The sequence below is a fragment of the Crocodylus siamensis genome, chromosome 4, assembly GCF_052110815.1.
Source record: "Crocodylus siamensis isolate JL-2025a chromosome 4, ASM5211081v1, whole genome shotgun sequence".
NCBI lineage: Eukaryota > Metazoa > Chordata > Crocodylia > Crocodylidae > Crocodylus > Crocodylus siamensis.
The window spans coordinates 190072868-190144956 of NC_143398.1; the positions used below are offsets into that span (position 1 = coordinate 190072868).

Consider the following 72089-nt stretch of genomic DNA (forward strand, 5'->3'; position numbering starts at 1 on the left):
CAACAGAGAACAGATGGCACCCTGAAAAATGTGTTTTCAACATTTATCTTTACGTAAAAAAAAAAATTTTTTTTTAATCCTCATACTGCTTGGTGACATTCCTACTTGAAATACTTGTACTCCATGTGTAACAGGGAAGCATTAAAATTACTTGAAAATAGTGAATCTAAAAAAAGCTCTTTCAGTGTAGTGTGATAAGATTTCTGTAGGACTATAACTACATATCAATAAATGATAGATTGAATCATGTCTGTAACCACTGCAAATATTCTGCAAATATTCTGTGTATTTCCATGAATATGACCACTACTCCCAAGTGAAAAGTTTTCATTTACAATAGTAAAAAAATTAAATAAATAAAAAAGTTGCTGTTTTTTCTTTATCAAACTCTTTACGAAAGCTAAAATTTAATCTCAGGGCACAGGGTAGTGACAAACTTTCTACAATGACTCGTGAAATTTGGTCATGTAGCAGTGCAGGGTCCTAGGGGTGGCCGTGATCTCCCCTAGAGCCCCCTACCATGCCAAGTCTTTGATGTTAACAGTTTAAGGGAGGCTGCCCTTAGTCCTCTCTAACACAGTGCCCTGATAGAACTAAGACTGGGATACATCTTGGGTGACTCGGTGCACCCCAGCCTTATGGGCTATGCGTGGCTCCAACCACCCCTGTACCACGCCCCAAGCTTCGCAGATGTACCGGACATTGTTTGGTCGATTTCCCTCTCTACGCCCCACGGACGCTCTCTGGCTTGTCCTGCAGCCTGCGCCCTCGCTGGCGCTCTCTGGCTTGTCCCCTTTTTGGGGCTTCTCACAACTGCCTGCTCTGGGGCTGGGGTCAATGCACCCCAAATGCTGTGCCGTCTCCGGCACCAGGGTCCCCACGCTACCATGGAGCCCCTATGAGGCCTCCTCCAACCCCTAATAGCCTCACCTGGTCCTCCGGTGTAACAACAACAACAAACAATAACACAAGCCCCTGGGCTATAACACAAAGTTAAACCTCCTGGCTAAATGTTCTCCAAACCACACTACATCACTCCCCTGTCTAACTAGGGGCTTATACATCCAGGCCTTTTTCTCTTTCCTACATTCTGGGCCAAGCTCTTTCCTCAGTCAAGCAGTACTCCTTCTTTCTGGCTGCTAGTTGAGAGAAAGAGCACTCACAGCCTCCAGTCTGTCTTATAGTAGTCAGCCCTGCCCCTTCTGGTGAGCTGACTCTCCAGGTGTTGGCCCTCAGCTCATCCTGGTTGCCCCTAGCAACCAGCATCTGAGCCACTACTCCAGCTTTCCAAGGTAGCAGGCACCTTAGTGCCCTGCTACAGGTCTCAAGACTGCAAATTCAGTCAATGGGACAGGAGAAGGATCTGCTGTTATACTAATAGAAACCCAATTTTATACTTTTTTTTAAGTGGTTGACATACATAGGCCTGTAAAATTTTAGTACTTGGAGAACTGATTGAGATAAAATGAGCCACGTGGTAAAGACAAAACAACATCCTGTTAAAAAAGTGTTCACAAGAGCGTTAGAAGAGAGTAAACAATAGGATCAAGAAGTTAATATCAGACCTGTTTGAAGCAGCTAGTATTTGTTTCAGATTCAGATTCAGCTGATTTGGGGGACAGTGATTCGATTCAGTGATTCAAATCAGTGTCCCAAATCAATTTGGCCAAATCTGATTCAAAGATTTGGCTTCTGCCTGTCAGGGAAAAATTTTTGTGTGTGCTGACAACACAGAAGTGCCAGAACTGACACGCACATTTGACCCCGTGAATGGAAAGTTCCAAAGCTCACCCAGTGCGTGCCCCCTGGGTGACCCGCTGGCCTGTCAGTCATTACTGACCTACTTTCCCCACAGACGCATGCTCAGACTGTGTCAGCTTCTGACTGAACGCATGCTCGGAAGGAACCTGACATGAGGTAATCGAACTAGAAATTTCTCTGTGGAGAGCATTTTGATTGGCCACTAAATTTGTATAAAAGACTAGTGAGCCCCTCCCTTGGGGGGAGACCAGACGCAGCGTGTTGCAGAGACTGCTCTTAGCGGAGACTGTCTCATGCTGTGGGGGGAAACCCTCTCGAGCTGAAAGCAGAGGCTGTTGCTACAAGGACTGCTCTTCAGCTAGGCCTCCTGGCCTATTGGTCTCCTCCCTCGCTTGGGGTTTCGCACCGTTCTCGTTATTGTTATTACTATACCGATCTTCTGGCTTCTGAACACTGGCACCGACCAGTGACCACCGATCCGGATCCTCCCTATAACTTCGACTTCGGCTTCTTCGTTTATCGACTCACCTGGCTTTCGACCTCGGCTTTCTTCACGACCATTTGATTGTCTTTGGACTGGCGTCATGACTGTTTCGTTCTTCTCAATGAGTTACAGCTCTGTTTCTTGTTTGTTTTATTCGTTCAACCCTATATGAGCTGTTGACCAGCCCTGGGACTATCCAACAGGCAGCCGCACCTATCCCAGTGGGGTAGAAAGCAAGGGCTTGTTGGGGAACCTCGTGGGCCAACAGACCCCTTCTGTTGTTTGTCTTCGTTCCTGTTTAACTGTAACTGAAGAAAGAATCGTGCCTCCGCTTCAAAGCGTGAATAAATAAATCCATTCTTTGTTTGAAACCATACGCATCGGTGCCTCTCAGACTCCATCGCCGCTAATCCCACCTGTTCGTGTTCCAATCCGCCACCACCCGGCTGCCAACCGTGACACTGTGAGCTTGATTTATCAACTCCGGGACACTGCCAAATCTCCAAAACTCTGAATCAGCCAAGCCCATCTCCCCTAGCCTGGCAATAGCTGCCCCACCTGCCCCAGCTCCTGGTACTTGTTTAAAAGAAAAGCCTTGACTCAGCGGGTGCTGCTGGGAGGGGGAGCTTCCCCCCAATGCCCCACTCTGCATACGGGCTCTGTCACTAGCTCCCCCACTCCCCCCATCCTAGCCTCACCCATGGCTGTCCCGCTCACCATGGCTACAGCCCTTTAAGAAAAAAAATCTGAAAAAATTCCAGACTCACTGCTCCTGCCAGCAGGGGGCAATTCCTGCTGTCCCCCACTGCCCTGCACCACATGGGGGGCTCTAGACGAGCCCCTGAAGCCACAAGGCTGCAGGAGTGGTGAGTCCTGGGGCTTTTCTCTTTCTTTTTTTCTTAATGGGCCAGAGCTGGCCCAGTTGGGGCACCTGTTGGGGGGCTGGGCCTTCCATAGAGGGCAAAGATAACATTGCACAATGATTTGTCAATTTTACTCAGAGTAGCTAGGAAACCAGCTACAGAATTGTAAAAGAAAAGCCTGTGCACTTTCTATGATAGCCAATGGATCCCTGACAAGCACATGTTCTCAGAGAAACAGGAATACTGTCCCAGAGTACCTGAAAATATAGTCCAAGAAAATTTCTGTTCATGCAACTACTCAAGCGCAACAGCAAATAATCTTTAATTAAGCTGTTACTTTGGATCATGCATTACACACAGTTGAAAACTCCATATACTGAAAAGGCAGATTATGCTGATGTTTGTTGTTTACTAGCTCAAGAAAGTCAGAGTTTACACTAGTATCTATCTTGCCACATAAAAGTAACACTAAAATGTACCCAGATTAAATCAATGTCAAATCTACTTCTGATTCCTGATTCTTACTATTCATTCAATACATTTGAAAGTATTAATACAAGTTTTCATTGGAAAATGAGTTTAAAAATAGGCTGTATCCTATTTGATCAAGGGAGCACTAGCTTGGCAGTAGAGCTTAGATTTGTAAAAAAAAACAAAAAACAAAAAACAAAAAAACCCAAACATTTATTTTATTGTAACTAGTTTTCTCATAGGACTTTCTGAAGCTGTGGATTATGCCATTGCCCCCATTCCCACAGCTAGGAATGCACACACACAGATCTGTTTTTTTAATGGGCTGTAGAGGAGACCATTAAAGAGCTTGTAATCAAGTAACTCAAAACTCACCTGATTCCATTTAAGTGGAGACTCATTTAGTGGCAAGAACGCCAATATATGCAGAGGTAGCATGGTATCACAGACTAATCAGCCGGGGAAGGTTTAAAAGCTCAGCTTCAGTTTAGATGCTAAAATAAGTGGCCAAATTTTCAAAACAATTCAAAAGAGCTTAGCTTTCGCCTGTGCAAAGCTTCAGTTGATGATTCGATTCACCAGAGATTCAGCCCAATTCGGTGGCCAAATCTCTGAATAGAATCAAGAGACTCTTTAATCTCTCCGAATCGAATTGGAACCCTCTGAATAGATTTGGAGAGATTCGGAGAGATCCAGTGATTTGGACATAGACACAGCTGTAAATGTTTTTTCTACATACCTCAAGGTACCAGGCAGCCCATGGATGCTGAGATTGTGGGGTGGATAGAGCGTCCCACAGGAGCGCTGGGGGGTCCCCAGCACACCTGGCAGCAGACCTGAAAGTGGACCAGAAGTACTTCTCGTCGACCGCCGGGTCCACTTGGGAATGCGCTGGTGGGCCCCACGCACCCGGCAGCTTAGCGACTGGTACCTCCTGGGTCTGGAGGGCACCTGGGGTCCCCCACGGCTGATTGCTGAGCTGGAATGCATGGGGTCCCCCAGCAAGCTCAACAGTGGACCCAGAAGTGGATGGAAAGTACTTCTGATCCACTTCTGGGTTCGTCGCTGAGCATGCAGGGGGCTCCCCTGCACTCCTGTGGGACATTCCATCTGCCCCACCATCGCAGTATTCATGAGCCATGCCTGGTACCTCAAGGTATGTAGAAAAAACATTTAAAGCTGTGTCTATCTCTGAATTGCTGATTCTCTGAATCAGCAGCGAATCTTCAGATTCTGATTTGACCAAATCAAATCAGGGACAGTGATCCAAATCAATTAATTGAATCACTGTCCCCGATTCAAGCTGAATCTGAATCGAATATGGCCTATTCTGCACACCCCTACTTAGCTCATTGGGTATATATTGGTTGTAGACTCCTCTTAAAATTTGGCTTTAAAGTGTCAGAGTGACAAATGCTGGGTTCATAGTTCTTTTAATCTGATCCTTGTATGCTTCGTTCAGGTAATTCAATCTCCAGTTCTGTAAATTACATATTTAATCTGACCCACCAAAGTTAGAATAGAGTCTATTATCAAGGGATGAAACCTTTTTGTCAAGATGGAGATTTTCATTTACCTCTGCATGTAGGACAGGTGTGGGCAAAATGCGGCCCCAGGGGTTGGATGTGGCCCGCCAGGCCATTCTATCCAGCCCGCGGGGTCCCTAAAAAATTTAGAAAATTAATATTTATCTGCCCCTGGCTGCCTATCATGCAGCCCTTGATGGCTTGCCAAAACTCAGTAAGCGGCCCTCCACCCAAAATAACTGCCCATCCCTGATGTAGGAGGTACTTTCATATTGCTGGCTGTTCCTGGAGTCTCACGGAACTTTTTCATTTGTATTTACTAAAGCATTTGAAAACACTATTCTTGAACAAGAACTTCACCAAAGTCATCACCTTTCAGTCCTACAGACTGGGCTGCAGTGAAAATGACACACAAGACAGGATTCGGTAGTCTTCTGCAAATCCATGTTGCCTCAGCAACTTGGGAAGCTTTACTCCAACTTCCCCAGATATAAACTTTCCTAATGGCCATCTGGCTTTGATTTATAAAAGCCTATTTTTTTTAAAACCTGTCTGTCTTAGAAACCACCTTTCTACAAGTACTATGGGGATAATTCACCACTGCAGGAGCACACTTACCCATTGTTCTTAGCTTTCAGTGTTTGAGGCACTTGGTAAATAAGAGTAAAAAAAAAGAGTTAGAGAGAGAAACCAGATTTCAAGTACTCAACAAGGGCACTCAAGAGAGTAACTTCTCCCTGGAAGTCTCTTACTTCATGGATTCCACTGTAAAACATATCCCATGCCACACTGTTAAGTGGAGAAGCAAGTGCCAACCTTAACTTCTTACCACCAGAGAGAATTCTCAGTATGAGACACTTGTGCTTTACAATTAGATTCTGGAGACTTGCACATTATAGGGTATAGTTTAAGGTCCATCTCTTCACTGCAGGCTCTCTGAAGCAGTCTCCTTCAAAATCTGTTTGAGAGGGATATGGGTGTGTATATAGGTAACATCAGTATTACCGGTGATATGTGGGTATATCAGAATCCACAAATAACCACATATTTACACTAAATTTGAAAAAAAATCAACGTTGATTTTTTTTCATACAGCACCTGTTTTAAAAAAAACTTATTTTTCTTCTATTCTTAGCATTTAAAGATTTTTTCATATTTATTGAAAGTCTAACATCAACACACACAATCCTCATTTGCTTTCCTGGCAGTCTGATTGCTGAGTTTCAGGTGAGTCTATAATGCCAATTCAAATAGAGTTTATCATCAGAGTTTGCATTAGATGCTCCTGAAAAAACAGAACTGCCATTCACAGGTTAATACTCAAGTCAGTTTGAGAGAATGGCATCAAAATATTATAAAATTAGTGATAAAAATAGTTTTGCTTTACATGAGAGAGCTAGAATGGATAGATTTTTACTGCATAGGTTGCTACTGCAATCAGCTTCAATCTCTGCTCTCCAAATTGTGCATGCATTGCTCAAGCTGATTAACACTAAATTTAATTTTCTGTAATCAACCTAGGAAAAGAGAATTGCAAAAATTAACCTAATAGGTAAATGCAATGTTTCAGTAAAAAGAGATGGAATGGAGGTGTGACTTTCAAATCCTGCTTCTCCTGAATGACGCATGCCCCTGGCAGCTGGGGTGAAATAGCGGTGGCAGGAGCACAGTGGTGGTGGCAGAAGCATGGTACCAGTAAGTGAAAGGTCCCGCAGATGCTACTGACACGGTCAGTGGCGGGGGGGAGTGGCGGGTGCCAACCAGAGGCCAGTCACCAGCCACAGACATTGCCAGTGCTGGTGCCACATTTTGGTAGGGGGTGCACATGCACCCGCATGTACTCCCTACGTGTCATCCTTGCTGCTTCTTCACAGTGTTCCTGTACCGATACACAGCTCTTTACAAATCAATAGGGCTCAACCTAGATAGAACATAGGCCCAATTCCTATAGAATCCCATGCAAAACCGGGGTCTTCATTTGTATACAGCAAAACTGTGTTCTGAAGATGGACTAAAGAAATCATTATATTGGCCAAGCATCCAATAATCACTACAGGCAGAGATATAAAATTGCATATTCACAGAAGGAAAATCTCCATCCTCCAAAGATCAGTTCAAGTAAAGATCAGTTCTATTATATATGGAGAGGGGTTGGGAATATATGCAAACGGGGCTGTACAGACATTCAGTTTCTCCTGGAAAGGTGCCAGATACTTCTTCCCAGGAGAAGCCACAAGCATATAGACGCTCAGGATTTTTCTTCCAAAATAAAAATGGCTACTCCAGGGAAAAAATAACCTGGGAACAAGCAGAGTTAAATCACTTCTGAGAGATTTTCTCCTGGGAGAGCAAATGTCTGTACATGTTGTGGCTTCTCTTAGAAGAGAATATAGTCCTCCAGCGTCCCATGCTCCCTACCCCCTTCCCAGAGAGACTGTGTCGCTCAATGGACTCTGCTGCTCCACATGCCCTCTTCATAATCCTCACATTGTGCTGAAAAAAAACATAAGCTAACTATGGACAGTCTGGGGCAGCCAATCAGGGCAACTCTAAGAACTGTTGCCATCTGTCACCAGGCAAACTAAGAGACTCTGCAGAGCACATTGAGATGGGAGCATAGCACCTCCTCCCCCACCAGGGTTCACAGCGCCAGCACTGCGAGTCCCCACTCTTCGGGGCCTTAGCATGGGAACGTCTATATATGTGGCTCAGATTTTTTCTACCAGGAGAACAAACATGGGAGAACTCTCCCAAATGATTTGCATGGGTGTACACAGTCACCATAAATATACAAATGCACACAACGAATATTAATTGGAGACATAACTAACTAACTACACCAACTATAGTTTTGGTTTTCTGGCCCTTTTGTTAGCAAGCACTTTTCTCAGTTGCTAAAAGTTTTGATAAACATTAACTATTCAGATTAGTTTTCCATGTTGTATGCCTGCCTCACACTTTGAAAAGAATTAGGCAAAGATGCAAGTATTTCACAGACTATTTATTCCAACTACTTAACAATCCACTTCATTGAGAAGCCTATGCAACCCTAATTCAGACCCTGCATAATATGCCCTGCATAGTTGGAAGTACAAAAATGCCCAGAGAATGCTGCACATTCCAAAGACAACATAGTTTAACTACTTGAAGTGGGTCCCTGCCTGTCTAAACTCAACCCTTAAATCAACCAGTATCATTTTGCAGCACCGATGAATACACTTATAACGAAGGGTATCTGGGGAATAAGTTCTCCCATGTTTTTATCCTGTTATGAATGCATAAAGCAACAGAAGTGCTAGAATGAAATGGAAGTGTCATTCATCTGTACAGACATTTAATAGATTTTTAACAGTTGCACTTTCTGAGGAGAAAGTCTCCCCTTCACTGCACAAAGGGGAAAAAAAAGTTCTCCTTCAACCTGGTATGAATTTCTCCTGTTAAGAACAGGAACAGCAGTGCATTTGGTAAACTGTAGATGGTGCCAGGAGATGGTGCTGCTGTGTCTAAAAGCTTCCTCTTTTCACAAATGGATAAACAGGACATAGACCTGATATCATGCCCAGAGAAGCAACAACGTCGCATTAGTAAGGAGTATTTCTGCCATCAGTACTGCAAAGGCACCTGTAGCCCCTTCCTTAGAAATGGAATCATGACAACAGACATGCCCAAGGACACTATTTACCAGCTGTCTGAGCCCTCACTTCGGATGATAAGGGCCTGTCCCAAGGAAGTTATAACACTCCAAGACTAGCATTTTTCTAACCTCGGTGCCTAAAGCTGGACATTTAAATTCACATTTAGAAAGCTAAGTACGTGTGACCTCAGTTTCAGAGATGCTGAGTGCATGCAACTACAAATGAAGGTGTAACCTCTGTGTCCCTCAGCACTGCTGGAATAAAAAAAAAATGCATCGGGACCTAAAATCATGTTCCTAAATCCATATTTAACTACCTGTGTCAGAGAACTTTGGTTTAAAAGGACAGTTTAGCAACACTTCATCATTACTATTAAGGATACTTTAATGTGTTTGAATTAGTTTATACAGAAGGAAAAGTAATCAATTGCCTGAGATGACATTTATTTTTTAAACCCTCTTCTAGGTAGAGCCCAGGAAGAGAATGTTACTAAAAGCTTATCTAAAATCTCTCACAACCATGTAGCTGGTCCAAATTATCCAATGATTATTCAAAATAATCCTTGACTCTTTCATATTTCCTCAGCCTTCACAGTAGTAACACTACTCCAACACTGCCACCTTTTTCTAATAGTACTTATCACTGCAATACCCAAGTACCTCACAATAAATTTAACTATGTGATGCATCTGGACCAGCACCTGAAATCCCATCCCAGTTTTTATAGCAAGCTGGAGACAAATAAAATAAAAACTTGCTGTCATTTTCCCAGAAATCAATGGAGGCTCTCCCTCCACCTCGTCCTCCCAGCAACACCAGTTTCAATGCGAATTGCATCCAAGAAGACCTGGTCAAGGTCACATAGGTTGGAAACTGGAGCATTCTCAAGGACCATCCCTATGCTTTACTAAAATAATCACAATACTTGCTATTTAGCCACAGGTTTTAATCTTAAAAGCTAACAACAAACCCTGCCAATATTACCTGGCATATGCAAACAACCTCTTGTTTCCAGAAAACTTCACGGTTAACTCAAGAATAGAATCGGCTTTATGTGTCCAGCTCTGATGAACATATAAGCACCACACAAACCCAAAAGTGTTTATGTTCTTCCCTGTTCTCTACTTTAGAGTCAAGATATTACCCTACCTAAAAACCATACAAGACACATTTAGCTCTGAAGTTAAACTTGACTTGCAAAATGCAGATATGGTCTGTCTAAAGATTTTCCTTTCTATGTGCTGACACATCCCACTATGTATACTCCTCTGTAATCTAATCTGCCTCAGTACAAAATGTACAACACGGATACAGTGTTTTTAACCCAGGGATGCTTTTTTTTTCTTTTTTCTTTTAAATGAAGCCTCTCTGAATATACTAGGGAACAGCATCAGCAATTTTTAACATTTTTATTTAAAAAGGTAAATGTTCTTAACCATTTTCAAGTCTAGTTATTAATCCCTTCAAATGAAGTTCTCAATAGTTTGGTAAATAGCTTGTTGGGATTAAAAACTTTATCCCAATTATGAGACGCAGAGTGTGTTTATATATATGTATCAAGTGTCTACCATGCAAAAGATTAAAATGCATAATCCCCACAGAGGACCATAACATTTTAAGTACCCTGGAGTCGAGAGTGAAGGGATTAGTAACAAGCTTAAGGTTCAACTAAAAAAAAAGCATTTCTCAAAGTGAATTTCAAAAGCTGTGGTGAGGAGATATTCAATTCAGTTATCTATGTTTTCAGACAACTGACCCACACTTGTTTTGGTAAAAGGGTACCTCTTCAAATAATGATTCCATACCTGTTAATAGGTCACAAAGTCCCCAGAAAGTTTTTTCATTAAATGACTAGCTTCTCTGCTAGTTATCCAAAAACCTACAGTAAAGAGTAAAAGAAAAAGAAAAAAAAGACTTCTTAGGTCAGCCAGCTCTATTCCTTACAGTCTTTAGCATTTTGCTAATCTAGTTTTAAAGTAAATACAATCAAACATTAGTCATATCCACTGGAAAATGGCCTAAAAAATTGCACTCCAAATGTTTCCTTGATATTCATTTTTAAAATTTCACTACTTTTTTTCATCTGTTTGCTTCCATTCCCAAAGTACCTTAGTCATCTCTACAGTTTCTCAAATTCTGGAAAGCTGAGGCCTTCCTTTCAGAAAATTAAACCAAAGTCCTCCATGTGATGCTAAATGCCTACTCCACTCATACCCCACAACTTTTTTCTCTCATCAGAAAACATGTAAGCTAAACTATATTGACATTTAAAGTATCACTGGCAACCAAGTCAGTAACCATTGAAATGAATGGGGCAGTTTACATCTTAGAACTATTATTTCAGGCTTCTGGCAAACCCAGAGCATGCCTACAAAGTAAATGAAGATATTATGAGCATGAGCAGCACAGCCTAGATTTAAATTTAGTTTGGAAAGGTAAAAATCAATAGCAGCAGCACAGTAGGCACCCAGGGTTCTAAACAGGTGTATAGCGAGCCAAAGTCAATACTGCTATATCGCCCTGTTACTTGTGCAAGCTAGGTCAGAGCTGACAGAAGTATGTATGACTGTGTTACATTCTTCTGCTCCATTGATTTGCTTAGGTAATGTTGTTAAAAGTTCTCTGTAGTCCCAACTACAGGTGTTTTTAAGGAAAGATGGAGAGCAGTTGAGAAGCCTGCCTGCTCACCCCTACTAGGCCTCTGCCCCAGAAGCAGGCCCTACACTTTGGAAATATCATTTTGGCTATATCTATATCCTGTCTCCTTACTCTGTAACAGGACTCTAGCACAGCCGTTGCAGCCCTCCCTGGGGGTGCAGGTGAGTCCCCAATCTGCCTGCCTGCTGCATTTTATGTTGTCCCATAATAACCTATGGGCAAAACATCGAAACAGGGTTGAAACAGCAAAAGAGTTTCAACAAAACAAAATGGAACAGTGCTTTCGAAACTAAATGAAACTCTCAGTGAAACACGGTTCTGTCAAACTGTTGAAACAGAAGTCAAATCAAAACGGTGCTGTTTTGCACAGCCTTACTAGCAAGCATTTAGAAGTCCCATTGATCCCAGGCTTTCCATGAAAGAAGAGCCTCCATAATGTCAAAGCTGAACAAACCCTCTGTTCTTTTCTGCCACCATTTCCCACTTTAAATCTTTACTGTCCCTGCCCCTGATGATATTAGCAATTTAGTATCATCTGCAAATTCTGGTAGCAAATATCAGCAGGCAGCTCTCAGGGATTTGCTCCTATTTGCAAATTTACTCCACTAGGGGGAGTCTGGATTAGGGAAACTCATACAGTTCAATTACCGAGTAATTAACCAGCACAAATAACTAATAGAGGTGTAGTACATGAGGAAGAACTGAATTTGTAGTGATACAATTTAGTCACATCATCTACCACCAGGGTATGTGTGGCATGTAGAACAAAAACAGAATAATCCATAGGAGAAACTTTGTAAGAAGGAAGTCAGTTAACTTATAAAATAGTTATCAGCATAAGGGCTGAAACAGTATCCTCCATTTTAACCCTTTTCCATCCTTCCATGCAGTAGAAGACTTTTTGCATTCAGCACATAAAGCTCTCTTGTTGAGAGCTTACCTGCCTACCATACACAATAGCTTTAGCTTTAGGTACAAGGCTGACAATTCAGTTTAGGAGGTTGTGGGGAGGCACATGTCCCTATTTCAGTTTGGCTAAGGACAAAAATTATACATAAATAGGCATAAGTGATCGGAAACCAATTCAAATCTGTAACACAGCAGAAGTTCAGTACACATAAATCACTTTCAAAATGGCCAAAACCAGCTTAAGATAAACTGGGATCGATATAGCATCAGCCTTAACTGATTTAGGTTAAATCAGTTTATTGAATTTCTGTCCCAGATTCCCCCCAGATTCAAGTTAACTCAGTCCCCCAGCATCCCAGGATGCTTTGCACCTCCCCCACAAGTCTCTTGTCATGGGGTTGGTGAACTAGCCTTGGCTCAACCTGTGTGCTCCAGCCAAACAGGGAGATGTGCTCTAGCACACCCAGCTTTTGGCCTGGGCCATTGCAGGCATGTGGCTGCATTTCTAGTATCAAAAGTGAGTATCTGTTCACTTGCTTATTGGTTTGACCCATGCAGCTTAGACTAACCTGCAAAGATTTAATTGATTCAGCCTCAGGCTTTTTGACTGTCTATGCTTAGCCTTTGTGGCCAGCTGCCACTAAAGGTTTCAGTTTAATACCCACCCAGCACTATCACCAGTTTTAACTTGGGAAAAATTCATTTAGCCTAAGGGTAGATAATACAGAAAAAGGGTCCTCGGGTCCAAGAGATTTGTATTAACTGCACTGATAAAGAGCCTGGGTTTTTAGAGCAAGAAATAGCAAATCTGACTTTGTGAGTGGATGTGGCTTTATTACACCAGGTGGAAACTTAAGTTATACACCATGCCCCAGCATCAGATTGATTCTTTTTTATCTCTATATCCTTTTACCTATATCCTCTTGTATTCCAACAAGTAAAAATGCTCTCTGGTGTTGCCTCTAAGTCTCACTGGGCATGTCTACACAAGACGCTTAATTCTCATTAGACTAATTCTACTGCACTTTAGCATATCACAACAAAAACTGTGCTAATGCACAGTAGAATTAGTCTACTGCACATTAAGCATCACAAAAAGAACATGTGCCATCACTACTGCACATTAACACCACCTACTGCACATTTATGTAGTACCTCATATTAGAGGAACTAAACTTAATATGCAGTAGCAATGGCGCATTAATGTACATGTAGACACACCTACTGTTAGCCAAAAGTTAACTCAGTAAGGAGTTCTTGATTAAGAGACCCGCTTGGCTCAACAGAGATCTTAAAGAATTTTTGAAAAAGAAAAAGGACACATATAGGCAATGGAAAAAAGGATCAGCAACCAGACAAGAGCTCACTTATATAACCAGAGTCTGCAGGTATGAGATATGGAAAGCCAAATCAGGCATGGAGATAAAGCTAGCATCCGAAATTGAGGACAACAAAGAGTCCTTCTAGAGGTACATGGGGAACAAGGAAAAAAAAAAATCGAGCTCCACTGTGGGACCCCTACTGAAGGTGGAGGAGCAGCCCACAGTAAATCCCCACAAAAAGAAGAGCTCCTAAATGGTTACTTCACCTCAGCCTAATAAGAGCTGTGCACCTGTCCAGCGGCCCAGGGAATATGGGGAAGTCAACAGTCAACATGAAATCAGCCTCAACCAAGTGAGGGTCCTCTTAGAATAACTGGAAGTTTTTAAGTCCACTGAGCCAGACGACCTACATCCTAGTGTCCTAAAAGAACTAGCTGAACTCATAGCAGGATCTTTGGTGAAGATAAGTCATGGAATTTGGGAGTGGTCCTGGATGACTGGAAAAGGGCCAACATAGTACCCATCTTTAAGAAAGGGAGGAGGGATGCCCCTGCAAATTATAGACTGGTCAGTCTGACTTTGGTCCTAGGAAAAACTTTTGAAAAAATTGTTAAGGTGGCCATCAATCACAAACTTGTAGCTGACAGGGTATTAAGAAACAACCATCATGGCTTTGTGGAGGATAGATCATGCCTAACAAACCTGGTGTGCCTAACACACCTTTTATGGCCAGGTATGTCAAGGGACATGAGGTAGACATCATTTACCTAGACTTCAGTAAGGCCTTTGACTCTGTCTCCCCTAAAATTCTCTCAGTTAAACTGGAGGGTACTGGCCTGGACCAGCCTATGGTGAGGTAGGTGGATAACCAGCTTAGAGGCCAGTCCCAGAGAGTTTTAAGTTTCATAGTTTCTAGGGTCAGAAGGGACCTAAGCAGATCATCTAGTCCGACCCCCTGCCATGGCAGGAAAGAGTACTAGGGTCAAATGACCCCAGCAAGATGTGCATCTAGCAAGTGATGGGATGACCTCATCCTGGAGGACTATCTCCAGTGGTGTCCCACAGGGATCAGTGCTCAGACCCATGCTTTTTAACATATTTATTAATGACTTGGATGAAGGGGAGGAATACTCGAGGATTAAGTTTGCCAACAATACCAAGCTGTGGGGAAATGCACACCAAAAGATAGGGTAAGGATCCAGGATGACCTAGACAAACTGGTTCTATGGGCTGCTCAGAATCAGATGAGGTTCAACAGGGAAAAGTGCCAGGTCCTTCATCTGGGTAGAAAACCTTCATTATAATCATAGGATAGGTGGTAGCCCACTGGATGACACAACATCTGAAGGGGACCTGGGGGTCACAACCGACCAGAAGATGAATATGAGCCAACAGTGCGATGAAACCACAAGCAGGGTGAATAGAACTCAGGTGTGCATCAGCCGCTGTGCTGCCAGCAGTTCCAAAGAGGCACTTCACCCTCTCTGCTCAGTGTTGGTGAGGCTGTAGCTGGAGTACTGTGCCCAGTTTTGGGCACTGCACTTCAGGAATGCGGATAAGCTCGAGAGGGTGCAGAGAAGGGCCACCCATATGATCAGGGGCCTGGAGGATAGGTCCTATGAGGAGAGACTCCAGGAACTAGGCTTTTTCAGTCTGAGTAAGAGGAGGCTGAAAGGTGACTTGACAGCCACCTACAAGTATGTCAGGGGGTAACACCAAGATCATGCGGGACTAACTCCTCAGGAAGGCACCCCTTGGGAGGACAAGGATCAAGTCACAAACTAACAGGGGTAAGATTTCGACTGGATGCAAGGAAAAGCTTCTTCTCCATAAGGGTAACTAGAACCTGGAACACTCTCGGTAGAGGCGGTGCGGTCATCACCCTTACAGGTGTTCAAGAAGATGCCGGATAAGCACCTCGTTGAACTAGTTAGAGCTCATTAACCTCCTGCCTATGGCAGGGGAGCAGACTTGGCGATCTTCCAGGTCCCTTCTGGTCCATTGATTCTATGATTAAAATACAAATGGTTCCTTCTCTGAAATATTGTCTATGTGACCCTCATGTTACCCTCCAAAATGACAGAGCTGTAAAATGTGCAGTGGAGGTCAGTTTTAACACTGGTTCATGCAGGAGGCAACACTGAAAAGTAAAACCAATATTAAAAAACAAACAAACAAAAAAAAAAAACCTGTCATCACTTGACATTGGACAGTGAAACCACTGGAGGGAAAAAAACCAAAACCAAAAATATGTCTGTCAACCAACTTCCATCCTAATTACTATCCAAAAATTAAAGAAAACTTTGGCTTCCCATAACAATGCCTTATTCTCATGTAGCACTCTAGAATGAAAAGTGTTTTAAAAATATGTTTGTAGCGTCACGTCCATTAGCAAGACAAGGTAAATAAGGCAGAGAGGATAGATGAATTGTTCAAGATCACCCAAAAGGTCAATAGCAGAGCTGAAAATAGTCTCCTGAGATTCAGTTAAGTATTTTAAATACTAGGGAGCATTGTCTTTCATAAGTCATACATGACTCCATGACATGTGCACTCCTCACAAAGTGACCCCTTAAAGCAAGAGAAACAAGTCTGGGAAGCATTTTCTAGTTGGCTAAGAAACAGGGCATAAGTGACTTTGCAAAGATTAAATAGAAATCTATAGATTTTGGAATAGACTGTGTTCTGACTTAACAGATCTCTTCATTATATACCAAGTCAGAGTGCACACAGCAAGCTGTTTCCTATCTCTGTATGCAGTCCAAATGTTGAATCAGGCTAATCAGTCCTGCCCACCTTTGTGACCTGAAAACAGCACGAGACAGCACCCAGAAAAGTGTGGATGTGTGGTATGTGGTGCTGCAGACCCATCAGTGGTGCCACATACCACCTATGCGGGCATTCCCCATGCTGTTACCTTGCAGCACTGGGGGTTATTTCTGACCCCAGGAGATTACAGGGCCAAAAAAAACCCATGCCAAAAAAAAAAAAAGTGGGGGAGCACATGTGTCAACAACTGCCCCAAACTGGAGCCTGGCTGGCTGGAGCCACACTCTGGCTGCCAACTAGGCTCCAAGCTTCAGGAGCACCATGGCTGCAGCTCCCCAAGGCCCAAGGCCCCCAGGTCAGGCTGCTGGGGCCAGCACATTTGCTGGCCCCCACTTCTCCTACCCCACTGTGGCAGTGCACCTTTGGGTGCTTGCCACTTTAGGGGCAGAGTCAGGCAGCTAACAAGGGCCAGATGGCAGCAGCCATTTTGAGAACCAGGTATACAAAGGCTGCAGTTTGCTACTGCCAGCCCAAGCAGAAACATCTAGACGGTAAGAGCAGGAGGCTTTTGGTCCTGGGCATGACCTAAAACTGCATCCTGCCAGACATGGGTGGTCTGGTGGGGCCCTAGTGGTGTGGGATTCCCCAGGAAATCCCAGGCATTACCTCCCCAGTGAAAGATGGGTTGGGGCACCTTAACCCTGGCCCCCACCATCTGGTGGGTAATCATGAGCGGTGGGGGTAGTGGGGCCACATATGCCCATGTGTAGGTGCCTGAGCCCAGCAGGGATACGAGATCCCAGAGACCCCAGAGGGTGTAGCACGAGCGTAACATGCAGCCCCGCACAGTAGGGCTGAATTGGGAGTAGGCCTGAAGAGCTGTGCATATGAGGGGGCTGAGTAGGGCTGCACTGGAGTAAGCCTGAAAGCCATCTCAAGGGCCAGCCCTGTGAGAAGCTAGTTGCAAGTATGAGGAGACCCCATGGTAGGGTATGGTGTACAGTTGCCCAATGAGGGGCTTGGGGCAGAATCAGCCCAGGGTTTGGCATGCACACATAGCAGCACTTACAGGAACCAAAGGACTGCATGGTGAAGCCAGCATGCAAGTAGCAAAGCCTGATGCCCAAGGCAGGCCACTCAAGAGAAGCAAGGGCAGTGGAGTGTGGCCTAGCGATGGGTAGCATACCACAGACCCCTGCGAGAGGGAGTCAGAATGAATGTGATGAATGAAGCCCAGCTTCGGACTGGGTTTGCTCTGGTCTCAAACAGGGGAGTAATCCTAATGTGGATACCATCTGCGAGGCATGGGCTGTGGTGTAGGGAAGGTTTGGAGCACCAGACAGCAGCCCCTGGCATTGGGGGATGGAGGGGTGGAAATGGGCTGCCTCATACATTATACCACAGCTTATGGGAATAGCAAAGTTGTGGCAGAAGAAACTGGGCAGACTGCCCTGAGATCTGACCCCAATTGTGCCCCGTCATACCCACCCAGAGTAACCTGCTGCATGCCAGAATGCACATGGCACAGGTATTCCCTGGGGACAAGTAATAGGGGCACAGGCCTGCCTCCGCTTTGTGTGTCCAGGGAAACAAATGTCTGCACTTGTCTGGACATGGCCACTGAACGCAAAGCAGTCGTATATTTCAGGTTAAGCAACTTGTGTATAGTCACTTCTCATCTGACATGTAGACTTGCTATTGTTTCAAAGTTTTTTTTCCAATTTTATGGTAAAGAAATGCCCTAGTATATGTAAATAACAGTTAATAACATTTTCTATAGTTAAGGAGTCAAGAAATTAACAAGACTCAGTTCTGACAAAGGGCCAGTGAGACCTGGGGCACACTCCCAGCTCAATGGCAAAGTTTGCACCATACCTTCCTACTGAAGACCTACTACTTAATACACAAATAGACTTAAAAATGGATTTATAGGTTTTCATGGCTCTCCATCGTAATTCACCTATTCCACTAAACGATATTTTGAGGTTATTCAGGCATGGGCAATTTTTGTGCAGCTGAACACAAATGTGCACCTTCCAGCATTTTCACCATGATCTAAAACAAGACTACGCTCTCTCACATACAACACAAAGTTTCCCCCAGAAACAGCAGCTGTAAACCGCAGCATGCATTATATGTAAGAAGTATGGGAAGAGTGGCGTCTGCTGGTTACTGGGAAAAAAAGCAAAGTAAAATCCACATGACTGAGTAGAACAACGAGCAGGCTCAGCTCCAACTACTGTTATTCAGTTAGTTACTACAAGGATATCTTTTTATCTTCATTCTGCCTTTCAAAAATGAGCTGCATATTTTATTGCAGGGTATACTATATGTGATAGTGCTCTATACTGAACAGAAGACCATGTTGCACCTTTGTTACAAGTTTCTTTGGGAGCTTTTGGAGAGCTATTTAGGACATTAACTTATGCACAATTATAATCACTAACACAGGTTCTCATTAACTAATTGTAGTAGCCTGTGCTTGTTGCATTACAACTGTTTCATGCCTTAAATGATGAAGATGTCTGTAAGAAGGCCAACTGAAATGGACTGGACTGCACATAAGGCAAACACACAGATCCCTTTAGAGTATCAGAACCCTTATATAGTGTAGTAGACAAATTGTCTGAGAAGATTTTTCTTCCTTTGACTTCAGCAGTGGAATAAATACACTGAGATGCATTTAGAATCCATGTGGCTTCTTCACATAGTGGACTTCCCCTGAATAGAAAAAAAAAATGAATTAATAACACTATACAATTTCAAAAGGCAGGAGGGGAGGGAAGAATAAGACACTTTGAGATATGGATGCTACTAACCTTAGAAAAGTAGAGATCAATCTTCTTGCTTCACTTTTTCCATCTCCAAACCATTTACATGCAAGAACTCTTGAAAGCACATATTTCTGTCCTTTGCTAAATTTACAGGCAACAACTCTCTCACTTAAGTCTAATTGAAATAATTGAGTTTTCTATTTGAAAGCATATTTAATTAACTAGTCTGTGCACCTTACCTTCCACTGAAGCCATCTTAAGTTTTCTGTTCATTAAAGCAATGTATCTAACCAAAGCCAATTCATTATTCACATGTATAGAGTGAATAAAGCAAACATTCGGTAACTGAAACACTCAGAAAAGTAAGGTTTTGCCACTATGTGATCACTCCTTGTCTCATGAGATCAAAACCAAATATTTAGGAATGCCCACAATTTGCTGTGGAAGCTTGATGACTACAAGATATCGTAATTATTTGATAATTTTGATTTATTTGGTACTGAAGATATGGGCTTCCATATACAGTATTTATGGCCTAATGAGCCAAGGAAAACATGTATGCTAACGGGGGACCAAAACAAATTTCTAAGCCTCTTTATGAGATATATTCAGTTACGTATTAAATACGTGCCCACAAAGCTGTACAGTGCATCTGAACATCTACAGATTAGAATTAAAAAAAAAAAAAAGCCACACACCAAAAATAACCAGGGAAATAAGTTGTTCTAGTAACTTAAGCCATCAGGATTCATAGTGCAGATAATCTTTTATTAGACCAACAAGATTTTTGCAGAGATTCTTTAATTGCCAGCTTTCGGGCACAAACACCCTTCATCTGGCATCAGAGAGAGAATTATAAAAGTTTTCCCGGGTAGAAATGAAAGTTCGTATTTCATAGGATTTCACAGAGCAGGCAATAGATGGAAAACTCCTTTGGGTAGTCAGTTCACAGCTAGTATGGAGTCTCTCACTTCTATGTGGGGTTCTGTGATGATGCAAATTAACTCAAAACAAAGGCAGAGGCAGTGTCTCCGATTTTGCAAAAAATCTTGTTGGTCTAACGAAAGGTATCATCGCAATTATGAGTCCTGATTGCTTTTTCCTCTAGACCAATATGGCTACCACCTGGATACCTGACATCTAGTAACTAAAAACATTTCTCTAAAGCTTTATAAAATTTACCAACTATAATTTGGTCACATAGGCATCCGCTGATCTCTGTGTTAAGAGTCACGCAATTAGATTTTATTTAGTGTGTTAGACACTTTTTGTCCATCTCAGCCAGGAAACACAAGGAGCGATGGACTACTTTACCAAAGCAAACATGCCAATGTAATGTTTTGCTGAATCTCAAGTAAATAGTTTTCAGATCTCTGGACACAAAGATCTTTCTAAACTTCCTTCCAGAGTTTTTAAAAGCTCAGTGTTTTTAAGTAAGCAACAAATCTTTACACACAAGGTATATTGACAAAGTAAAAGGCAATTTTCACAAATCAAGCAGATGTGCCGTTTCAGAACACTGACATTCAAGCGTGCCAAAAACCGAGGGTGAATGAGTAAAATAACCTGTAAACATCAATAGATGAAAGGAGACTCAATGAATTGGAATGACCACACAGCAACAACCTGCACTTCAAAAGCAGCCTTCTGTCATGAAATCTCTCAGGCTTGACAAAAAGAAAGTTAAGTCTGTCAACATGGTTAGTGCAACTTTTATTTAAGGGGTCAGCTTCAAGATTAGATCCACAAAGAAGGAATCCAGTAAACGTTACAGGGTCTTCACTATTACCAAAATTTGTTCTGAAGTGTGGTACTGGAATCTGTTCACTCTGCAAATAATTTGTTGCTACATAATATAGTAGTTAGAATCTTTTCTTGGGTACAAAACTGTATCCGTCTTGCCCAAAAAGGCTACTCTCTGGAGGGGATAAGGTAATACATCACTTTAATATAAACAAGAAAATATTTGTTTGGGATTTCTATAAACAGATAGCTACATAGGTGAATTCAATGCGCTTTATTATTATTATTAGAAAACAGAGGGAAATAATGTTGGGTTAAAGAACAGATACCTGTGTTTTCCCTAGTCAAAATGGATTCAGGTTTCCTTGAGGATTATTTGGAATATTATGAAAAAGTTTATTTTTAAGTGGATATTGTAATTTGTGTTGCCAAAAAGTGGAAATTACATCTCAAGTCAAGCTATGTCTTGTTCAGCATTCAACATATCTTTACTGTAGCCACTTGATTTTTTGTTAAAGTTATGCATTCTTTTATTTAGGAGAAACCAGTAGCTGTTGGCACTGACCAGTTTCTGTACTTATTGCTTGGACAGGTCATTTCTATTCTTAAAAGACGACCTGGCTATTTAGGACACCTTCACTTCTCCCCTCCTCCCACCACCCCCCAAGCAGTCACACAACCCCATGTGTCTTACTGGAAGTTAAGTTACATACATACATATGGGACACTCTACACCCCTAAGGCTGCACGGCTGACCAGGAGAAAGAGAGCAACAAAATATCTAACTGACATTTGCTTCCTCTTCTTTCTTAAAAAAGTCATCCAATTTTAATTTAGACCCCAGGACTCTGACTCCCTCCTTTTTAGTTGTGGGATGAAAGCAGCTTCACTGTGCTTTCTTAACATAAATCAAAGTCACTTTACTCCATAGACCAAAAGGTAAAACACAAAAGGACAAACTTTTTCCACAGTTAACCATAAATAAAAGTGCAAAGTGTTCAAGTAGGATGTGTAGTTTAAAGCAAGCTGTACAGCCACATTTGGCATAGTCATCTTTTATAGGCTCTGCGTGGGTCCCTCCCATTACTTATTGTAGGTACAAAAGGCTGAACATTATTAGGCGTTCCTGGTATTGGCTGATTTACAGGTCCTCGTCCACTGCCTCTCCCACTACCTGAATAGGAGTTGGCATGGTTATATGCAAATGGAAATCCACTTGATTCAGGTCCAGTTTGCAAACCATTTCCTAAAAAGACAGTAAAAATGTTATCACAAGTTCTATCATGTGAAATCACTGCTCCACTACAAAGTCTTCACATTCTGATGTTATTACTATGCAACTAGATAATATAGATGATTTAGAATAAGGAGCAAAAGTTTAAAGACCTCTTTGGAGACCTTACAACCTCAACTCGAAGTCTAATTATCCTCTCGCCTGCCAACAGTAGCTTCACCAGGATGACTAAAGCAAGGCCACAGGCATTTAAATGCTGCTATGACTTGGCACTGCATTTTTGGAGAGAGAGGAGAAATTGCAGCCAGATTGTTGCTTTCACCCACATGCACTGGCTTGTAGCTGGCATGCCTAAATATTCCACGGTGACCCAGAGACACAGGAGGACAGAAGAGTCTGAGAGGAACAAGAGATAAAGCAAGACTCTGTATTCCCCTCCCCACCAGACAGACATGTAGAAAGTGGGATTTTTGCAAATTGTGAAGATCAGAGGCAGAGGCACCAGTACTTTAAAAAGAAAGCTTCAAGTAAAAAGTAACGACAGTCAATAGCATGCTGCTTAAAAAACACACATTCAACGCTGAGAAGGCAAAAAAGTAGGCAGGAAGTGTTTGCGGGGGGGAGAGGGGGAGGGGTAGAGGGTGGAAAAGGAAGAGCACAACAATTAGGGACTGCCCATGAAAGCAGAAAGGAAGAAGTGATAAAAACACAAAGAAGCAAGTCTCAAACTGGGCATACGCATATTAGTTCAAGCAGAACAGTTTACCCCCCAAAACAATGAGGTGGTGAGTAACTAGCTACACAGCAATTAGGCTGCAAGAGGACTAGTGCAACCCTGGCATTAAGGGAAAAAAGATTTCAGATAATGACTCTTATTTTGCTCAGAACAAAATAGCAAGAGTTCATAAAGAGAAGTAGAACAGAAGTGAAAATCCAGAGGAGGAAGCCGAGTCTCACCAACAATGTGCTGATTTTTGACTGTATAAGTCTGAGATCAAACAATACTCTGACACCGAATCTTGAATACATAATAGTAGGTTAACATCATGATGCTGTCTCCATTTTTAGTATGGAACACCAGTGCTTAGGTTCTCTCACATAACATGCATTCAGTCCCAAACCTCTGAAGCATCTTTTTTTTTTTTTTTTTAAAGCAACTGTTTAAATGCAAAAAACTGCCCTAGAATTATACTGAAACTGTATTTTCACAATTTCCTTGCCAAGTTATAATTAAAGCTAACCTACCCCTTGTTAAGGGGATGTTAAATGTTACATTTACTACAAGATTGCTTTGGCTTTTGTCCACTGCTTCACCTTCCATTAGCAACATCTTGAGCACGCTGAATGAAAATTTTCAGAAGTGACCTAAGTCTGAGTTATATAAATCAAAGTACCTTGAAAAATTCTGTCCAGTACGATTACTAGCGAACTAGTTCTCAGGACTTTTAACAGAAACAGTCATGCATATGAGCAGAAGGTCTTCCAGAGCTGAGCTAACCCTTATCTTTTAGGGCATAAATCCATATTTTCCCCCAAATATCAAAGCCCTAAGCTTCTTAGTTTCATTTCTGAAGCAGTTCTCTTCCTTTCACTTCCACAAAATAAAATAAAACTTACCCACTGTCCCGAAAGTACAAGTACCCAAATTACTGGCTGAAGAACTATTATTCTGTTCACCCTGTGCCTTAAGAGAAACGTAGAAAAAGTACAGATCAGACAAAGAAATTTCCATTTAACAGGAGGACTGAATTTCTTGCATGTGCTTTTGCACTAGGCTATACATAAGAGATATACACATTACTTGCAAATTATTTCCATTCTTAGGTCCAGATATCACTTTACAAACCATACTAAAAGGCAAAAAAGTCTTACCATAATCTAGTTTAAGGTATTCCAATTAAATAATGTTTTACACATTTTTACCCCCCAAAATATAGCATACCAGTTTGTTCTGCCCAAAGTGGTCTGAGTTGGGTTCACTGAAGTTTGGCACTTCTGAATATACCATACAGAACCTGAAAAGAAAAGAAGATTATGAAAGGCATCCTGTTCCAGCCTCATACCAAAGAACCCTCTCTGTTTCTTACGTCCAAGTAGTATAGATGTTCATATTACCGCAGCACCGTAAGTATACAATCTAGGCACTGGTCCTTCAAAGGCAGCCCCCTCTATAGGCATAAAACAGTGCTGGCTTGTTGAATCCTTCACAGGATCAGGGCCCAAGATGTCAGGCTAATCTTGATCAAGTGCTCTGATGGAGAAATCTGAATGCCAGAGATGCATGCATAGCACCTCATTAACACTGAAGAAGGGCTCAGAACATCTAGAGGATAGTAAAATTCACAGCATTCTTTTCCAGTTAAAGGCACTAGGTAAGGAAATAAGTTCACAGACTATCTACACTAACAGTGAAAGCAATAAAAGAGGGAGGACTGGATTATTAAAGCTTTCAGAAAACAAATCTTGTTCTAAACTCACTTGTGCAATTGTTCAACTTGATTTTGTGAGCAGAATTAAGAAAAACAATGGTTTCCTGTAATCCAACCCTGCTATAGAACCACCCCATTAAGAAGTTATACAGAGAATCAGAATAATTTAGCCTGAAAGGAGACCTCCAATGAGTCCCTCTGCATTATATTCAGATGGGATTTTTTCCACCTCTTGAACAGTCCAATATACAAAGTGTCAAATCTCCAACCCTACCTCCCAAGTGGCAATGCTTCCTCCAGCATATTCTACCTGTTACTTAGCATTTTTCACGGGTAAAGAATACCTTCTTTACATGCCTTCACTGTCTATTTGTAAACTGTATGATCCTATGTGCATTTCACTTAAGTCCTCTTACCCTTCCTTCCCTTCATAATTCTCTCCCCAAGTTCTCTCCAACCTGATACACGTTTTAAGAGCAGAGTCCCAAAATAAAACAGATTATGCAAACTGAGACCTAAACAAGCAGCAAGAAGTAATCACCTTCTCACTTTACACATTATACTCCTATCAATACGACCCACAGGGTCATGCTAAGACGGAGGCTGAATTACCTTTACACCCCTAGAGAGGATGGTCCCTCCAGGACAGGCTGGAGCTCATTACCAGAGTAGTACGTGGAAGCTCGCATTGCGGCTGCCTGTACCGTATCTAGCCTGTGGATAAATAAAGGACTTCAGTGTTCAGTGCTGCAAGTCCTTAAACGTGAGCATGTGTAACCCAATATGAGTTTTTATATTGGAAACTTACTCAGTTTGTAACATGGGAGTACAGTATACCTACTGAGAATGGGATCCACAAACATATCCTTCTTTGAACTGGGACTAATGAAACTAAGACCCATAAAAGCTGACAGAGCCCCCAAATAAGTGTCAATTAAAATTAACATACCCATCTTTGTTAAAAGTTAAGACTACAGTTTAACAACAGTATCCCCTTTCCCCCCACCCATTAAATCTTTCAGGTAAGAGCTCACTTGTTTTATACATACCATGACACTCTGCAAATAGCAATATCTAACTGACCTCAATAGAAATGTACCAAATGTGACACTTACTCCCCAATTTTCTGTAGCTCGCCCCCTCTTCCGGTGTAAAGTGTCAAGCATCCTTTCCACAGAGATGCGTACCTAGTCAGAGTCAACAACATTAGAGTGTTAGAAAGGATAAGGAGAGAACAGCTACAGGAAGCACTGTCCATTCTTTCCAGTAACAAATACAAACTTTGAAAGACTGAAGAAAGAAACCTGTTTGGCAAATTAGAGTATTCTATACCAATAGAGATGTGTTGGCTACAATTCCCAAACTAATTCTCCGACGCTCCAGATTATCTTATTGAAGCAGTGGCTAGTTGCCTACTTTTAAAAACAACTGTTGAAGAGCCAAACAAGTTAACACGGTTTCCAAGGAGACTAGCCCTGAGTCTACTTGAACATATCAAGACTACTACACCAACCCCAGTCTGAGCAGCCCTTTAGAGCCAGCTCCCATGCAAAAATCCTTCCTGTTGTGTAGACATTATACACATCTTGCTAAAAATCACGTGTTATATCAAGCCCCCAGGAATGCAAGGAGGATGACAGCAGAAAGCTGCTTCTGTGCCACTGTGAAATACACATTAGTGTAAGATTCAAGGAGAAAAAAAAACAAAAAAAACAAAACCTCACACCAGAAATTAAGCTGATAACAGATTTAAGAAAGCAGCAGCTAGTTTATTGCAAGGTTAAAATTCAAATGTTATGGAGAAATCTAAATCACTTCTAGTATGTGGAAACAGCCCTGTAGGTCAGCATGATCATTTTTTAGCTCAGCTATGTTAAGTTTCTTTAGTCCTTTTCTTCAGGCAGAAGAAAGAGCAACTGAAAGGAACTGAATGTATGACAGGATAGTTATACGACCTGCAAATAAGGGACACAGAAAGAGAGAAGTCTACCAAGAAAGCAAGATGGTCTTCTAGCTAAGCACCAGAGTGACAGTCAAGAGATAAGAGTTCCATTCCCAGATGCTGGAGATGACCTTGGACAAGTCAATTAATCTTGTGATTTGGTTTCACATCTGTGGAACATGGGGATTAATCCTTCCTCCTACTCTTTGCCTGGTCTTTTACTATGCTATTAACTCTTCAGAGCAGGAGTTAATCGTGGGACAAAGGTACTAACTGGAGTTGGGGGCATACTGTTCTGGGCACTTCAAGGTACTACCATAATACAAATAAAACACTTGGATGAAAGTTCATCTCCTGTTGTACTTCAGTGCACAAATAAAGTCTTTAGCAATGAAGACGTTAGTACTATATTTCTTCTAATAGCAGCACTTAACTATCTAGCGTGCAACATGAGTCGCTTTGCACTTAACATTACACCTTCTGCTTTACACAAAAGTTTCCCTTCATGCTTAATGTTAAGCAAATGGTGTAACAAATTTTTATGGCATATAGAAAAAGTAGTGCTAAATAAGCAAAGAGATAATCAATCAAGCACAAAATACACAAAAAGGGGAAAAAGAAAGAGAAAAAAAGACAATAAACCAAAGGATTAAAAACCTTCACCAAATTTCCAACCACAATAGGGTTTTCTAACTTATTTTATACGGTGAAAATAAAAATTTGTATAAGTGCTGTCCATAATGCACTAAACTGAACAAAGAACTCTTCAGTATTCAGAATTTTAAAATATTAGCTGTTACATCTTTCTGAACATGAAAAGCCAACAACAATGAAAACCCTGAATAAATGTCTGTTTATGCTGTGGACTCGCAATTGAGCATAGAAAGAGGAAAAAGAAATAGAAGTTTTAGACACAGGCAGTGCCTAGCCAAGCTTAACTATTTTTAACAGCTTTAACAGGCCAGCCTGAACTGAAGAATAAGATTACCCTATATAGGTAAAATTGACCTACCCTGCAAAAGCAAATGTCACACATACAGATTAATCCTATTTAAGTTAAATACATAAGTGGAAGATACACAGGGAGAGAGAAGATAGAGTTTAGTGAAACTTTTATGTCACCATAAGGTAAAAAAAAGGTACTTTGTAAAATATGAGCCACAGTCAAATCTTCTCTGCCCCTGCCATTCAAATACCAGGCCTTTGCTGAATATGCATTCATGTAAATAAAGGTCAAATTGGACATATGTAAGTAGCAATAATGCCAATCCATGGCTTTGTATCACACAACACATGTTTTCTTTAGTTCAGTGCAGGCCACAGGTAAGTTACCTGTTCTCACATTCAGTTCCATTGAACACGGTGGCAACTATAGAAAACTGGAAGTAGTATTATGAGTTTGGGTCAACAAAAACGAGTACCACACAAAAGATTTTGGGTAGCTCCATGTTGTACCATTTAGAACTGTGAAAGAAATACTGGACACCAACCCAAAGATTTTCATCCCTAGGTATTCTCTCTAACAAACTAATGCGGAGGGAGATATACTTAGCCAATTTTGGCAGAAGACAGGGCATGGTGTCTTGGCTTCAGGCTAATTAACAAAAAATTAGGTGGCGCATTGTTTTTGTTTTGGTTTTTGGGGGGGTTATTTTTACAAAATCTGCACAGAAGTGACACCTGTTATTTTCGTGGTGATACTCAGATGTTTCCACCCCAAACTGAGAATTAAAAATATGGCCTCAAGTCTACATACACTTACTGCGACAAATACAGAAAAAACTATTCCTAAACTGGAAGTATTGTAATTATTAATGAAAGTAGTCTGCATGGATTTAGAATCAAACAAACAAACAAAAATCTAGTATTGGGGTATTAAATGAGAAGAAAGTGAACTTAACTGAAAATATAAATGAAAGGGACAAGTCTCTTTTACTATACCATCTAAAAACAAAAAGTGATTTAAAAGCAGTTCTATATTTTACAAGCTGGTGTTACCAGCTTGTGGTACTTCGTGTGGAACATATTGTGGGGGGGTTTTTAAATCTCTAATCTGGCAGTATTTAGTTCATATATTCCTTTCATGTGAACCACAAAAACCTCTATACTATAATGTAACACCCAAATTAAATTTTTCCTGGATTCATTTCTACTCCCACTGGTAATTTCCATCAAGTCTTCTGTAAAACAACCTACTGTAAGCAGGCTGCTACAAGAAACAAGGAATGTTAAAGATAAGTACAGTGTTTTTTTATTTAATTCTCTGAATCCTCATTTTGAATTTATAGAGCAAGACAGCTACTCTATCCCCCCCCTCCAAAATGGAAGGTTCTTTTACTGAAGTTTTAAGAAAACAGAAGGTAAAGCTCAAACTCCAGACCCTTATCCAACCAGAACACCTACATATGGATAAGTTACTGAGTTACAGACAGAGTGGCCATACTCAGTCTCTTGATGCATTTATTTTAAGTGCGCCTTGAGGTAAGGAAGAAGAGTTTTAATGTTTTAATGTGTTTTTATATCATTACGCCACACAGTGACAAGGAACCAATCCACAAAAGGTATGCTGAGTCATTTGGTTTCCTTCACAAATGAGGCCAAAGGCTATTTACAAATCAAAACTTTTGGTCTAGTGACAAAGAGGGGTTTTCCACATTCACTATAGTGCCAAAGTACACACCAATACTATTTAGATGTTACCCCACTATGAAGCACAGCAAAATGGGTGGGACTGAGCCAAGACAGATCACCTCCCTGCCTCATACATACCCTTTGGTCAATCGAATAATATCCCCTGGCTGTATAAGACTCCCGATTTCATCCCACACAGAAATGGTGATGCTGCCCGTTTTGTCTGCTACTTTACATGATCTCACTTCGTGTCCATCTTTGGTTTTGGTAACTCGTCCTGCAGGGGAAGTAAAAATAAAACGTAAAATCATTTTTAAAACCCACACACACCAGCAGACAAAGAGAGGCGCCTAGAAAACAGGAAGGAGATAGCTGAAGGGATTTAGAAAGACGACTTCAAATGTAAGATAAAATGAAACAGCAAGCACCTCAGCGCAATCACAAACAAGCATAATAAGTCTGCCTGCTGGCTGAAAGGGGCTAAATGACTTCAAGAACAGGACTGGCTCACCTGCCTGAGTGAGGGACCTTATTAGAAATTAAATATGGTGTTAAACAGGAACAGGGGATCAGAGGGGAGCCCTGCCCCGTGTGAGCTGCTCCTGCTCCCCACATCCAAAGCCCAGTACTCCCAGGACACAGCACTCTCCTACCCCAGGAAGGAAGAGACGCTGGGAAGAAGGAAGGGACACAGCTCAGAGGGACCCACTTACCGATCTCCAGCACAATAAAGACGACATTTAAGTTTTTCAGTCCGGGTTTTATGTCTTTTATAAAGAAGTATGTTTCGTTTGCCATACTCATGCTGCTGCTCAGGATCAGGACACAAGTGCTGCAGGGGCTGGGTCACCCTGAGCAAGACAGAGCATCCCTCGGGGGAGAAGCTAGGCAAGGAGAGAAGGGCAGACAGTCAGTGAGCAGCCCTAGGTGGGGCCTCTATGTACTTTTTTTGCGGGGATGGGGGCGGATACTGAAGTCACACGACCAGACATCCATCCCCCTGCTCTCCCCGCACCGGCGCCTGCTTCACTCGCTCCCCTTGGCTGATCACTTTCAAAGCGAGGGGCTGCGCCCGGGCACTGGGACTTGCAGCCCGGAGCACGGCCACGTTCAGCCGCGCTCGGGAGCGGCAGGGGCGCCCCCGGCTTCGTTGCCTCCCGTTTCTCAGGGCAGGGAGCCCCAGAGCCGCCCACCCCGCCGCTCTCCCACCACCGCCTCAACCCACACACACGAGCCGCTCCCCAGTCTAACGCAAGCATGTGCTGCGCCGCCCTTTTATAGCCAGGCGGCCTGACCCATTTCCCTCGCACAGCGGGGGGGGCAGGAGAGCCCAGAGCCGCGGGCGGGGCCGGCCGGGGGCAGCGCGCGGTGGCTCCGTGCAGTGCTGGCCCGAGGGCGCGGCCCGGCCCGCTCGCGGCGCCCCGGCCCCGCTCCAGCAGCCGGAGGCGGCGGCGGGGGAGGGGGCGGAATGGTACCGGCCGCGGGGCGCGGAGGAGTCAGAATGGAACTCTGTGAGGCGAGGCGCTGATTGGCCGCGCCGCGTTCTTTTGTCCTTTGACCTGGAACGTCCAGACGTCCCTTGAGTCAGGTTCCCTCCGGTTGCCCCGCGGCTGCGGCCGGGTACGGGACGCCCTGGAGGAGGGGGGCGGGCCGGGAGCGGCACGTGGGAGCGCGGCAGCCCGTGGCCGAGGAACCGGGCTGCGTGGCGGCGTTTCATGCCGAAGAGCAGGCTGCGCTGAGTAAAGTGAGACTGGGCGGTGGGTCCCGCCTGTGTCTGTTCAGGTGAGGGAAAGCAAGTCCACGAGCGGGCTGTTCTCTTGGTACAGCCTGCCCCGGACTTGGCCCCTGCTTCACTATAAAAGCAAATATTTGCTTTTCAAGAAGATTTTTACAAGCGGGGAAATGATTCTGACTAGGGGTGATTCAAAGAAGTCTGCTGGGCACATAGGCTTACTTGAGTATCGGAGGTGCACGGAGCTGCACATGCACCTCTGAGAGCGCTGGTGCACCTCCTGACTAACGCACTCGCCGCTTAGGCGATGGGCAGGGGGGGCAAGCAGGAGCGCTGGTACCCCCTGCCCACTAGCACTGGCTGGGGAGCAGGGTCACCAGGTGAAGCTCCCAGATGGTTCAGGAGTGGGGGCTGGGGACCAGGGCCACCGGCAGAAGTGCCTGCGGCCACTTCTGGAAGTCCTGCAGCTGCTTTTCAGTGAGCGAGATCAGCCGTGGGGGCCCCCCAGTCAGTGCAATCAGCCGTGAGGGCCATGCCTATAAGCACATAAGGGGTATGCATCAGGAACTGGGAGGATGTCTGTTCACCAGGCCACCCCATGGGAAGACAAGGTCTGATGGTCACAAACTGCCGAAAGACTGTTTTAGGCTGGATATAAGGAAAAACTTATTTTCTGTCCGAGTCCCCAGGGCCTGGAATAGACTCACCCCAGAGGTGGTGCAAGCACCTACTCTGGAAACTTTCAAAAAACACTTGGATGCATATCCTGCTGGGATCATTTGACCCCTGCTGACTTCCTGCCCCTGGGGCTGGGGGTTGGACCCAATGATCTTGCAAGGTCCCTTCCAGTCCTAATGTCTGAAATCTATGAGTTGCACTCACTGAGCATGGCTACGGAAGACGCATACTGCACAGAAGCCTAATAACACTGCGTCTTGCGTAGCCATGCCCAGTGAGTGCAACTCATAGATTTCAGACATTAGGGTGCTGATCAAAAAACGTGCTAATATGTTACTGTGCAGTGTTATTAGGCTACTGTGCTGTAGCATCTGTTACTGGTTAACAGATGCTAAACTTAATGTGCAGTAACTAGGCTGCATTAACGAACGTGTAGACACGCCCCCTGTGCTTTGGAGAGGTCACTTCAGTTGCACTCTTTGCATATGGTAAACAATACAGCTGAGCCTGAGTCTCATTCACTGAGGAAAGAGACTGGAAAGAGACCTGCACACAGACTCGTAAGGAAGGGAAAGGATACGGGCCCTGGCAGCATAAATAGAAGAAACGAGTAGAGCTATGGTGGACTAGTTCTCATATACTGGGGGTGACTTCAGATTCTCTTACTAGGCAGTGTGGTTTACCTGGGTTCTCAAATGGGGGATGGGAGAGCAGTGAGGGTATATGACAGCCTGTTTACCTATAAGGGCATGTGATGTGACAGTCCTTGTACTTCACAATACCCAGGTGAGTACTGCTGCCCTTGGGGCCAAGTGCTCAGTGGGCAAATGGGAAGGAAGGTTTATGGGTGCCAGGCACAATGGATTGAAAACCTTCAGCCCCAGAGGGAGAAACCTACTTCTTTTCATCTATAAAAGGACCCATGGAGCCACCCTGCACCATGTCAGGGGCCTCCCATAGACAGACTTTTGAGTGATCTGGGATATAAGCTGGGCCTGGGCCAGAGCCTAGGTGAGGACATCTACTTCAAGGTGAAGGTGGCGACCTCTGCCAGGTACAAGGGCCTATTAGCCATCAAGGTGGTGGACTGGCACCTTGCACCCCCAGACTTTGTACACAAATTTCTACCCTGGGAACTCTCCATTCAGCACCCTCACATTGTGCAGATCTTTGAATTCATCAGGATCTGCAACAGGAAACTCATGATGGAAGCAGCGTCAGCTGACCTGCTCCAGCTCCTGAAGTCTGGGGCATCTCTGGGCAGATCGTGCAGGCTGTGGATTACCTACATAACCACAAACTGGTCATGTAGGTAGACACTGCACCAGGATCTCAAGTGCAAGAATGTGCTGTTCACCCACAATGGCCACCAGGCAAAGCTCACTGACTTCGGCTTTAGCAAGGAAGTGCATGGCTACCTTGACCTGAGCCACACTTACTGCAGATGAGCTACCTATGCCTCCCCCAAGGTGCTCCTTGATGTCCCCTGTGATGCTAAGAATGATGTGTGGGGCCTGCGTGTGGTTTTGTATGCGATGGTGACTGGCTGCATGCCCTTTAATGACACCCACATTCATAGCATGCCCTAGTGCTGCAAAAGGGGGTCCTATACCCAGAGGGTCTGTCATTCCACCCCCCACCCCCACCTGAGTCCTGCAAAGCTCTCATTGCGCAGCTGCTCCAGTTCAGTTCAGTCTCCCAGCCCGGGGTGGGACAAGTGGCCAAAAACAGTTGGCTGAAAGGAGATATCTAAAGGGAAGAACTTTCCCTAATCCAGTACCGTGTGGGGCAACGAGGACACCAGCTGTGAAGTGACAGCAAGAAGAGCAGGTTAAAAGGGTTATGTAAAAGTGTAGGCCAGTGGTACATGTGGAAATCGACCATGCTGAGCAGTTGAGTAATAGCCATGTGGAAATGTTGCTGCAGAGGGTAGGGAAGAGTGACCATATGAAACATTCAGTAGGACTGGAGGACAGGGCTGCTAATGGACTCTGAGCATATGAAGCACTGCCAACCTTCATATGTGGCAGAGCAGCCCTAAGGCAGTATGTAGTAAAATTACTTTGGTCAGCTTGCTGTCTTGGCCATTAAATCAGAGCTCATTAACTTTAGAGATACGTACAACTGAAAAGGGTCATCTTTTGCCTGCAACCAACATCACTGTCCAATAAACTCAGTCTGTCCCTTGCTACTTCCTGCTCCCTGCCTGACCAGCATGGTCCAGTGTGAGTTATTCTAGCATTTATGAAAGGGGCACTAACAATGAGTGTGTGGGTGAATTCATCCCACATATCATCTAACCCGTCGCCAATCTTATTTTCCAATCTTCTTTCTTTTGGAACTAAAAAGTGGATGCAAACAGCCCCCCAGCTCTGGAAATGCTAATGTGGATCCCAAACTAAATCTGTCAGGAATAGACTAAACCACATTTCTGCTTCTAAATCCCTGAACTTTGGGTGCATCTGAAATCCTCATGCCACTCATGTTACTCCCCGCCCCAAGATTTCTCCCATCTCGCATCCAGTTTTAGCCAAAGTTGGCTAGATGGATCACAGGATTTAACTTAGCCTTTTAATTTCAGTGTTCAAAAATATTTAGGTAACAGCAGTTATAAAATGACTTCACCCATGTTCAGAAGCATTCCAGCCATGCTTGGGCTGTAATCCAATATAATTGTGCCCTTGCTCAGTTTTATGCAATGAAATACTCCCACTAAACTCAGCTCATAATGCTGACAGTCCAGTATGCAGTAAATTTTTGCAGAATTAAGTTGGCTTTTTGGGGGACCAGGAGAAAGATGTGTACTGGAAGAGAAGATGTTTTTCCTTCTTTGCCTGAAAACCCATTATCTGAATCCTGCCATGTCCCAAATCTGAATCATTTGCAATAGAAGGGATCACAAAGATACTTATTCCCTGTGCTGGTTTAACTTTGCTTCAAACCCTCCATGCCCCTCTATCTCTAACCCTTCCTTTGTTTTCCTGTTTAATTAATCCCATCCTGCCATAATCCCCACCCCCCCCAAAACAGGATTTAAACAAACAAAAGCCCAAAATACCACAGTCCTAACATGATGCTTTATGCCATTGCATTAGCCATTCTGCTTGTAACCTATGTTAGGAGGCAACCATCAGTCGTTCTAGATCACAGTGTATGCATGAGAAGTCACCAGGACCTTCAACACATGCACCTAGGCAGGAGTGTGGAGAAGTAAAGCTTGACCAGAACTTCTATCCTCTCTTTAGACAATTGAGACAGAATCCAAAGGCCAGCCTGAGTCCAGATATGCACTTGTATGCATATCTGCACTTGTATGCTTTTCTGGTAATTGAACTTGGGTCTCCTGCATGATGAACATGGATTCTACCACTGAAACACAACAGCAGATTAACTGACATAGGTCTTGTCTATATAAGAAAGTTCTTTAGTGTAACCTGAGGAGGTGTCAGTCTAAACTATCAAGGTCTATTGTATAACTTTTCACGTGGCCACTTATATTACAGTATTTTGTGATTTAGCATTATTGTTTCAGATGGTGTTGTTTAAACTAAAAATTATCAGTGTAACTGGTGAAACTTTCTATACAGATATAATGCCTTTCCTTCAATCTTTATCTATCTTGGCTGTTTACACTGAAAACTCCTTGGGACGGGACAGGAGTGTCTCAGATTTTGTTTGTATAGTGCCTAACACAAAGATAAGACACAGTTGCCCATTCTCGATTTTAAGCGCATTATAAATAACCACAATCCTAGTTTAGGATGGGAGAGTCACAGACCTGGCCTGGGTTTCTCCCAGTCACAGACCTGCCTTGTGTCTCATGAGGAGATAGGTCACAGTCCTTCCCTAAATCTGCTTTGTGATGGTACTCCCTCATTTTGCAATTGCAAACGCATTTAAAAATAATGTATGTAAGTCACAAGCAAAGATGAAAAAACCTGGAGTGGGCAGTTTCAGAGATCTACAGGGGGAGTATTGCTTGCAGTCATATACCATTGGAAAGAATGGTACAGGAAAATAGCTGTCAGGAAAGATGAGTATAACACAGCCAGTGGGTCAAAAAAAGGATAAATCAGGATATGGCCATTTTGCTGTCAGAGACAGAAATGCAGCTCCCCACTGTAACTCAGAATGCTTTGCGGGAAGCATCCTGAGTTACAGTGATCCCCTGGACCAAACAAGTTCACTGATGGTTTGCCAGGGGTTGTTGGGGGGGAAGAGTGGCGGGGGGGAAATCTAGCTGCTGGCTGGGAGCCTGCAGCCAGTTTCACCCAACAATGGCCCCTCGTCCATCCCAGCCTGTCCCTGTTTCCAGAATGGGGCGGGGGGAGGAAAGGGAGTAGAGAAAGCTCATTCCAGGTGTTCCCCAGCTGGTGACCCCTCCAGCAGGAGCTAAAAAAACCCCAGACTGAACTCCCTCCGCTCCCTTTCCTGCCTTTCATTCTGAAAACAGTGACAGGCAGGGAGGCACTGCAGACACAAGTTACAGAAAACGCTGTGTTTTGAAACTCCTTCATCTGGCCCCTCATGCAATGAGGGTTCAGATTTTCATGCAATTGGCCATTTTTTAAGCTGTCTGCAGCCATGCACTGTGTTTGGTCATGGCTATAGAGCATTTTCTGTGGCCAGGTCAGGTGAAAATTGTCATTTCTGTCTGCACCCTAAATGGACACACAGGGACTGCACTACTGGATGTAACAGCAAGTGGCAGCAGGGAAAACCTTGGACAGGGGTGGATTTATCAATAGTCTCTTTTTCCAGGGTGACTGATCTGTCCAAGGCCTTAGTCTCCAGGAGCTGACGGCATTACAGATGTGCTGAAAATCTCATGTACTGAGCAGGGTGGACAGTGTCACAGATTTACTGTATGTCTCACTGAGCACTGAACGGCCGGAGGTATGTACAGACCTCCCCCAAAGCTCGTTTAGTATCAGGGACATACACCTGCCTTGGAGGTCAGTTTTAAGGCAGTGTTTACAATGTGTGCCCCTCTGCTGATAAACAATTTTTCTCTGTTTGTTTCATAAAGAGCCATATGAAATCTCACTCATATTTCTTTAGTCTTCATTCCAATTGTCATTCCTTGAGAGCAACCTTGATAATACTTACCAATGATTAAGCGATTCCTATTGACTTTAGACTTTAAAGGTGACCTGCAAAGGAAAACACTTTTCTGCGTTTCTGTATAATGGAAAAGACGTCTGAATTATTAGCTAGTTATTCTAGGGTCTCCTTGTGCTTCTTTTATAACCTTACAAAAAATACGAATATCATGTCTTGCCTGCAGGGAGCTGCAGTGGCTACTTTCTCAGCCAACAGCTAAAGAAAGGGACGGGATGATATGTCTGCCACATATGTTATTAGAATGTGACTGAGCACAGACTGTTATGAGCGGTCATACTCGTTAGCACTGAGGCTTCAGTCTTATCATTCATTGTGTAGATAGAACAGAGAGCCCCCACCCACAATAAATTATGTGAGGTATTCAAAGCTCTCTGAGGAATTTGAACTTCTATTTACCATTAGGTCAGTTCCTTACCAACTCAAAGTAAAATGAAGTAAGATGCTCTAAATCAGGGATCGGCAACATTTTTGGGCAGGGTGCCAAAAACACCAGCAACCTCAACTTGTAAGATGTTGGCGTTCCAAGGGCGGACTGTGAGGGAGCCATAAGGGGCCCGATCCTTGTTGCGGCAGTGCAAGCCCCAGCCCTTTCCCATAGTATGCACCAAGGCATACATGCACCCGCCACAAGCAACATGCCGGGCCAGGGCTCTGTGGGCCCCAATGCAGCTGCTTGCAGCCTCCTGGGTGCCTGTCACAGCTGGCCCAGGCACAGGGCAGATCTCTGCCATCGACCACAGAACCTGGGCTGCTCACAGTAGGCAGTGGGGAGGCTGCAAGCAGCTGCACTGGGGTATGCAGAGCCCCAGCCCAACTCATGGATGGCAGGGAAGGGCCAGAGCTGCATTGCCACAACAAAGATCGGGCCTCTTGCAGCTCCCCCATCGCCCACCCTGAGGCACGTGTACCCAGCAGAATGCCTTCACATGCCATGCTCTGGCACACGTGCCAGGGGTTGCCAACCCCTGCTGTAAACCTTGAAATAAGTATGTACACAAAGGATTCCACTGTTTAAAACCATTTCCAAACCAGCATAGACACATTTTCAGGATTAGGCCCAAAGAAAGTTTCACCCCAAGCAGGAGTTCTGTAGTTGTTAAGAGTTTTGCACAATGTAAGTGAAATCAGATTCCCTGGAAGTCAATGGCAGAATGCCCCTGGGTTTCACTGAGGCTAGGATCCAAACCTGTGACTTCAAACAAGTAAAGAATTTGATCCAAAATCTAAAATGCTTTCCTCTCGTAATTGCTTTCTGTTCACTCCTGTGTGCTGGCATGGTCTCACTAGAATTCTAATCACTGAAGGAGTTCTCCAGAAAAAGCAGGGAAAGCAAGAGCTAATTTTTCGTTGGTTTTAAAGCAGCAGAAATACACAGCAGACGTAATTATTTTTTCCTCAAGGTTTGCACTAAACAACACCATCATCTTAATTTTTTTAGGCCGGTGATATAGTAATAGTATGTTCCACTCACTCTTTTAATAATGCGCCTTGAGAATCTCTGGCCAACAAGAGATCAGCATTGCTGATTGAAATGTTTTTACTTGGCAGGCTGGTATTTTGAAGACCTCTGAAAGCATGAGTCAAGCAGTACACAGATGCCCTCAGTTCCCTGGGAATGCACAAACTATACAGACAGTTGGGTCATTGCCTTCTGAGAAGCAGAAGTAAAATTGCAGATGAGGAAACATGGGCTAGGGAAAATCTAAGACTTGCAAAAGATGAGATCAGGGATTGCTGGGGGGGGGGGGCCTTACCCTGTTCATGAGTATTGCAGAAGCTAAATGCATTTACCCCCATTAAGATGTCAATAATAAGCGGATGTTAACATAGATATATTGTTTTTCTCACATCCTGTTTCATAGCAGTGCGCCAGCTGACCAGTGACATCCAAGTCGGTGTCTGAGCAGCAAAGGCTGGGAAATCAGAGATGTGCCTTACTCCAGCAGTCACCTCTGACAACACTGAGGATTCTAGCAATATCTAGTGTTGTTAGCAATGTAACAACATAAAAATGGCTTTTCAGATGAAGGTCTTGAATTCCCAGGCTTCAGTTAGGAACAGAGTCTAGTATGCTCTGTTGTTGCCTAGTTGTTTTTTGAGAATTTCATTGTTAACGACATTTACCAGATAAAACCCCAGTCCTGAATACACCCATAGAGATGCTTTGCTCTATGCATAGTATTGTAGGGAGGATATTTTTCCTTCCCAATTGTAAACTAAGAATCATGAAGTTTGTCACTGGGCAATAGCAGGACAAGGTCGTATGATATAGTTAAACCCCTTAATATGAGTTTCCTCTACTAAGCTCAGCTCCAAGTCACTCATGCCAGTACAACGGTCCACATGCTTAAAATGAAGTGTGCCTGATGATAATGCTTCTAATCCTGATTTTTCAGGCCTCTGTTTAGTCTTCCAGAAAAAAAGAAGAGTCTCAACACTCCTGATATTTCTAAGGCCCGGTCCACATTTAAAATTTTTAGTGGTATAATTAGGTCATTTAGGGAGGAGGTCTTTTCCAGTATAGTTATGCTAGTAAACTTTTAGGACACAATTACCAGTATACTCACTCATCCTTATACATTCCCTTTCTAATGGGAATATATGTGCATAAGAGGATACAGTGTAACTATAGTTCACATTTCAGTTATACTGGTAGAGTTGTGGTAGTACAACTTGGTGGGTTGAAAAGGCCTAACAGAACAGACAGGGATAAAAAAATATCTTTGAAGTCTAAGTGAGAGCTGGTTCATCTAGAGCACAGTAATTTACCTGCTGTATTTCTCCATTATTGAGAGCTGCACGAGTCATTAGTTTCCAAACATACCTATTTAAAGTGGATTGAAAAGCATTTAAGACATATCAGAGACAATCCCTTTCCTGTCTTTTGGTTTTAGCTGTCAGGTTCCAATGGCTCCCTGTACATTTTCTGTTTTCCCAGGCCTAGTCTGCACAGCTGGCAATTTGTGCAGGCTACCCCTTTATTTATCTCATGACAGTCTCGCAACAACATATGACCACAAGACTCAATTATTATCATTCCTTCTTTGCAAGCTAGATGCTAGCAGCTTGTTCAAAAGGCAACAAAATGCCTGCCTGCCTTCTGCTCTAAGGGGATATGCAGCTATCCTGCCCACCTGCATCATTTCATACATCAGTTGGCTTTAAAATAGTAGCTAAACTGTAAGTTAGTTAGTAAAGCATTTAAACATGACTTGCAAAGGAACTTGTTACTGGGTTTATGTCCTTCCCCTCTCCCTCTGATGGGTGAAGGAAGTCTAAGATTTGGCTGGTTTACTTTTAAAAGGGGATTTTTTAAAATCTTAGATATCATTAATTTTTCTGGAAGACTTTTTGGAGCTCTTAGAAATGTGAATCATGAGCTTCCGAAGACTTTCATTAAAGGGATAAGAACATATTGAGCAATTGTCTCCCTCTGTTGCTAGACTGTTTAAGTTAACTACAGGGTAACTGAAACAACAGATTCCAAGCAATCTAAATCAATCTTTTTCATCTCAAAGGGCTTTGTAAACTCCATATTCAGCACAACCAAAGTGAATATCTGGAGTGAAGGGCAGAAGCCAGGTTTACCTCTGGTGCATACCCTCTTTTATCTTATTCCATTCTCACTGTGCCAGACACAGACTTCAGTAAAAAAACAAACAAGTCAAGTGATTGCACATAGTAAGGGAAGTGGTGTGTGCAATCATGAAAGGCAGGAAGGCATCCATAGGGCAAATTCTTAGTTAAAACATGAGTCGTGCCCAGAAAGAGCCCTCATAAATGCTGTGTAGTTTACATCTCTCCTGTGAAACTAGTACAAGAAAACATGACAAATTTTCTGTACGATCACATGCTCTGGGTTAAACTGCTCAGCCTATCATCTCAAAGTCCTTTAGTTATCTATGGGGACTTTTCAGGTAGAAGTTAAGATTCTACAGCAGTTGAGGGCCCTGCTCCTCTGCCCTTGTAGCAAGTAGTACTTCTGCAGGTGGTCATCTAGCCAACCAATTCATCTAATGAGCTGAAGGAATGGATCATTAGACCTATTAGGAATGGGTCATCATGGAATTATAGCAAAGTAATGCTGAAAGGGACCTCTGTAGGTCATCTAGTCTAATCCAACCCCCAGCCAGAAACAGGACCACCTCTATCCAAACAATCCCAAGGAAATCCTTGATGATTACTAAAACTGCAAGTCAAGGGTTCCTATTCTTCCTCCCTCTCCTTTCCCCATCAGAAAAACACATCATGACATCTGTGTGACCTACTGCTTTGGCCACTGCATTTATCCATAGGCAGGGTGATACCAGTTCTTATTTACTGGTTCTCATTGCCTGGTTTTGGAAAAAGACTGTGTGCAAAAAGGCAACATTTCTGCCAAAATGTGGTGATTTAGTTAGTGCTGAAATCCACTAAATGGTACAAGGAAGGAAGGCAATAACAACAACAACAAAAACAAACACCACTTATAAAGTAGCCCTTCCTGTTGAATAAACCTGGGGAAGGGGCCTGTTTGAGTATAGCATCAAGGTTTATCTTGGAGTGTTTTTAAAAAATACAACAACTCATTGTTAATAACATGAGAGAGTCCTGCGGAAGCCATTCCACTGAATTTTACGTTTTGCTTTATGCTGTGTCTAGACTAGCAATATCGGAGTCTGGAAATTGGTAGGAAAAATAAACAGCTCGTTTTGAGAGAAAGGACTCAACTACACTTGGAGTTACTCAGAAAGCTCTTCCTGAGTAGCCTTATTCTTGACTAACTCCTTATAAGAATGCATGGAGTTAGTTAGAAATAGCTACTGTACTTTAAATTCATACCCTGCTTGAATTTGAAGCAGCTCTCAAGCATGGACCAGCCATAAAAGGTGGATTCAGCTGAGCTTAACTGAAAATTGCACAAGCAGGGAAACATCAGTCCAGCTCCCTCTGATGACACAGAGGCTATCCTGAAAGCTATCCAGCTGGATATCAAATTACAAGCACCACATCAGTAACAAACTGTCAGAAGGATCATCTGCCTTTAGGCGTTTCACACCTGCCAGGAAGGTAACCTTTAGAGGCCTGATTTGGTTCCCACTTAAAACAGAGGAATTCTGTCAGAGTGCACTTGGAGCAGAAGTGAGCATCATCTTTACCACACTGCATTATAAAAGACATCAGAATGTTTCACCAGTCCATTAATGAACATAAACCCCATTTCACAGAGACAATGGTTAAGAAAAGTAACTATTCTGTTTTATATTCCATGTATCTGCTTCTTTCCCAGGCCTGAAGAAGTGTACTTTGTGCCCAAAAGTACTTCTCCCAACTATACGGGTAGTCCAGTAAAAGAGATCACCAAAAAACCCTAGCTTTTCACAACTATTCCACTGGCTTTTCTGGGGAAATGGTGTGTGGTGGCTACCACAATATGTTATACATATTTAGTGCTTTATTTCATAGGGAAATGTCAAGCTGATAGACTATTCTCAAAAGTTACATTGTCTTGAAATAATTGATGTTTCTGTTTTCTGAAATCACCTGCTAAAATGTTTTAATAATATTAAAATATCAGTCATTGTCTTTATGTTGGACAGAGCAACTCTGCTGAAAGTCACCGGTGTTCTTTGGTTCTATTGCCTGACTAAGAGGCAGTAACACCAATCACTGCTGAAACAAAATAGCTAGTTTCCCCTTTTCACTTCTTTTTGAGATATAAAGGTGAACTAAAATGTTTTTATTTCGTAAGTTTTTATTTTCTGCTTTTTTTTCAGGATGTCAGTTCTGTGGTTTTTTTCTGGGTTCAGTTAAAAATATGCATGTCTCACATTTATTGGAAGTTTTCATACCTTGATTGAAAGGGAAGAGTAGTGTTGAATCATTCATAAAATGTATTCCTCTAAAGTGTTCAGTAATTATTGGAGTTAACTGTATGTTTAAAAATTAAACATAAAGCAAAGAGTTTAAAATAGTCAGACCAAAAATCCCTGCTCTGTCAATTTGCTGAGCTTTCAGACTCATATCTGTTGCACTGTCATAATTTCATTCAGTTTTCCAGCCAACACAGGGTCTTCCAAAGAAGATGAGACCTGAAATTCTAATGTAAATATTGACTTTATATTAAAGGAAGTTGTCAAGCTTTTGCTATAAATGACAATAAATAAATCAAAGAACATAGACTTACATTTATTTTCTCTTTGCAACATATCTTTAAAGTTATTGAAAAGTGACCTCTTCTCTTACAACATAAGAGTTATGCCTGGGATTTTCAAAGAAGCCTATGGGAGTTTTGAATTCCAGTGGGAATTAGATGCTTAAGTACCTTGGGCTCCTATGAAAATGCCATTCTACCATTTCAAAGCAGACCACTGAGCCAGTAACTTGAAGATGAAATTCTGGAATGTGAGGGGGGGAAAAAAATCAGCAGGACCCATGAATTAGCTTTTTCCAAGGCCAGAGACAGATGGTTCAATTTTGCATCACCAAGAACCAAGTTAAGGCAGTGATAACAATGACTCATAGAAGAGGAAAACATTCCTAAAGTGACAACCAGCCTCAGTTAAGGCACCGTTAGTAAAACTCTTTGGATGTTGACTGACTGACAGCTCTTTTCTGAATGTTAGATTGTTAACCCAGAAAATGGCACCTATAATATTTGCTTATTTTATGTGATGAAAGTGTTTAATGCAACTAGCAGCAGACTTCAGTGTTGAAAGGCTTGGAGCCAGGTGCATTGACCACAATGATTCAGTTCCTACTCAGTTCCAAGGATCATTTCACATCAGACCAGGTTCTGTGGTTTGCCTCCGTATTGTTGGTAAGAACAGCCAGCTTTTCCGAGAGGTGGTTTTCGTTGGGCTTTTCTTCTTTTGAAACTTCTTCCTCACTGTGGCTTGCATGCAAAGTGCTCAGGGCTACCACTGCACATACTGCCAAAGGAGAGTTCTCTCTTCATTCTCCAAGAAAATGAAACCAAAATTCTACAGAAACAACATAGCAATCTATTCATGACAAAATAATGATGAGGACTTCCAGGTGGTTGACAGAAGTCGATCGTCATGGTGCGCGGTGACCAGTGGGGTCCCTCAAGGCTATGTCCTACGGCCTGTACTTTTAAACATCTTTATTAATGATGTGGACATTGGAGTCAGGAGAGGACTGACCAAGTTTGCCGATGACACCAAACTCTGGGGTAAAGCATCCTGAGGACAGGAGGGCAATCCAGGCTGACCTTGACAGGCTCATGAAGTGGGCGGATGAGAACCTGGTGGTGTTCAACACCGAAAAATGCAAGGTTCTCCACCTTGGGAGGAAAAACGTGCAGCATCCTTATAGGCTCTGCAGTGCTACGCTGGCTAGCACTACAGATGAAAGGGACTTGAGGGTCATGATTGACCACAAGAAGAACATGAGCCTTCAATGAGATGCTGCGGCTAGTAAAGTGAGCAAAACACTGGCTTGCATCCATAGATGCTTTTCAAGCAAAGCCCGGGACATCATCCTCCCATTGTACTCAGCCTTGGTGAGGCCGCAGCTGGAGTACTGTGTCCAGTTTTGGGCTCCACAATTCAAAAAGGATGTGGAGAAACTTGAGAGAGTCCAGAGGAGAGCCACACACATGATCAGAGGTCAGGGAAACAGACCTTATGATGAGAGGCTGAGAGCCATGGGACTCTTCAGCCTGGAAAAGAGCAGGCTCAGGGGTGATCTGGTGGCCACGTATAAGTTTATCAGGGGTGACCACCAGAATCTGGGGGAACATCTGTTCACCAGAGCGCCTCAAGGGATGACAAGATTGAATGGTCACAAACTCCGTGGCGACCATTTCAGACTGGACATAAGAAAGAACTTCTTCACTGTCCAAGCCCCTAAGGTTTGAAATAGCCTGCCGCCAGAGGCGGTTCAAGCACCCACTTTGAACACATTCAAGACACATTTGGATGTTTATCTTGTTGGGATCTTATGATCCCTGCTGACTTCCTGCCCCTGGGGCAGGGAGCTGGACTCAGTGATCCTCCAGGGTCCCTTCCAGCCCGAATGAATGTCTATGAAAATAGGTGTTATTACCACTTTGCCCATAAGTAGCATCTTTCATTAAACAGTATGTTAATGAATTAATTTAACAGCCCTGCATTAATTTGACATCTCAGTACATCTCTAAGGTTGGCAATAAGTATTATTCCTCTTAAGAGATAAAAATAAAGTAAGCAAGATTAAGTAACTTGTCAGAGGTCACTCAGGAGATCTGTGACATATCTTAGATGTAGGTCTTCCAACTTTCACTCCAGTGCCTTAACCACATCAACCCCTAGAAATTATATTTTGTGCTACTGAAGGATGTTGGCATCTTGCCATTGATGTAAAGTGGGAACAGGATTAGTCCTTTGATCATCTCAAAGCATGTTTCAAATAGATACAAAGTGAATCAAACATGTACACCAGGGTGAAGAAGGTATTTCCTGGCACGTGATCATGCTTGTGAAAGGGTTTCCATTTTGTCCAGTTTCCCACTTTTATAGGGAACTGACAATATGAAATTATGGTCTGCCCAGTACTGCTCTAATCTTGCAGAAAGAATCAGAGAAGTGACCTCATGCCCACAGAGATTCACACCAAAGTCAACAGCACAGGAATCCATTTCAGCAGTTCTTGTTCCAGGATAGGAAACCACGTTCCTACACTTGCTGAAAGCAGGTACCTGTCTTGGTTACTTTTACGTAAGCATCTCTTGCTCATTTCCAATATGCTTTCACTCTATTTTGGGTTGAACTGATACAGTGCATCGGGAGAGTCACACTGCCATCATGCATCATGGAAAATATTGTTCAGCTGAGAAACTTAGCCCAAAGACGAGAGTAGTGGCATGATGCATTCAGATTCCAATTCCCCTGGGGCACCAAGGCAGGCCTCGCACTTAAGTGTCAAATAAAAATCATTTCAGTACATCAAAATCCAATTATTGAGAATTTCTACTTGGAACAAACATTGACATTTTTTGTGCTAGTTTTGGAAGAAAACAAATTTCAAAATATTGGACTGCCCCACATGACAGCAATTCTGAGTTTCACTCCTCTCTAATTTTCAGACCATTTAACCCTGCTCAGGGTAGGTTGACATGGCCTGGTCATGAAAAACATAACAGTTACCTCCCAGAGCCTTTATACCACCATAAAAACAGAGCAGATGGGCACGGTAATCCCCTGGCCCCTTGATTGCTTGAATCTGGAGTGGAATTACTTTAGGAAAAATTCAAGGTAAAAATAAACAGCAGGGTAAGTGACACTAGTGTATGAGGCATGTGCCTGGAGCTCTGAATTTCATCTCAGGGCAGCCCTTTGCTCAGGGAAAACAGACTATCAGCTGTTCCCCTTATACCTGGTTGTGAGACAATGTAATAGCACCAGCCCTCAAGCAGCAACTACTCCAAATAGTTGCTCATCTGTCTGCCCGGGATGCTAGTGCAATTTACACAGATATATAAGCCATTATAAATGACATGAGTATAAACTTCTTGTTTGTTCAGGCTATCTGGCTGGATTTTTTGGGTAAAAGCAATGGCTAGCACAGATCAGGCCTTTGTCCTAATTATTGCTTCACAGAATTCTCTCCCGGACCACAATGGCACAGGACTAGATGGCAGAATCTAGTGAACGTATCTCTACCCTGGGCACAGAGGCATGATCTCTTATGGTGCTGCCTTTGGGGAGGTGTAGTCCCACACCAAGCTCAGATCTATGTTTCTGGGGCACCATTTCTCCTTATAGACTTTAAGTATGTGAAAGCAGCTGAACGCTGAAACGGTTCGTATCACAGAAGCATTACTCATCTGTCTCTAAACAGCAGGATGGTTTCCAGAAACACTAACTAAACCAGTTCAGATAACCAAAGGGTAATTCCCTTGCCCAAACCCAGGAGTTCAGCTCCGCCCAAGTGACTTAACAGGCTTTCCTGCTTGTGTGTTATAAACAGGAGTTGCCATGGCAGCAGGCACATTTGGAGGATGTGCACCCAAGTGCCTGTTAAGCTCTGAGAGCCATTTCCTCTGTGACTTAGACTGTGCAATTACAGGCAAGGAATTGCTAAGCCATGACTGTGTGAAAATTAGAGCTGGCAGAACCAAAGACCTGGGAGAACCCTGCCTTGCCTCCTTTGTATTTTAGTATTTCCCGTTTAAAGCTTTATCTTCCAACTTCAAAAACATTCAGATAAGCAGTGCCTGCTAGTGGGGATATCAGATAAACTGAACATCCTCTAACTCTGCCTTTGACAGACGAATTTTCCTTTATAATTGCAGTTGTTCCTTTAATATTTATCCACATAAAGAGTGTTTATTCTGCAGCTAGAAAGGCAAATTGGTCTGCTAAGAGTAACACTAGTGAAGCCCTTAAATCACCTACCAACTGTATAAACTCCAGGGTGATCTCTGAGGCCTATAAAGCCAGTGGCTTTGTATCATACACTTTCTAGTTTTTAGGACTCTGCAAGTTCCAAGGCTGATCTCAGTTTTCATTAATAACAAACTGTTCGAATGACAACTTTGCAACACTTCCATAGAAATAATTCCAATGAAGTCAAGACGACTATGTGTGTAAGTAGGAACTACTCACATAAACAAGGACAATTTATGTAAGAATTAAAAGGATAGGGCCATCATATGAGCCTGAGCCTGGAAAATATAAAGTGATCGCTGGAGCTGAAAGATTACCTTGCCGATTCTACCTAAAAATCACAGATTATTCACAGTCCTGCCTACTACCACCCAATGCTGGTCTCAGGGCCTTTGAAATGTACAGCCCTGAATCTCTCCGTTTTTGGAGTAAACTCAGGCCAATTACAGTGAGGATGAGGTGCTGCCAATAGCATGGAAACTTCTGAAAAATCTCCAGACAGCATTTAGCTAGGTTAGCTTTTCAGTAAAATAGCCAATCAGAGGCACCTGAATACGGTGGGAAGCAGAGAAGTATGTCACATTAAGAAAAGAGCCCCACATTCTGATTCCATCTCTGACTCCCCCTACATAACTCACCTTATTTAACTGCATTTGCCTTAATTTTCCATCCTGTGAAATAGGATAATAATTATTGTTCATCATATAGGTCACTGTAGGACTTCTTTGGTTAATATTTGCAATAATGTAAGAATTAGTAATTGCCCAGATGGACAGAGATGGGAGAGGATCATGGTGAGGTAAGAGTGTGAAGATGGAAGCAAGGTAAGAACAGGAGGGAACAAGGAAACAGACGGCAAGGTGCTACTGGGCCTTGCAAATAAACAGTAATGGCAGGGACACAGAACCAATTTGCCAGAGGCTAGAAGGTGGCAGAACTACTGCCACTGCTGGACCGCTGAGCGACCCTTGCAAAGCCAGCAGACCAAGGCACTTAAAGGAGCCCACCCCTGCCCCAGCCCTGGCACAATCTGTGGGCAAGGCAAGAGCCCCCAAGGGCACACTTGCCTGCCTGTACGCTAATGCCAGGAACCTGGGTAACAAGCAGGAGGAGCTCATCCTCCTGCTCAGTGCAAAGAATTATGACGTCATTGGGATAACGGAGACCTGGTGGGACTCCACCCATGACTGGACCATGGGTATAGAGGGCTATACCCTGTACAGGAGGGATCGTGTTGAAAAAAGGGGCGGGGGTGTAGCTCTCTATGTGAAGGAAAGCTACATGTCCCTGCAAGCTGATGTTGGCGACCGGCATGGACAGCTAGAGACCCTCTGGGTAAAAATTCATGGGAAAAACGGCACAGGGGACACAACGGTGGGAGTCTACTACAGACCTCCCACTCAAAGTCCTGAGCTTGACCAGGAGTTCGCCCGGGAACTGACTGAGGCCGCTTGCTCCAGGACCTTGATTGTCATGGGTGACTTCAATTACCTGGACATCTCGTGGGAAGATCACTCAGCAAAATCCAAGCAGGCGCAAAGCTTTCTCTCATGCGTGGATGACCTCTACCTGACTCAAGAAGTCTATGGACCAATGAGAGGCAAAGCGCTGCTCGACCTGGTACTGGCTACAGGGGACGACCTAATCGGCAACCTAGCGATCGATGGGAAGCTGGGTGACAGCGACCACGAGCTGATCACCTTCACCATCCGCCGTAAAGCTGGCAAGTCAGTCAGCAACACAGAAGTCCTTGACTTCAGAAAAGCTGACTTTGACAAGCTCAAGAGGCTTGTCGGTCAGGCCCTCAGGGACCATGACCCCAGGGAGATGGGAGTTCAAGAAGAGTGGTTGCTTCTCAAGGAAGCAATCCTCAATGCACAAGCTAAATCTATTCCAACACGGAGGAAAGGCAGCAAGAAGGCACAGCAGCCCTCCTGGCTCTCTAGGGACCTAGCGGACCTCCTGCGGCTAAAAAGGAAAGCCTACAAAGGATGGAGGATGGGATTCACCTCCAAGGAGGATTATTCTGCGCTGGTCCGGTCCTGCAGGGAGCAAACCAGGAAAGCCAAGGCTGCAACTGAACTCCAACTAGCTTCAAGCATCAAGGACAACAAAAAGTCCTTTTTCAGATATCTGGGGAGCCGGAGGAAAAGCAAGGGCAACGCTGGACCTCTGCTAAACCAGATGGGGCAACTGACAACTGACGCCCAGGAAAAAGCCAACCTATTAAATAGGTACTTTGCATCAGTCTTTCATCAGTCCCATGGGACGCCCATGCCTGCTATGGGACAGGGAGATCCAGGTGGTGGGGATCCCCTACCCTCCATAAATGCTGACCTCATGAAGGAACACCTTGAGAAGCTGGATACCTTCAAGTCAGCTGGCCCTGACAATCTGCACCCCAGGGTACTCAAGGTGCTGGCGAGCGTCATAGCCCAGCCCCTGGCACGGATCTTTGAAAACTCCTGGCGCTCTGGTATAGTGCCCGAGGACTGGAAGAAGGCCAATGTGGTGCCGATCTTCAAGAAAGGGAGGAGAGTGGATCCGGCTAACTACAGGCCCATTAGCCTGACTTCTATCCTGGGGAAGATCTTAGAAAAGTTTATTAAAGAGGCCATCCTTGAGGGACTGGCCCAGGCTAACATCCTAAGGGATAGCCAGCACGGGTTTGTTGCGGGTAGGTCTTGTTTAACCAATCTCATTTCCTACCATGACCAGGTGACCTATCACCTGGATGAGGGGAGAAGAGATTGATGTCATATATCTTGACTTCAGAAAAGCTTTTGATCTGGTATCCCATGCTCACCTCTTGGCCAAACTGCCCAGTTGTGGCCTTGGCTCCACCACGATCCACTGGCTGGGAAATTGGCTCCGTGGTCGGACCCAGAGGGTTGTAATTGATGGCAGTGACTCATCGTGGTGCCCTGTGACCAGTGGGGTCCCTCAAGGCTCTGTCCTGGGACCCATACTGTTCAACATCTTCATTAATGATGTGGACATTGGAGTCAGGAAGTGAACTGGCCAAGTTCGCCAATGACACCAAACTTTGGGGCAAAGCATCCATGCCAGAAGATAGGCGGGTGATCCAGGCTGACCTGGACAAGCTCAGCAAGTGGGCAGATGAGAACCTGATGGTGTTTAACACCGAAAAATGCAAGGTTCTCCACCTTGGGAGGAAAAACCTGCAGCATCCTTATAGGCTCAGCAGTGCTACGTTGGATAGCACTACAGAAGAAAGAGACTTCGGGGGTCATCATTGATCACAAGATGAACATGAGCCTGCAATGCAATGCTGCGGCTAATAAAGCGACCAAAACGCTGGCTTGCATCCATAGATGCTTCTCGAGCAAATCCCGGGACGTCATTCTCCCCTTGTACTCGGCCTTAGTGAGGCCGCAGCTGGAGTACTGCGTCCAGTTTTGGGCTCCACAATTCAAAAAGGATGTGGAGAAGCTTGAGAGCGTCCAGAGGAGAGCCATGCGCATGATCAGAGGTCAGGAAAACAGATCTTACGATTATAGGCTGAGAGACATGGGACTCTTTAGCCTGGAAAAGCGCAGGCTCAGGGGTGATCTGATGGCCACCTATAAGTTTATCAGGGGTGACCACCAGGATCTGGGGGAACGTTTGTTCACCAGAGCGCCCCAAGGGATGACTAGGTCGAACGGTCACAAACTCCTGCAAGACCGTTTCAGGCTGGACATAAGGAAGAATTTCTTTACTGTCCAAGCCCCAAAGATCTGGAACAGTCTGCCAGCGGAGGTGGTTCAAGCACCTACATTGAACACCTTCAAGAGTAAACGGATGCTTATCTTGCTGGGATCCTATAACCCCAGCTGACTTCCTGCCCTTTGGGCAGGGGGCTGGACTCGATGATCTCCCGAGGTCCCTTCCAGCCCTAATGTCATGAAATCTATGAAACTCTACCACATATCAGTTGCTCCACAGCAACTGCCCATGCACTTATGTCTACCCAACAGTAAGTGGAAGCTAAACTGGTAGCTTAGCTCTCTGTGAAAGAAGGTAAGTTATTGCAGGTTCATTTTCATTTATGACAGGCAGAAGGCAGGATGGGGCAAACCTGAGAGACTATCACAGGGTAAGGGAGTAACACAGGGGATACATCTAATCATGTTATTAAGGCAACATGATAAACTCCGGCACTTTGCTCCAGAATTTATCATAGTGCCTTAATGACACATTTAGATGTTCAAACTAATGCAATCCAGGGTGCACATGCAGATGCTGCACCTGAGACTGCAGCAGTTTGAGCTGGGCAAGCAAAGGATCTGGGGGGGTCAGCCCTGGGGTCTGGAGGTGGTGGCAGGCAGCAGAGGGGCTGGCTGAGGCACAGGAGTGCCACAGCATGCGGAGCCCCTTGGCCAGGCAGCAGGCAGGGGTCTGGTCCCCTGCTGCCTGGACTGCCCAGGCATAGTGTACACCCTGGTCAGCATTTACATGTACATTTAGGCACAATATCTTCACTGCAGTAAGATAGTACTGTTGGGGATAGTACTACCTCATGACAGTGAAAATAAGTTTGCTGTGGTTTAATAGCATTGCAGGTGTAAACTGTGATGCTTTACACTGCAGCAAATTCATCTACTGCACAGTTAAGTGCACATGTAGATGCACCCAGGCCATGCAACAATTAAACCAGGAAAGTCCAGCTGGTGGCCTGGGGGCCATATCCAACCTGTGAAGGGCTAACATGCAGCCCCTGGATGCCCTCAAGCTACTCTAGCTGCTGCGGCAGTGATAGGTAGCTGGGGTCTCTAGAGCAGAGCAGCACAGCAGGAGGCCCAGTGTGTTTGCTGTCTCCACTGCAGCACCAACAGTGGGGCGTAGGCAGTTCACACATCAGGGGCAGGGAGGATCAGTTGTATAGTGTTGGCAGTGGAGAGGAGGGGGTCACACAGCTGGAAAGGGCCTGGGCTGCTCAATAGCAGCAATGGGGGGCACAGGGAAATTGCCTGTGCAGCAGGAAGATGGAGGAGGCGGATTCCCTACAGAGCAGTGGCAGCAGGGGGCTTGTACAAGGGGGTCATTACACATCAGTGACAGGGAGGGGTGATCACCAGCATGGCAGCTGCAAGAAGGTTGGGAAGGAGCTCACTCTTCTCACGTAGCAGCAAAGGGACGGGACCTGCAGCCCCATGGCAAAGCCCCACCCTCATTTGCACTGCAATACATTTTTCATATGCCCAGACCTTCAGCAGCAGGTTATTTTTAGGAAAATACGTGACTAAAGGCGTCATGTCAGGAGTGGCTAAAAAACAGCTAATGCTAGGAAATGGCTCTGACACCAGTTCTCTGGCCTCATTCATGGCATTTAACTTTTCTATCTCTGTTTTCTCCTCTGCAAATGGAAACACTACAACCTTCCTACACTAGTGTTTCATAGACGAAACACCATTATCATACTGAAAATCTTATATTCAAACCTATATTACTGGCAGCTACTCAGAAGACTGAAAACCAAATTGCAATCTGAATTCAGGCACACAACATGTGCCAGTTGGCAGGTGCGTTTATTTGTTAGAGAATAGACTCCTTGCAAGTTTGAACAAACAGCCTATTCACCGAACAGAACAAACCAGGGCAAAGATCTAGAAGACGGCACATTGGACAAGAGCGCACAAACAATGCCAAAACAAAACTAATCAGCTGGCTCCAACAGGTTTTGACAGGAAACCTCCCACTAGGCAACTTTAATGAGCTGTAGGGTGCCACCCCTCTTCCAACTGCAGTATTTTGAATGCCTAATGGCCAGTAAACATGACTGGAATGTGGCTGGGTAGTGGGAAGGATTTTTTTTTAATGTTGTTACATCTGTGTGTCAATACAACAGGACACAGCTTTCTCATGGAGAGGGAAGAACTAAAAAAATTGGATGCCATGTTATGCAAGCTACACAGTAAAAGGGAAATAGTCATTAGACTCAAATTCTTCATCTTATTTTAAACCATGCTTTAAACCCAATGAACACGTTGGAGAAATGAGATCCGTAGAATTATGAGGGACCTCAAGGATTGCCTCCTACATAGATGCATCCCTCCCAATCTTCATCCCTCCATGGGGCCTACCCATCCTGTTCTCAGATAGCAGCCAAATGTGTTGAGTCATTGTTCTTTACAGACTCCACATTCTTTCAGTTAATGGATGTAACCCAAAATCATTCCTTTGCAAGGTCTTCTAGCAAACTAGGCTTGATATTCTTGGTATTTCTATTTCTAGGCAGTGAGTCAAGCAGTATGACACATTAAACTTATACAGTCAATGCCTTCCGGGGCTCCTCTCTGTAGCAAAGCTGGGCAAAAGAGCACAACCCCACTCACTTTAGAAACCTTTGTAAATCACCTTTAAAGTATCTATCATGTATGTATACATCTGTAATGAATATGTATATATAGGGCCTAAACTATAGGCAGCATATTTCACTCTCTCTCTCACACACACACACACTGCCCCCAGTTGTGTGGTGAAACAAAGTAGTAACATTTTTCACCTTTTCATGAAAAATTAGCTACTGGTACTTTTAGGCTTGAAAGCGGTAGTTAAAGTCGCTGTGCAAATGGGATGACAACAGCTGAGTGATATGTACTGCTGTGTTAAGCAGGACATTTCTCTTTCTAAATGCTGGTGATGAATAATAAAGACTTTATTCAACACCATGGATAAATCAGATATTCTCCTAGATGGTTTCAGCAGAATTTCAAACCCACACACATTTGCAAATTGGTATTTCAAGGTATCCAGGTTGCTATGGACAACCAGAGAATAGCGAGCTGTCACAAACAACAGTGTGATATCACAATCTGCAAAATAACAACACTTTGTATTTTTGCACCCCCAAGTTCTAACTGTTTTACTAAGAAGGGTAACAATTATCAGGCTCATTTTACAGATGGGAAAACTAAGTCAAAGGATGATGTAAGTGACTTTGCCATGGTCAGACAGTAGGTAGGTAGGGAATCCAGGCTAGCAAATACATTTGCAAAACTATAAAGCACCATGGCCGTACTCACACTGGGCACGTCTACATATGCAATTAGTGTTACGTGGATTTACCCCACAGTAATTCACTGTGGGATAAATCCACCCTGGGCAGGAATCTACATATGTGGGCACTTGGGAGCAGATTAGCTGCTCCTGGCAGTAGCCTGCTCCCAACCTCCCCTGGCCCTGCATCAGCCAGGGAGAGCTGGAGGCAGCTGCAGCTGGGGGCTGGGCAGTGGGTGGCACAAAGGCGACCGCCAGGGCCAGGACGGTGTCCAGCACATGGTGGTCCTCCTCTGTGTCTTCCATTGTCCTGACTTCCATGGCAGCCTGCCACTCCTGGACCTCCAGGTGCCTCCCCGGAACTCAAGCGCGATGTCCTCCGTGCACCAGTCTGCTAGCCACTCCACTACTGTGACCAGGCTATTCAGCTAGATCCAGTCCTGGGTTCACCACTGCCAAAGCCAGCACAGGCCCTGGCTGAGATTGGCAGTGACCCTGATGGTGCATCCCTGCTGGCAGCTGGTGCCTCTCCCCCACATGCAGCTGCAGGACCTGCAAAGCCAGGAGAAAGAAGCTGTTTGTGAGAGTTTGCAACAATTCTGAGACAACATGCACTAATACCAGGGGGCTGTGTGCTGTCTGGCCTCAGATCAGGGGTCATGTGTGCACAGGTGCCCAGGGACCATGGTAGACTGGCCAGGCAGGCCCTGGCACAAGCAGCCACTGGGCCACTGGGTGCTGGCCACCGGCAGCCTGCCTTCCCTGCCTCCTTCCCAAGCCGGGACACGCCTGATTCCTGGAAGCACCTACTGCCACAACTCCAGACTCCCCCACCCTGCGTCGAAGCACCCACTGTATTCTAAAGGCTCTGATCCTACATTATTATTTTCCTGTTGGCTAGAATTAACTTGTCAGCTACACATCTGTTTTTGTATGTAAATTTATTCCTGGAATCTCTCTGTTTGTTTGGTCCACATCACCTGAGGGCTTCATGAATATAAATGAAACCTGGTGAAGTAAGGAAGTATTATCCCCATTTCACAGATGGGAAAGAGAGACACACCAAAGTTATGTGCTTTGCACATGACCACATAGCAAGTCCTTGTCAGAACTGAGTCCTAATTTAGATGTCTGAGAACTGATTCTCCATTCATGTGCAACTTGTACAGTTGATTATATCAGTACACAGTAGCTGTAAAACATTACCATTTTTAAAGATCATTTTACTCCATATGTACTGCTATAAATGATGGCACAAAATTCAGGTTTAGAGAGAATCAGGCCTCCAAGTCCAATGTCTTGACCAGAACAGCAGCCTTCTCTCCTGTATGAAGTAAAAACAGTGAATCGCAGATATTTCATAAAACAGAAATTTTTAAACACTCCCTCAGATTTTGCCACTGAAATTATGTCTTAGAAAGGAAGCTATAAGTAGATTTTTATTATCATCCACCAGCTAGTTTGGACTTGTGGTTTCTTCCTCCTTTGTCCTCCTCAGCAGATTTGCAAAGAGCCCTTCAATTTATTTTCTAATATTACAGAAATGGGTAGTACAGTTCTGTGATTAATGAAGCTGTGTATTTTAGGAGATAGATACATTGCAGCAGATTCTGATGAATATGATTACAGATAATAAGGGGCTGACATAAATGTCAGTTATGTAAGGCAAATAATATCTTTTTAAACTGGAAACCCTTTTCATCATGATTTCTTTGCCTTTTGTTTACTCTTTCCTTTTTTTAATAAGCTGTTGTACTGTGTGTTGCCAAAATATTCCCAACCAGAAATGTCTAGGGGCAACTTAATATTGCATAATACTTCAATTAAAGAGGTGGAAGTTTATTTTGTTGGCTTTTTTTAGCCAAAAGCTATTCTCTGTTCATTTAGTCCGTACATCATATATGCTAAAAATTTCAGTCAACTAATGCCTTTACCTCAATTATAATAATTCAGTTGTCAAAGTCAAATAGAAGGGGCTAGCACACTGGCCTTTGGTCTGTGGAGATGTGAGCTGGAGAAATGACTCAAATCTGGATTCGTCAGAACTGATTTTCTCATTCAGTATTCTCGGGGGATCTTTTTGCGTGAGAAAACCACAGTTTGATCTGCAGCTGGTAATCTGTTCTTCAGAAGGACCCACCAGAGTATTACAGGCTGATCTAAACTATCAGCACTGCTCATAAAGAGGTTGAGGTGCCAGTCTGTAAAGCATTAGGAAATAAATAACTGATATTCACTTACCAATGGATAATGAACAAAAATAAACCTTAAAAATATTTTACTTACCAATGCAACTGTGGTAAATTTAGCTTCTGTATACAATGACAAACTTTTCATTTTTTGTATAATGAAGCTATACATACATATATATATCAGATTCTGCCTTTTATAGAGATGGGCAGCCATTTTGTATTCATTTCAATGCAAACCATCAGAAAACACACCCACAATTCTTTCTCATGAAAAGTTGACTTTTGCTGTTTCCTGTTGGTTTCAGTTGATCAAAGCAATCTAAGTCTTGATCCACAGGAGTCAAGGGGAGTCTTCTCCCTCTACTTAGTACATTTGTAACATGTCTTTGAGGTAGGGGTGTAAAACTAACCTCCCACCCTAGGCTGAATCTGGACCAGACAGCTTCTGATGAGCCAGCTCGAGCCCAGGACAGAGAGTGGCAGTAACTCCAGTTCCATTACAGTGCAGGCAGCAGTAGTGGCAGGAGCTCTGGCCTCCACCTGATGCAGATGGCAGGAGCTGCAGCTCCTGCCACATGCCACATGTCCCATGCCATAGCTAGAATTGCTGCCACTGACATGTCTTGCACCACAGTGACATTCCAGTTCCAGCACAGAGCACATAGTGGTGACACATCTGGCTCTCGGTCTCCCAAAGGGATAAGGCAGCAGCTGGACCTAAGTAACTGGGGCCAAAGCATTAGCAATGGGTGAAGTGGCTGGAGGGCAACAAGGCTACATCAGCCTTCTCTTGTCCTCCTGCTGCTGATTAACATGTCCACCAGGGTCAATGAGCCCCAGATTTTGTGGCAGGTCATTCCCCCCAGCCATGCCTCAGCTTCCTGTAGCTCATCAGTAGCCTGGCAGGTTGAATTCAGTGGCTCTGAAAACTGGATCTGGCCCACAGGCTGTGTGTTTGACACCTTTACCTTAGGGGATGCCACCAATTAAAATAAATAGGTTGTCCTTAACTCAGGTTGGCTAACTTGGGTTAAAACTGCAGTGTCAACGCCTTTTAAGATTCTAACCTGGGTTAACAAAAACTGAAGTTCAAGCCTATGACTACTCACTCCCCTGAGTTAAAACCTAAGTTTCTTTGTCTTTATTATTGTTCTAATGAAGACTATCATCATTCTCTGGATATGGAAAAACATAACCAGGCTGGAGACTGGAATTTGACCATCTCGCACAGTGAAATCTAACCTGAAATGTTGCCAGTGAGAAAGTTATGTCCAGAATAAAATTTGTCCTTTAAAGAGCAGATAGAGCTTGTAAACAGTAAAATGACAGCTTCCTCCCTAAAAAGAGTGCCTGTATCTCAAAAAATGTCAAGGTAGTAAGAACAGTTTCTACACTATTTTTTAAAAATGATTCTGTCCCTTCTCCTACCCCCAACAATTTTTCCCCTAATAGGTCAACCATTCCTGTCTAATTTCATGGGAACTAAATTCACACTATAAATAACAAACATGCAAGAACATTTGTTTTGATATACTATCCTGTTAAATCAAAATACTTTGTGTAACGGAACTGAGAACTATTGCATAGGTAGCAATATGATGGTAGTGGCATTTTAAATGAGCCTAATATTGAACAAAGAAACATGAATCTGCTATGAAAGAGAAATGCGTTTAGATCTCCCCCTATAAAATTATTTTAGTCTCTCTCAATTACATCAATGTATTTCATTTTTTATCTAATCACTTTTAACTTGCTATTTGTGAAACATTCTCAACATGATATTTAAGCACCAACAGTGAATTTCAGAATCAGTTTTAAAATCTTCTTGATAATAAATTAAGCTCCTTGATGTTACATTTCATATAAATGTTGTATTTGTTTCTAAAGCTGTTTTATTATCAGTCAAGATAAAGAAAATCAAATCTCATGCTTCAAAGCCCAAGGCCATAGTGGGGTAGTAAGGAATATATGCTCACCTAATACTCAGTGCAGGGGATCAGCAAGGTACCTTATTGAAGGTGAAAGGTAGACTCATGGCTTCCTTTGAAAACCAGTTCTGGCCAGTGCTAGAGACAGGCTAGAGGTGATCAATGTTTTTCTCTGATAAGGTAAAATCTAGGATTCTGATGTAGGAAGAAGGAAGGAAGGGTTTTCTTAATTCAGCTCATTAGCTAATTCCATCCCACCCATTCCACTTAGCATCATTATAACCATTTATACTATCCTAAATAGTTCTACCTTTTCTTGCTGTTTAAATCACTCCAATATTTGTAGGCTAAATTTTCCACTAGGCAATATAGCCTAGCCATATCTCTTCATAATTTTTCTAATCATTCCTTAAACCCAACATTGTAAACCTTTGGCAGTGCTCTTCTCTCAACTCCCACCAAGCTAGTAATAGGTATCTGGAAGTGGGATGTCAAGGAATAAATGCACCATTCCAGGGGAAATAACACCAAAGCAGTAGGATATGGGACTGTACTTCCCAGCAACATGTCTTAGCCTCTGTCAGATGTTGTTGTTTTTTTCCCCAGATGTATTATCTCACTGTTTTTCCCCAAATCAGTCTCATTTTTATTTTCTGATCAGATTTTTAATTATACCAGGTCCTTTTGATTGCATCTTGGAATACCTAGCTCTCAAGGTATTCCTGACTTAGTCTCAAATAACATACCAGAGTTGGTTTCTGAACTAACTGTTGCAATTACAATGGCAGAATTAACTATCCTCAGGAGGTGAGTCAGACTAAAGCCTAATATCATGATATTAAAATTTACCATTTATAAGAGTTAAAGAAATAGTCAAGATTTTAAAAGAAATAGAAAGATCACATGCTTCAAGGTATGAAACAGCTCCTAACAAAGTGAGGTCAAGAAGATGTTTTCCTTCTGAGCATATGATTTCAGAGCTTTTTTCTGCAAGATTTTGTAGCTTCCTCTGGACCAGGCAGGGCTGTTAACTTCTGGTGACACAATCCACTAGATGGACCACAGGTCTAACTCATTACGGCAAATCCTATATTCTAAATGTTTTTCTTTCAAGAGGTTTAGACAAAAAGACCTTACAGTCATTAATAAGAACATTAAAAGCCTGAGACACAGCATGAAGGCTATTTAAGCAGCTATAATGGGGTCAAAGAAGGTGTACATATTTCTAGAAGAAAAAGAGAGTTTGGAAGTAACAGTATGGTTAACTGGCAATCTTCAAGAATTGACGTGGGCTGCATGCGGGTCCTCCAGGAAATTAAAATCCAGCCTGAGAAAAACAAATAGAAAGGAACAGATATACTATAGCTGGTAAAATCTAAACTGGTAATTAGAAGAACTAAGAAAGAATTTGAAAGGCAAAAATTTAATGAAATAAAAACAAATAATATATTCTTGTACTACATCAGAAGAAGAAAACCTACAAAGCACTGATAATCTATTACATTACTAAAGTGTAAGGAAAGACATGATTCAGGAAAATAAAAGCAATGCAAAGAAGCTAAATAATATTTTGTATCAGTCTAATACAAAGCAACGTTTTGGGGGAAATACCTACCCCAGCTAACTCCCTTTGGAGCTGTAAAGATGATGACCTATCACAGTCTGAGACGTTAAATGAAAAGATGCAAAAACAATTGGCAAGTTCAAAAGACATGCTACTGGGACCAGGTGACTTTCATCCAAAAATTCTGAAAGTTACTTCATCTTCTGTTGTCAGTTTGTTAGATAACTATTGGCATGGACTGAGAAATACAGCTAATGTAGCTCCTTCAACTGACTTCTGATTTTGCAAACTTTTAGCTTATGGGAATACCTTGAAGAACTATTCATAATATAGATGTATGAACACTTTGACATGCTAACCCATAACCTCCAATTCATTTTTACAATGTATAATATTATTGCACCCTCTGTTCAGCTGTGCCTGTGATCACTATTTTCTCCTTAATAACCCTGATATTATTAGACTTATGTAACCTCAGTGTTATTTCATAGATTTCATAGACATCAGGGCTGGAAGGGACCTCGAGAGATCATCGAGTCCAGCCCCCTGCCCAAAGGGCAGGAAGTCAGCTGGGGTCATAGGATCCCAGCAAGATAAGCATCCAATTTACTCTTGAAGGTGTTCAATGTAGGTCCTTAAACCACCTCCGCTGGCAGACTGTTCCAGACCTTGGGGGCTCGGACAGTAAAGAAATTCTTCCTTATGTCCAGCCTGAAGCGGTCTTGCAGGAGTTTATGACCGTTCGACCTAGTTGTCCCTTGGGGCGCTCTGGTGAACAAACGTTCCCCCAGATACTGGTGGTCACCCCTGATAAACTTATAGGTGGCCATCAGATCACCCCTGAGCCTGCGCTTTTCCAGGCTAAAGAGTCCCATGGCTTCAGCCTATCATCGTAAGATCTGTTTTCCTGACCTCTGATCATGCGCGTGGCTCTCCTCTGGACTCTCTCAAGCTTCTCCACATCCTTTTTGAATTGTGGAGCCCAAAACTGGACGCAGTACTCCAGCTGCGGCCTCACCAAGGCCGAGTACAATGGGAGAATGACGTCCCGGGATTTGCTCAAGAAGCATATATGGATGCAAGCCAGCGTTTTGGTCACTTTATTAGCCGCAGCATTGCACTGCAGGCTCATGTTCATCTTATGGTCAATGATGACCCCCAAGTCTCTTTCTTCTGTAGTGCTATCCAACGTAGCATTGCCGAGCCTATAAGGATGCTGCAGGTTTTTCCTCCCAAGGTAGAGAACCTTGCATTTTTCGGTGTTAAACACCATCAGGTTCTCGTCCGCCCATTTGCTGAGCTTGTCCAGGTCAGCCTGGATCATCTTCTGGCATGGATGCTTTGCCCCAAAGTTTGGTGTCATCAGCGAACTTGGCCAGTCCACTCCTGACTCCAATGTCCACATCATTAATGAAGATGTTGAACAGTATGGGTCCCAGGACAGAGCCTTGAGGGAGCCCACTGGTCACAGGGCACCACGATGAGTGACTGCCATCGATTACAACCCTCTGGGTCCGACCACGGAGCCAATTTCCCAGCCAGCAGATCGTGGTGGAGCCAAGGCCACAACTGGCCAGTTTGGCCAAGAGGTGATCATGGGATACCAGATCAAAAGCTTTTCTGAAGTCAAGATATATGACATCAATCTCTTCTCCCCTGTCCAGGTGATAGGTCACCTGGTCATAGAAGGAAATGAGATTGGTCAAACAAGACCTACCCGCAACAAACCCGTGCTGGCTATCCCTCAGGATGTTAGCCTGGGCCAGTCCATCAAGGATGGCCTCTTTAATAAAGTTTTCTAAGATCTTCCCCAGGATAGAAGTCAGGCTAATGGGCCTGTAGTTAGCCGGATCCACTCTCCTCCCTTTCTTGAAGATCGGCACCACATTGGCCTTCTTCCAGTCCTCGGGCACTATACCAGAGCACCAGGAGTTTTCAAAGATCCGTGCCGGGGCTGGGCTATGACGCTCGCCAGCTCCTTGAGTACCCTGGGGTGCAGATTGTCAGGGCCAGCTGACTTGAAGGTATCCAGCTTCTCAAGATGTTCCTTCACGAGGTCAGCATTTATGGTGGGTAGGGGATCCCCAACACCCGGATCTCCCTGTCCCATAGCAGGCATGGGTGTCCCGTGGGACTGATGAAAGACTGATGCAAAGTACCTATTTAATAGGTTGGCTTTTTCCTGGGCATCAGTTGTCAGTTGCCCCATCTGGTTCAGCAGAGGTCCAGCGTTGCCCTTGCTTTTCCTCCGGCTCCCCACATATCTGAAAAAGGACTTTTTGTTGTCCTTGATGCTTGAAGCTAGTTGGAGTTCAGTTGCAGCCTTGGCTTTCCTGGTTTGCTCCCTGCAGGACCGGACCAGTGCAGAATAATCCTCCTTGGAGGTGAATCCCGTCCTCCATCCTTTGTAGGCTTTCCTTTTTAGCCGCAGGAGGTTTTATTCATAATATAATTTTTATTCATAAAAAAATTAAGTTATGAAGTGCTTCAGTGGTAACAAAAACATAGCCTCAATAAATACAGCTACTTTACACAATGGAGGGCAAAAATAAAGAATTTTTCTAATTTATTATAGGAAAGGTGCAGAGGCTGCAGCTAGAAACTACAAACCAGAACATCTTGCTGTAGGATTTATTTGCAATCTTGAAAATGAAATAAGTGGCATAGCAGCAAAACATGCAACACTGCGGGCATGCCTACACATGCATTTACACTGTATTAAATTTACTTCACAGTAAGCAGAAATAGGCCACCACCTACACGTGCAGGCATTAAAGTGCATTAATGCTATTTGTGGTCTGACATGGGACTGAAGTTAGTCCCAAGTCAGTCCACACACAGTGTTACTCTTGCAGTAAGGCATCTACAGGTGTGTTGCTGTGCAGTAACTAATTGGGTGTAAATTTGATAGCTGCATCAAGTCAGCACAAGTCACCATAGTTACTGTGCAGTAGGGGCATGCACATGTAGATTCTAGGTTACTGTGCAGTAATTTAAGTTACTGTGCAGTAACTGTGTACGTGTACATGCTCCCTGTTTAGCTTAGCCAAGGCTAGAGGAGATGGATGTAACTCAGGGACATCTACCTTCAGCTTGGAAGAAAATATTTTAACTATGAACATTACAGTGTCCTAAATTAATACTAATCCCTTCAGAAAGAGACATGAAGGTCACTGTAAGAAACTGAGTGATGATCTTTGCTTAATGGGAACCATACACAACATTAGGATGAATAAGGGAAATAATAGGAAATAGCACAGATTCTAAAGCCATTAGTACAAGCAATAGTGAAAACAATGGTGAAAAGTACATTAGAATTTGAAAAAATGTTTTGGTAATCTTAGATGTCATTAGTAATAATAAGTTAATTCATTTTTATTTTAAATTAAATTGAATTAAAATATCCATTTTAGACCAAGCATTTGCTGGAGTACTGCTGTAGAAAATGAAGGAGACACCAGTTGGCAGTTTGTTTAGAGACACTGTACTCTTCCCAACATACAAAAGATAGAATCTATTTGATACCCAAATTTCTTTCTACATCACGGCTGCTTTTCAGCCTATCTTTAACTTTGTTTAACCTGAACCAGAGTCATAACAAGTAGAGTTTACACCATGGGTAAACCCTGTGGGAGAGTGGGGCGAGAGGGGGCCATGAAGGTGCTGCAGAGCACCACAGGGGAGAGAGAGGGGAATACAAAGTCTTACCAATGCCAAGGAATCAAAAACAGTCCCCAGCTGCTGCTGCCACTGCCACAGCACGGTCTGCTGGCCCCAGCTGTTGTTCCTACAGCAGCAAAGCAGTGTCCATGCACCCTGCTGCTGCTGCAAAAGCAATATTGTTGGGGCTGTTTCTGGTGCCAAAGCACAGAGTTGGGGGGGAGTGGAGAGGACAATTTTGGTATCCCTCCTTTGTCGGCACCCAGGGATGGTGCCCCTCTCACCCACCTCAAGTTACACTACTAACCTGGACTATTCCAGGTCAGTGCACATGCCATATTTTTAAATCTAGATTACTCATTTTGGCAAGAAAATGCTCGTTCAGCTGACAATGAGGGAACTTATCTTATTTCATAGATTTCATAGACATTAGGGCTGGAAGGGACCTCGGGAGATCATCGAGTCCAGCCCCCTGCCCAAAGGGGAGGAAGTCAGGTGGGGTCATAGGATCCCAAGGTTATTCCTCAAGGTTGATTTAAAATCAAGGTTTCTCAGGACATGTGAACCTGTATTATAATCTGGTTGATATCCACAGTAGTTGAATAGGCTGTGAGCAGTACAGAAATCAGTCTGTAGTCTGTGCGGAAGGTTTTTAATGCAAAGAACTGGGTCTGTAAAGCTTTTTCAATTTCCACTGATCCAGATTTTTGGACAACCTTAGTGCCCCTCTTCTAGTAATGGCTGGAAATTAAGGCCTTAATGGCTAGCTAATCTTTACGCTAGTATTCCAGCCAGAGGTGGACTAAGGTGTACTGGGGCCCTGGGCAAACACAGAACTGGAGGTGCCCTCCCCCAAAGGGGAGTTGGGCTGTGGGGGGGGTCAGGGGGGTGCTTTCCCTCCTGGTGCTGGCAGGGAAGCCTGGGTGGACCCTGCCAAGCAGGGGGTAGGGGGGCACATGTCTGCCTCTTCTCCCTGTTTCCTGCCTCCCCTCCCCCACTATGGCCAAACACACACACACACACACACACACACACACACACACACACACGCATGCACAGTCAGGCACACACTCTACTCTCATTTGCTCTCTGCAAGTGGACACACACAGATGCATGCACACAGACACATAGATGCATACACACAGAGCCACTCACACATACAGACACGCACACACATAGACACATGCACAGATGCACACACACAGACATGCACAGAGAGAGAGAGAGAGAAACAGAGGAACATGCACATCCAGCCACACACTTTCCCCTCCCAGGACCTACCCCACTCTCAGTCACTCTGAGGCAACCCCCGCCTCCTTCCCCATCCCCACCAAGCATCACCTGCAGCTACATCTTGCTCCCGCCTCACCCCATTACACTGACCAAGGTAAGTGCTTGGGCTAAGGTGAATTTTTTAGGAGCTATAGCCCTCCAAGTCCCTCCCCCCCAGTGCCACCACCCACCTGCAGAGGCGTGGCACTCCAGCCCGGTGCTACCCCCAGCCCCCAGTCCTATTGGTAGAGGGGCCCAGCTCCTGGCTGCGGGGAAGCAAATGCAAAAGCCATGGTTTTAAACTTGGTGCCGTTTTTGTCTCCCTTCCGGGAAACAACAACAGTGCCAAGTTTCAAACCGTAGCATTTGCTTCCTGCTGATGAGGATTCAGGGGTGCCCAAATTGGTAGTGGCCCCAGGCTCAGGCCCAGCTGGCCTGCCCGTTAATCCACCTTTGCCTCCAGGGAGCAGATAAGTGTTAACTGAAAGTATGGTTTTTGCTGGTGAATACTCTGTAAGTCCAGGCAATGTTTCCCCTCCAGAGCAGTGTACATTAATCATACACTTAACTGAATTGTAGTATTCCAAACAGTTTAAAAATATTCTTCTTTCACTAATACTGATGCTAATACTGAGACTGAGGCTGTGGCAGCCATCTTGCTGAGTGTTTAGTGGCCTAGCAGGTCCATCACGAGTTTCATCATGAACAGATAAAATGAGGAGAGAAGGCAGGTCCTGTACACTAACAGCAGTTAATCTATATCCCTTGATGGAGCATAATTTTAAATAACATATGCCATATGCATATTGATAACACCAAGCTAGGCAGTACTCTCAAGTAAAGCTGTGAAAATACAGAGGAGTCAGGGTTACTGAACATGGTCTGGCCCAGCATCCAACTGGACTACAGGTAGTAAAACAATAAGCCATTGGGAGACAATAATGTATTACATGCACTAGGACAGAGGTGTTCAACTCATCTGGCCCCATAGCATGGCAAGCAACACCTGTATGCAACCCACCCCACACATTAGATCCAGCATGCAGGGCCAGGCTGTGGGCCTGATCCAGATTGGTCCCAGATCCAGCATGCTGGGCTGCATGCATCACATGCCCTGAAACTGGCACATGCACCCTGTGCAGTGTATACCAGACCAGCTCCACACACTATATGCAATGCACCAGGCCGAGCCCAGGTCAACATGTGCTGTTAGTGACATGCAGGGCCACTCCAAGGCATACAGGCAGTACCATGGATGATAGGGCTGGATGATAGGGCTCTGTGGGCCGTATCCAGCCTACAGGCCACATATTTGATACCCCTACATCAGGAGAATGCACATCTGCTTAAGGAATCTGAACGTCACTGTTTTCTGTTGCATTTTCACAGAAAACAATAATTAGAGCTGGGCAAAAACTCAAAATCTGTCTATCTGCATTCCTGTAAATAAAAATTGAATTTGATCTCAGCTATCCACACAGCTAGACCAGCTGGTCAGGAAACACCTTTCCCAACCTGAAAAAACTTTCAAAGTTTCAAAAATGCTTCTGTTCAACATCAGGTTGAAAAAAAAATTGCCAATAGTTTTTGGAAAACACCACAGAAAGAGACAGACTCTCACCTATCTCAAATAGCCCTGTAGATAGGCCACCTCCCTGTTCCACCCAAGTCAGACCAAGAATTTGAACCTCAATCATTTCTATCAACATAAGTACCTAACCAACAGGCTATTGCCATTTGAGTCTCTCTCCTGTTGAAGTTGCATTGCATTGTGTAAATAATTAAATATGCCTAATACGACACTCATTTGAGTTCAAGTCCCAGACCCAAATCAAGGCAACCCATGGCTTGAACATTAAAAAATCATCTCTGACTATCCTTCACCTGCACAGCTGTGACTTGCCACTAGAGGCTTGGTGAACAGGGGCAAGACTAGGAGCTAGAGGCAGGACCAGCTCTCTGCTCCTGTCTGGCAGAGCGAGTGCCACAGCCCTGGGGTACTCAGCAGCCACAATGCAGTGCCTTCTGCCATGGCTTGAACCAGCTCTGCTCCCACTGGACAGAACAAGCAAGGATGGGAGGCGCTGTGGGCACTGGGCGCTCCAGGACTGGAGCATTCATGGTGCCCAATGTGACCGGGCCAAAGCACCGTGCCCGGCCCCACTGCGCCCCAACATCCTTCCCACAGTGGCTTAGGAGGGGCCACTGCATGCTGAATGACTTCAACTTAAGCAGAATAGCTGTGAAGAGTGGCCACTCCGTAATGGAACAGGAGGAAAATAAAGCATATTAGAGACAATCCTGCCCTGGAGTGGCATAAAGCACTCACTATTTGGCATAAAGTTAAGCCACTTCAAAGGTATAAGTGTTCAGCCAAATCCAGGGGTTAAGAGCTTCCAGAAGTTGCCTAAACTTACCGAGTAACAAGGCCCTTACACATTACACTTTAACATACTCAAATGCTGATTGGTATTAGTGTTAGCTTGAGTTTAAGTGGTTACATATTCAGACTAAAACCAGAGAAGTCTGACTGTCCCCAACCTGCACAGCTGTAACTTGCCACTAGAAGGCCAGCAAGCAGAGGCCTGACTAGGAGCTACAGCTGTGAGTTGCCACTAGAGGGCAGGCAAGCCAGAACAGGCTTTTATCCCTGCTTTAGGTGAGAGTGGGTTGGAGAGACGAGTTGGTGGGAGCAGGAGCACAAGGGTGGAAGAAGGAGAGTTTTAATGATGGGTACTGAGTAGTGAAATGAGAGATGGAGAGACAAGGGTTGGGAATGGTGGCTGGAGGCTAGGTGGTGAAATGAAGTCAGCCACTGAAGCCAATAAAGGATAAAATTAAAAGAAATAAAAAATGAATTTAATAAGAAATAAAGAGTAAATAGATTAAATAAAGTAATCTCACTTTTTAATAAATTAGGATTGGGTAACCCTAGCTCATGGGGACATTGCCCCTGCTCTGGGAGGGAAGCCCCAGCTCACAGGGATCCCAATCTGACCCTCTACCTTGGGTCTCCCTCCACTTCCCTAGTCCTCCCTCCCAGACCAGTCTACTGCCTGTCCAGGTCACACTGCCGGAGGTGGGAGGTGGGAGTTGGCTTGGTGCCAGTTCCATCCCTTGGGCAGTAGAGATCAGGGGTAGAAAGTTTGTTCACACAGGAGGGTGAGGAAAGGGGACGCTGCATCCTGGGATGCTGGAGTACTAAAACTTGGGTGCTTATCTCTGGGGAGTGGTCACACATTCATGAAATGCAAGATGGGTAACATGGATTAGACATAAACCTACCCTGGAGTGGCATAACTTTAAGACACCTAAAGGCTGCTTAAAACTAGTTTACACATCTTAATGTGTGGACAATCCAGGGGCTAAGAGCTCCCTGAGCCACCTAAAATCAATGTGCAATAAAGCCCAAAGTCAGTGGGGGGTTTTAAATTGACTTTACAAAGATTTGGAGCAGGTACTAAGCACCTTATCCAAAGTCATAAGTAAACTGTGGAAAAGCCAACAGAAGAACCCCTGGCTACCTATATACATGTTCTGGGGTGCATTTTAATTAGAGCAGTTCCTGGGCAACCACTCTAATGAAAATGGCTCACCATCACATGTATTAAGCCCTCATTGCAAAATGTCTGTGGGACACTATCCAAACCTCATTCAACAAGGTTTAGGTAAAGCACCCCTGAGACCATTTTAAACCTTCCAGGGGGCTTAATACATGTGATGGTGAAGAACACTGGAGTGTTTTAATTAGAACACGGAGCAGGTCTGCTCCAACTTGTTCTAATTAGAATGCAAATGAGCACATATATTGGCAGTCTCTTGTGTCTAACTCCTTCCTTGTTGTGCAAGCATTTTGGTATTCAGGCTGCACAAGGGCACTCATGTCAAGTCTCTTTCAAATAAGTTTAAAACAAATTTAGAATAACATTGGAGAGAAAGGAAAGACAGACGGAATACAAATCTTACATTTTAGAGCACAGACCCTTATTTTTAGATTGGAAGTGTCTCTGAAGAGGGACAGTCTTTATGTATCATAGCATATAGGGATAACACAACAGGTACTTAACAAACATTGAAGAAATAAGTGCCAATGATCTCAATGAAACATATTGGACTCTTATGCAAGTAAAGTTTTAAAGGATCAAGCCAATTAACAATATTATTAAAGAAAGTCAGATTTTTAATATAATTCCCAGCAATTAAAAAAAAATAGGTCAATTCACCCATGAGGGAGTAGGCATAATTCCAGTGAAGTCAATTCATTCAAGGATGAATTTATTCCTTCATTTCAAAGATGCTAATTAAAGTAGAAACCCTATTTTTAGACAACCCCACACACAGGTACACCCTGCGATTCCAGCACTGTTAGAAAAATCCCTAAAATAGCCTCCAACCTGCCACAGAATTCCACTGGGAAACTGATCTTTGACAAAAGGACCAATCTCTTGCCTAATAATCCATATTTAAATTTAGAGTATTATGAGTTCAGCGATGCGTCATATCCTCCTGAGGTTCATACTGCTAGGTATTCTGAGCAAGAATAAAAGAAATTTCTGATCAGGTCATATATTCAAAATAAGCATCTGTAATTTGGACTCCTATATCTCAGAGCCCTATAAGTAGAGTGACCATGAGCGAATTAAAATTCTGAAAAGGGGGAGTGCAGATGGTGAGGTGCACCACTGCCTATGAAACAAACAAAAAATAAAACTAAAAGCTTGACTAATATGCTACGGGCCTTAGGGCTGTATTATTTGGTTTAAGACAGAAGCAAAAACAAATATAACTTAATTGGAATGAGTTAGAAACGATCTGCAGGACTGTGAAGTAGGAGATTCATTACCAGGAGCAGCTAACAGGCAGCAGAATTGCAGAACAAAGGATAGTTTGGATGGTGGAGCATAAAGACCTTTAAAAAAAGAGAAGTTCATTACCACCTGTGGAATGAAGAGTTCAGAAGGGATTAGGTAATTTATAATGAGCCAAATGACTCCCTCAACTCTGCCTGATTAGAAATGCTCCTGCTACTGCCAGGCAGTTTTAAATTTTGGGTGGAATAGGAACCAAGGGGGTACAAGTACACCAGCACACCACCTCCAGATCTTCCCCCTCAGGGTAACCATGTACGCTTGTGTCAGACGCATGCTTTCTGTCCTATTTTTAGAGGGATGACCAGGACTAGAGTTTAAAACAAGACTGCCCTGGTAAAAATGAGAGTGTTTCACTATCCCAAGAGCCACTCTATAAATGTTATTAATTGTCATGCTTCAGGTCATAAACTGGTCAACAGCTTTGGTCAGAAATAAATTTTCGTTCAGCATACTATACTACAAGTTTAAAGTGATCACAGTTCACAAGTCAATATTTGTTAACAGATAAACCTATAGGTCACAAGAGTTCTGCAGCTACATAGTTATATTCTAAGGCTAGGGACAGACATTCAAAAAGCCTGAACCTGAACTGATTCAATCTTTGCAGGTTAGTTTAACCCGGCTAGGTTAAATCAGTTTGTAAACCAGACAAACATCCCAGAAATGCAGGGACATGCCTGCAGTGGCTCAAACTAGAAGCCTGGGGGTGCTAGAGCAGCCCTCCCTCCCCTTCCATAGGGTAATGCTGAGGGGGGTATGGCCATGCCCGGGCAGGATGCTCGTATTATTCTGCCCATTGGGGAATGTTTATCACCCCTAATTCAATATTTATCAACTCATTAAGAAAACAAAGCCTCTCTCCATTAGCTAATGGAGCTCTTCTTAAACAGGTCTTCCAAGGAAGGACATTAAGCTACCTGTTGATTAGCTACAAAAAGCCTGTCTGCCTCTTTCCTCTCTCACAGCATGGACTGAAGCCAGCACGTGGTCTGCTAGCTAATGCTGAGGTGTCTGCGTAAGGCAGAGGGGAGGGGAGAATAATCCCTGCTTAGCAGGGAGAAGCCAGGCAGACGGTCTGTACCTGCAAGTCTCTGCTGAACTCCAGCCAGGGAGCAGAGGGGATGGGCTAGCCCTGCTTTGGAGTAGAGAGCCCTGCCCAGCCCAGAAAGCATGCTGAGGGAATCTGGTTTATCTTAAACCAGCAAGGAGTCTGGGACAGGCATTGCATAAACCGGTTTGAGTCAAATCAGTTAAGTCTGATACGACATTCAACCACGTTTATCTCAAATCAGTTTCAGCCATTTTCAAACTGGTTTATGTGCACTGAACATCTGTTACAGGTTTAAACCAGTTTCTGATCACTTAAACCGGTTTATGTGTAATGTCCTTCCCTAGCCAACGAGATAGATTATAGGATCTTATTCAAACTGCTGAATATTTGACTTCCACAAGTAAATGTTCAGCACCCTGATTAAAGTTTGGTGAACTATACCTAAAAGGGGAAATAACTACAGTATATCTGAAATGTATTTGAAATGTGTGAGGCTTCTAGGAAGGACACATAGTATCAAACTACTTTTCTTTTTTGAGGGGACAGTCATGCAATTATAACATATCACCAAAAGCCCTCTCATATCTGATCTTTAAAAAATCTGCAGTTTCCACATGCCAGTCACAAAATGCAGGATTGGGATTTTAGGGATTGTTTTCTTTCTAAGGAAAGGCCTGAAACACCTACAACCACCAACAAAACACTGGAATGCAAATGACTCCAAGAGAATCTTAGTTCCAATATGCAAGCATTCTGTGACTAGGAAGTGGCGTGCACTTTCAGAATAAGAATGGAGTGCCATCTACAGTACATGATTAGACTGCACTTAGCTTGCCTGCTGCTAAGTTCCACTGAATACTTTATAAACCATATTATCATTTAATTTATCCTTCCACTTACCCCTAACCTTATGAATTTAAGCATGACATCTTTAACTTTCACAGCTAATCTTTCTTTACTTAAGGCATTTCTCCCCTCCATGTTTGCTTTTCTTAACAGAGAAATAAATGTTCTCTTTTCTTCAGTATCCTACAAACAATCACCAAGGCATTCATGATTCTTAAAGAAATACTCACCAGCCCTGGTGATAGGAATTTTACCTACTCTATAAATTCTGATGATTCTAATCCTTATTTATACAGTCATTGTTTAAGTCAATAAGGATCCGATTGTACATCAAATTTATTCTTTGTGGTAGAGCCATTGGCTTCAGTGGAACAACATGCAAAAGTGTTCACCAATAAAAGTAAGGGCTCCTTAATCCAGTCCTAAATTACAAAACCAAGACTTAGCCTTCCATGTCCAGCTCTGATTTAAGAAAGAGATGCTTCTAACCTTTTCATTGCTGTCTGCATTTAGTATTGCCTACTGATTTATTTAGAAAGTACCATGTTCTTTCAGTTCCTGCATCACATCTTCACTGCCATACATACAACTTTATTTTTTCCCCTGATAAATCCTTCCCCTGGGATCTACTTCTCTGTACTGGACACTT

At 43.6% G+C, this 72089-nt stretch overlaps 1 protein-coding gene and 1 pseudogene across 4 annotated transcripts; one reads left to right on the forward strand and one right to left on the reverse strand.

Moving 5' to 3' along the window:
• Positions 1-18127: 18127 nt before the first annotated feature.
• NABP1 (nucleic acid binding protein 1) lies at positions 18128-31089 on the reverse strand. 4 transcript variants are annotated; one of them, XM_090045218.1, is made up of 7 exons: positions 30710-31089; positions 29864-30034; positions 29289-29427; positions 25693-25764; positions 24091-24163; positions 23766-23832; positions 18128-22160 (listed from the first exon to the last, which is right to left on the reverse strand). In XM_090045218.1, exons 2-7 carry the CDS (start codon positions 29952-29954, stop codon positions 21964-21966), a joined length of 639 nt encoding a protein of 212 aa, XP_089901344.1. In that variant the 5' UTR covers positions 29955-30034; positions 30710-31089; the 3' UTR covers positions 18128-21963. The 4 variants fall into 4 exon arrangements, with proteins under 4 accessions (XP_089901344.1, XP_089901343.1, XP_089901345.1 ...); XM_090045217.1 differs by having other exon boundaries at positions 30626-31089; XM_090045219.1 differs by lacking the exon at positions 30710-31089 and adding an exon at positions 30446-30611.
• A 738-nt stretch (positions 31090-31827) lies between these two features.
• Positions 31828-33313, forward strand: LOC149867347 (testis-specific serine/threonine-protein kinase 6-like; annotated as a pseudogene).
• The last annotated feature ends 38776 nt before the right edge of the window (positions 33314-72089 follow it).

What these genes read in the sequence shown, in the direction of transcription:
- NABP1 (XM_090045218.1), bottom strand. Translation starts at nt 29,954, where the DNA reads ATGAGTATGGCAAACGAAACATACTTCTTTATAAAAGACATAAAACCC. An exon ending in ATTATTCGATTGACCAAAGG is followed by an intron (nt 25,765 to 29,288) that starts GTATGTATGAGG and finishes GACTCTGACTAG; the next exon opens with GTACGCATCTCTGTGGAAAG. An exon ending in TTGTACTTTCGGGACAGTGG is followed by an intron (nt 22,161 to 23,765) that starts GTAAGTTTTATT and finishes CTGTCTTTTTAG; the next exon opens with GAAATGGTTTGCAAACTGGA.